The following is a 64,669-nucleotide window of genomic DNA, read 5'->3' on the forward strand; positions in this document are numbered from 1 at the left end:
TGATAAACCATTTCCCCTTATGGTAGGAGGGGTACTTCTTTTATAGAAGCTGTAATGATTTCCTTAAAAGGGCAAGAAGGACATTCTTAGGATCATCATTGATTTGACTTCCTTGAGGCTGGAGGACTAAAAGTTTCAGCCTATGGAAAGCTAGGATCAGAAGATTCCTATTGCCTATGGGAATACCTTTCTAGTCTAAGGTAGCCAAATGCCATGATAAATGCAAAGATGGAGGGAAATGACTATTTTATCTGATCGCCATCTTTCTTTACCTTAATTATTTTACCTTTTTAACCTTTGTTATTAGTAATATAATTTTTATTGAATTTTGTGATACACAAGAAGCAAAATAACAATGGATAGAGCAGTGGGCCTGATATCAGGAAAACCTGAGTTCAGATTAAGAAAATCATTATTTTCCTATTATATTAATAACCAGTTTTATATACAGGACCCACTTCCTTTCATTCAAAACCCACTCTCAAGGACATTTCTCACTTACCCAAAGAATTCACCCCACCATGATCATCTGATCTAAACGATTTCTGATTCCTTGTGTTCTACTGAGGACAGAAGTGGAGAATAGATTCTTGGTATAATTATAACTATGTGAACCTAGATAAGTCATTTAACTTCTGTTTGCCTTAGTTTCCTCATTTGTAAATTAGGAATAACAATTGAATCCACCTCCCAGGGATATTGTAAAACTCAAGTGAGATAACTGTAAAGTGCTTAGTTCAATGACTGGTATATAGTAAGTACTATATAAATATTTGTCATTGTTCAATTATTCAGTGGCATCCAAATCTTCATGATTTCATGAATTTCATATTTCATACTGTCTATGTGGTTTTGGGGGGCAAAAATACTGGGATGGTTTGCCATTTCCTTCTCCACTTGGATTAAGTTACACCAAGATTAAAGGACTCATACATGATCACACAGTTAATAAATAACTGAGACTGTATTTGAACCAAGATTTTCCTGATTCCAGGTCCAGAACTCTAACCATTAAGATACTTAGTTGTTTCCTAAGCAAATTGAGGTTAAGTGTTTTGGCAGGATTGCACAGAGAGTAAGTGTCTGAAGTCATATATGAAGTCTAGTCTTCCTGACTCCAGGCCTAGCTAGTGCTCTATTCACTGAGCCATCTAGCTGCCCAGTATAAATATTAGCTAGCATTAATTACCTATTATTTTTCTAAAGGAGAATCAGTTAGGAAGGCTTTTACCACAAAGTAACTGTGAAGGTTACATAGAAGTTTAAAGAGTAAACTAATGAATGATTAGAAAAATTACTAATGAGGGTGTGCTCTATTACCACACAAATGAGAATTTTATCAGCGTCAGAGTTCTGTTAGCTTGGAGAAATGACAGACAAATTGCCTTCAAAAAGGGAGCTAAACTAATTAGTTATGGGAGACACAGAACTAGAGACAAGCATTATGATGAAAGACATTACAAAAGTCAAATTTTTATTGACTATTCAAAAATCACCAATAATACTTTGTCAAAAAAAGGTCCCTTACTACAAACCTAAAGTCCATAGACATTTCATACAAATTCTCAAAGATATATATCCTACAATCCAGGAGGTAAGGGGTTTCCTGGGAAAGACAATCTGGTTAAACAAATTTCCCTTCCACAGAGACTCAAGTTCATCCTCTGTGCCTAACATCTCTCTCTTTTTTTTTGTAATCTAGTCTTTACATGCTCAGCTCTTTTAGCTTCATTACGAAATCTGTCATTCCCTTCTCCAATGCCCAACTTTGTTTAGTTAGTTATTTTTTCCATTTCATTCAACATATTTTTAAAACTTTTCTTCTCTTCCCAATTGAATTCTCTGTTCTGACAAAGAAAAACAATTAAGCAAAAATAAAAAAATAAATAAATTCAACTTTGTAAGGGCAATTACTCATGTATATAAATTCTAAGTAATCTCTCTCTTCTCTAATGTTATAGGGGAAGTTTAAATATCTGTTCTTCAGATTCTTCATTAGTTTTTCAGTTACCAAGGGTCAATTTCTATTAAATAATCTTTTAATTTATTTTGTCACATCATTGTGTATGTTGATCTTTGGATTCTTATTTTATTCTTCATCACTTCATGCAGTCTTTATGTTTAAATCTTATTGCATAGCAATATTTCCATACACCCATGTATCACAGTTTTTTTTTCAGCCAATCTCTAATCAATAGGCTTTATTTCCATTTCTTTGCTACCACAAAGAGAGCTACTATGAATACTTTGCTATATAAAAACCTTTGTTAGGATATGTGTCCAGTAAATATGATCAATGAATCAAATATTGATGATATAATCATTCTATTTGTATACTTCCAAATTAATATCCAGAAACTGGACTAATTCACACCTCCACACTGTTTGTGGACTGCACACAGTACATCACTGTATATGTGTATATCTTCCCAAAATCTTTCCAATATTGACTATTTCTCCATTTTTGTCATCTTTTTACTACTATATGATATGGGATGAAATCTCAGAATTGGTTTAACTTGCAATTCTCTTAAAATTTTCTATTTAGCTGCTCCCTTTTGAAGGCCAAATTTCAGTTCTGTAATAGTCATAGCCCAGGTATTAGGCTTATAAACACCCAGAGAAAGGGTACTCTTACAATTATCAAGAAGAAGTAATTAAAAATTATAATAGGTATCAATGGGGATGATCAAACCTCATGGAGGAAAATATCTTCAAAACAAGAACAGTTCCTGGCTAATAAAGATAAGGCATAATTAACTAAATCATTCTTATTTATCCATTACCTTGATAAATTGAATTGATTACCTTTGATCATACTCTCCAAAGGGTTACTTCTGATAGCAAACTTGTAAGATGACACAAAAATGGAGTAATATGTTGACTGATAGAATCAGCACCCAAAGAGATCTCATCAGGCCAGAATATAATAATATTTGCCTTAATTTATTGATGAAATTTAACAAGGCCAAATTTTATACTTAGGTTCAAAAAAATTATCTTCACAAATATGAGACAAAAGAGGCTGCTTCAGGAAATGACACCCTGAACCACCTCAATCACTACGAAGGGGTTAGAGAATTAGATTCATATTTTTAATTCAATTCCCAATTCCAAATCCAAAACCCACCTTGGACCCAAATCCAAGGCATTCTGGCTTCTTGGGGCTTCTATGCTGAATTGATTGGAGATGCCATCTCACCTACAATTCTAGCTCCATGTCTCAAACTCAAATTCTCAAAGTCAAACTCATGGTCTGATAGGAATCACCCTGGGTACCTAAAATGGAAGAGAAAAAACACACAGAAGAGAAGCATACACTTCCTAGGCCTATTCCTCAGAGCACAGACAAAAGAAGGGCAGCAAGGGAAGGAAAAGATCTTCCCCTTTCACCAGTTGAATATGATCTCCACCTTCCACATGAAGCCAAATATAGGAGAAAAGCACAGATAGCTGAGGCCTTTGTGGAAAGCAGTCTGGACATGCTCCAAAAGCCCCTCAAAGGTGACTCCATATTAGGAGATTTCAACATGTCCAGACCAGCCAAGGTTATACATTTTCCTATTTGAAATTGTCTATCTTCAGGTAATAGTCAGGATGGTTTTTTTTTTTAAACACAATCCTCATCCCAAATTCACAACACAGAATCACTGAGATTATACCATTCCTCTCCCTTTCTCACAAAGAGGCCTCTCCTCTGAACCCACAAAGCACTTACAATGCCCAACAAATAATAAGTACTTGATAAATGCTTAATTGACTATTAACTGACAAAGACTGATTTTAAGCCAAGGGGAATCTTAACTCCTGAATCAGAGAAGTCAAATTCTTTCAGGGGGGCTCAATGGATTTTTATATTCTAGAGCCACAGGAAAAAGTACTTAAATTTTAGATTTTTAAAAGATATTAAATATACAGTTTTAAATTTGGCATTTTCTCTGCATAAAAGAAATGCTTAGCACAAGTGACTCATAAGAATTCATTAAGAGGGCAGAATCAAAATGGTAGAATAAAGGCAGGGACTTCAGAGCTCTACCCCCAAACCCTTCTAAATATCTTTAAATAATGACTCTAAATAAATTCTAGAGCATCAGAACCCACAAAACAACAGTGTGAAGCAATTTTCTAGTTGAAGGGAAGGAACTTTGGTCAACAGAAGAGATCTGTTGTACCAGGCTGAGATTGGAGTGGAGCTCAATTCAGGTCAGGCCACACCAGCATAGCCCTAGTCCCAGCAAACCAGGAGTCCTTGGGGCCTCTGGTGGCAATAGTGGCATTTTCCAGACCTCTCAGCCCACAGACACCAAAGATGACCTGGAAGATTGAAAGGAAAGGGGGAGAAGAGAGCACAATCTAGTGCAGGTGGCCCAGGAAACCAGGAAGAGGCCTTAGGAACTTCTGAATCAGCCGCAGCTGCTTCTAGAGGTCTCAGCCCACAGATGGTAAGAGGGTCTAATAGCTGATCTCCACAGAGGCCTACAAAGAGTTAAAAGTTAACTAATAAGCTGAGAAAATAAGCAAAAAAGTAAACAAAAACAAAAACATTCCAACCATAGAATATAAGGTTAATAAAACACACTCAGAAGAAGATAACAAAGTTAAAGCTCCTACATCCAAAGTCTCCAAGAAAAATAAGAAATGGTCTCAGGTTATGGAAGAGCTCAGAAGGGATTTTGATAATCAGGTAAAAGTGGTACAGGAAAAATTGGAAAGAAAAATTTAAGTGATACAAAAGAAAGTACAAAAATCAGTGAGGAAAACAATGCCTTTAAAAGTAAAATTGACCAAAAGGAAAAGGAGGCACAAAAGCTCACTGAGGAAAATAATTCCTTTTTTTTTTTTTTTTTTTAAATTTTTTTTATTTAATAGCCTTTTATTTACAGGATATATACATGAGTAACTTTACAGCATTAACAATTGCCAAACCTCTTGTTCCAATTTTTCCACCTCCACTACCCCTCCCTAAATAGGCAGGATGACCAGTAGATGTTAAAATATATTAAAATATAACTTAGATACATCAATAAGTATACATGACCAAAACATTATTTTGCTGTACAAAAGAAATCAGACTCTGAATTATTGTACAATTAGCTTGTGAGGAAATCAAAAATGCAGGTGTGCATAAATAGGGATTGGAATTCAATGTAATGGTTTTAGTCATCTCCCAGAGTTCTTTTTCTGGGTATACTAGATTCAGTTCATTACTGCTCCATTAGAAATGATTTGGTTGATCTCGTTGCTGAGGATGGCCTGATCCATCAGAACTGGTCATCATCTAGTATTTTTAAGTATATAATGATCTCCTGGTCCTGCTCATTTCACTCATCATCCAGTTCGTGTAATGCTCCAGGCCTTTCGAAATCATCCTTTAGTAATTTCTTACAGAACAGTAATATTCCATAATTTTCATATACCACAATTTATTCAGCATTCTCCAACTGATGGACATCCATTCAGTTTCCAGTTTCTAGCCACTACAAAAGGGCTGCATACAAACATTCGTGCACATACAGGTCCCTTTCCCTTCTTTATAATCTCTTTGGGATATAATCCAGTAGTAACACTGCTTGATCAAAGGGTATGCTGTTGATAACTTCTTTGAACATAGATCCAAACTCTCTCCAGAAATGGTTGGATTCGTTCACAACTCCCCAACAATGAATCAATGTCCCAGTTTTCCACATCCCTCCAACAATCATCATTATTTTTCCTGTCATCTTAGCCAATCTCGACAGGTGTGTAGTGAGTATCTTAGAGTTGTCTTAATTTGCATTTCCTGATTAATAATGACTTGGGCATCTTTTCATATGACTAGAAATAGTTTCAATTTCTTCATCTGAGATTGTCTGTTCATATCCTTTGACCATTTTTCAATTGGAGAATGGCTTGATTTTTTATAAATTGAGTTAATTCTCTATATATTTTGGAAATAGAGGCCTTTATCAGAACACTTTGACTGTAAAAATATTTTCCCAGTTTATTGCTTCCCTTCTAATCTTGTCTGCATTAGTTTTGTTTGTACAAAACTTTTCAGTTTGGTATAATCGAAATTTTCTATTTTGTGATCAGTAATGATCTCTAGTTCTGCTTTGGTCATAAAGACCTTCCCCTTCCACAGGTCTGAAGGTAAACTATCCTATGTTCCTCTAATTTATTAATAATTTCATTCTTTATGCCTAGGTCATGAACCCATTTTGACCTTATCTTGGTGTAAGCGTTAAGTATGGATCAATGCCTGTTTCTATGCCATATTAGTTTCCAATTTTCCCAGCAATTTTATCAAACAGTAAGTTCTTATCCCAAAAGCTGGGATCTTTGGTTTGTTCAAAGACTTAGGTTGCTATATTTGTTGACTGTTTTATCCCTTGAACCTATCTATTCCACTGATCAACTAATCTATTCCTTATGCCAATACCAAATAGTTTTGGTAACTGCTGCTCTATAATATAATTTTAGATCTGGTACAGCTAAGCCACCATCATTTGATTTTTTTCATTAATTCCCTTGGAAATTCTTGACCTTTTTGTTTTCCATATGAACTTTGTTGTTATTTTTCTAGGTCATTAAAATAGTTTTTGGGAGTCTGATTGGTATAGCTAAATAAATAGATTAGTTTAGGTAATATTGTCATCTTTATTATATTTGCTGCCTCTATCCAAGAGCATTTAATATTTTTCAATTGGTTAGATCAGACTTAATTTGTGTGAAAAGTGGTCTGTAATTTTGCTCATAAAGTTTCTGAATTTCCTTGGCAGATAGATTCCTAAATATTTTATATTATCAGTAGTTACTTTAAATGGAATTTCTTTTGTAACTCTGACTGTTGGATTTTGTTAGTGATATATAAGAATGTGATGACTTATGTGGGTTTATTTTATAACCAGCAACTTTGCTAAAGTTGTGGATTATTTCTAATAACTTTTAGCAGAATCTCTGGGATTCTCTAAGTATACCATCATGTCATCGCAAAGAGTGATAATTTGGCTTCCTCATTGCCTATTCTTATTCCTTTAATCTCTTTCTCAGCTCTTATTGCATAGCTAGCGTTTCTAATACAATATTAAATAGTAACGGTGATAGTGGGCAACCTTGTTTCACTCAGATCTTATTGGAATGGTTGCAGTTTGTCTCCAGTTACATAGATGCTTACTGATGGTTTTAAATAGATGCTGCTGATTATTTTAAGGAAAAGTCCATTTATTCTTATACCTCAAGTGTTTTTAATAGGAATGGATGTTGGATTTTATCAAATGCTTTGCTGCATCTATTGAGATGATCATATGGTTTTGTTAATTTGGTTATTAACATGGCCAATTATATTGATAGTTTTCTAATATTGAACCAGCCCTGCATTCCTGGTATAAATCCTACTTGATCATAGTGTATTATCTTGGAGATGATTTTCTGTAGTCTTTTGCTAATATCTTATTTAAGATTTTAGCATCAATATTCTTAGGGAGATTGGTCTATAATTTTCTTTCTCTGTTTTCAGCCTACAGGTTTAGGTATCAGTACCATGTCTGTGTCATAGAAGGAATTTGGTAGGACTCCTTCATTCCTATTTTATCAAATAATTTATATAGCATTGGGGCCAATTGTTCTTTAAATGTTTGGTAAAATTCACATGTAAATCCATCTGGTCCTGGGGATTTTTTCTTAGGGAGTTGTTTAATTGCCTGTTCTATTTCTTTTTCTGAAATGGGACTATTCAAGCAATTACTTCTTCCTCTGTTAGTCTGGGAAGTCTGTATTTTTGGAGGTAGTCATCCATTTCACTTAGGTTATCAAATTTATTGGCATAAAGTTGAGCAAAATAATTCCTTATTATTTCTCTAATTTCTTCTTCATTGGTGGAAAGTTCTCCCTTTTCATTTTTAAGACTACTAATTTCATTTCTCCTCCTCCTTTTTCTAATCAGATTTACCAAAGGCTTATCTATTTTATTGGCTTTTTCATAGAACCAACTCTTAGTTTTATTATTAGTTCAATAGTTTTTTTACTTTCAATATTTTTTAATTTTTCCTTTTAATTTTAAATTTCAATTTAGTATTTGATTGAGGGTTTTAATTTGGTCTTTTTAGTTTTTTTAGTTGCAAGCCCAATTCATTAATCTTTTCTTTCTCTGTTTTATTCAAGTAAGCCTCTAGATATAAAATTCCCTCTTATTACCGCTTTTGCTGCATCCCACAAATTTTGGTATGATGTCTCATCATTGTTCATTATCTTGAGTGAAATTATTAATTGTATCTATAATTTGTGCTTCACCTAATCATTTTTTTAAGATTGAGATTGTTTAGTTTCCAATTACTTTTTGGTTCTATTCCCCCTAACTTTTTGTTGAATGTAGTTTTTTATTGCATCATGATCTGAAAAGAAAGCATTTACTATTTCTGCTTTCTTGCATTTAATTTTGAGGTCTTTATGTCCTAATATATGGTCAATTTTTGAATAGGTTCCATGAACTGCTGAGAAGAAAGTATATTCCCTTCTATCTCCATTCAATTTTCTCCAAAGATCCAATATACCTAAATTTTCTAATATTCTATTTACTTCTTTAATTTCTTTTGCTTATTTGTTTTGTGGTTTGATTTGTCTAATTCTGAGAGTGCAAGGTTGAGGTCTCCTACTATTACAGTTTTGTTGTCTATTTCTTCTTGCAACTCTCTTAACTTCTCCTTTAGGAAGTTGAGTGCCATACCACTTGGTGCATATATGTTTTAATATTGATATTGCTTCGTTGTTTATGTTACCCTTTAGCAGGATGTAGTTACCTTCCTTATCTCTTTAATTAGATCAATTTTTACTTTTGCTTGATCTGAGATAAGGATGCTACCCTTACTTTTTGACTTCACCTGAAGCATAATAGATTTTGCTCCAGCCTTTTACTTTTACTCTATATGCATCCCCTGCTTTAGATGTGTTTCTTGTAAACAACATATTTGTTAGGGTTCTGACTTTGATCAGTCTGCTATCTGCCTCCTCTTTATGGGGGAGTTCATCCCATTACATTTACGGTTAGGAATTACTAAATCTGTATTTCCTGCCATCCTAATAACCTCAGATTGTGCTTTACTTATTCTTGCCTCCCCCAACCCTCTTTCCCCTTTTAAACTTATGTATCCCTCTTGTATCGATCTTATCCTCTTTATAATCCCTCCCTCCCCTTTGAGTCTTTCCCTTTCTCTTCCCCTTATTACTCTTTTTCTTTTCCCTTTTCCTCTCCCCGTTTTTAATGAGGCGAGAGAATTTTCTCTAAAACAAATGTCAATTATTTTTTCTTTGAGCAATCTGATGAGAGTAAGATTCACAATGTTCCTCCCCCTCTAAATTCCCTCAGATATGATAAGTTTCCTTAGCCTCTTTGTGGGATGTGGTTTCCCTCTTTTTATCCCTCCTTCCCACCTTATTCTGCCATCATCCCTTTTCCATATCTACTTCCCTTTTTATGTTATATCATGTAAATCAAATTATACATGTATTCTTTTTGTATATCCACAACAGAAATACAATTCTCAAGGTTCTTTTACCTTTTCTGCATCTCTTGAGTTCTATTCTTGGAGATCAAATTTTTGTTTAGTTCTGGTTTTTTTTCAGAAACAAATGGAATTCATTTGTTTCATTAAACGTCCATCTTCTTCCTGGAAGAAATGCTCAGCTTACTGTGTAGTTTATTCTTGGCTGCATCTCAAGTTCTTGTGCCTTTCGAATATCATATTCAGGCCCTTCTTTCCTTTAATGTAGAGGCACCAGATCTTGGGTGATCCTTATTGTGCACCTCGGTATTTAAATGGTTTTTTGTGGCTTGTAAAATTTTTTCCTTAATCTTATAGTTCTGAAATTTTGCCACAATATTCCTTGGGGTTTTTATTTTAGGGTTTCTTTCAGAAGGTGTTCGATGAATTCTTTCAATGCCTATTTTACCTTCTGATTCTATTACATCTGGGCAGTTCTCTTTGATGATTTCTTGTAAAATAGTATCTAGGCTCTTTTTTTTTTCATCATAGTTTTCAGAAAGTCCAATAATCCTTAGATTATTCTCCTAGATCTATTTTTCCAAGTCTGTTCGTTTTTGTGAGTAGATAATTCGTGGTTTTCCAGTTTGTCATTTTTGTTTTGCTTGACTGATTCTTGCTGTCTCAATGAATCATTAGTTTCAATTTGTTCAGTTCTAATTTTTAAAGAATTATTTTCTTCAATAGCTTTTTTACTTCTTTCTGATATGTCCAATTGAGTTTTTGAATGTATTGTTTTGGTCTGTGGAATTTTTTCCATTTCACTAATTTTTTTTTTAGTGAGATTATTTTCTTTTCCAATTCAGATCCTACTTTTGCGTTTCTTTGTCTTTCAATTCACGGATCCTACTTTCTTAGCAGTTCTTTGTCTTTTCCAATTCACAAATCCTACTTTCTAGTGAATTCTTTATTTTTCCAATCTCACAATTTTACTTTCCTGAGATTTTTTACTTTTTCCAATTGTATTTCAGGAAGTTGTTGCCTCTTGTAAGAGCTTCTCTTTCCTTTCCCCATTTATCTTCTAACTCTCTTTTGAGACTTTTAATGGTCTCTTCTTGAGGACATTATGTAAGGAGGATAGTCATGCATTTTGCTGTTTGAGGTCTCTTCAGGTTTGCTGACCTGCTCTTTTCTCGCATAGAAGCTGTCGATTGTTCTTTCATCTTTTTATTCATGTTTTAAAGCCTTTAAGGTAGGTCTCCTAGGCAAGCGGTTACCAGCTTCCTCTGCAGACAGGGAAAGATGTAAACCGATTTCTGGCTCGAGTATGGGATGCTCGGGTGAGAGTTTTCCCTTCCTAACAGGAAGTGGATTCAGCACTGGCCGAGCTATCAAACTGCTTAGTAGGGCTGAGTGGATTATCGCTAGCCCTAGGCTAGAGACTAAGTGATGAAAGTGTCACCCATCCCAGGACGGAGCCTCTTTGGGACTGTAGTATGAAGCAGCTGACTGCAGAACACAGACCACCACAAACTCTGCCTAAGCGTCTCTGCTAGCCATGTAAATCGGCCCTGAAAAGCTCTATGGCCCCAATAGCCAGGCTCCCCACTGCCCAGATTGAGAGCTAACCCGGACTGTCCTCCTGCCGTGGCAGGATCACAACTGCCCAAGGAGAGCCCCGTACTGCGGGTTGGGGCTGCGCAGCTTGTGCTGAGATCTGTGCCTTCACCCTCGGTTTGAGACTCTCCTCGGAACCTAATTTCTCCCTCCTTAGCCGATCTCCCCTGGCCCTTGGAACCAACCTTTTTGGTGAGACTGCAGATTTTCTTGCACCGGTGAGTTGTTCTACTTCTTATCTTTACGAATTGTAGCAGTCAAGACTATTTTTGAGGCTCGATATAATATTGATAAAGAGGGTAAGAGAAGAGCTTAGAAAGTCGCGTGTGACTTCTCCGCCATCTTGGCTCCGCCCCCCGGAAAATAATTCCTTAAAAATCAGGATTAAGCAAAGGAAAGCTAATGATTTTATAAGAAATCAAAAAACAATAAAAACCACAGAAACACCGTAAAATATCTCACTGGAAAAACAACTGACCAGGAAAATAGATCCAGGAGAGATAATTTTAAAATTATTGGATTGTCTTAAGCCATGATTTTAAAAAAAAGAGCCTAGACATTATCTTTCAAGAATTTACCAAGGAAAACTGTCCTAATATTCTAGAATCAGAAAATAAAATATAAATGTAAAGAATCCACCAATCTATCACCTCCTGAAAGAAATCCTAAAATGAAAACTCTCAGTAATATTACCAAATTCTAGAACTCCCATGTCAAGGAGAAAATATTGCAAGCATCCAGAAACAATTCAAGTATGCTGGAGCCACAATTAGGATAACACACAATTTAGCAGCTTCTACATTAAAGGATCGGCAGTCTTGGAATACGAAATTCCAGAGAGCAAAAGAGTTAGGATTACAACCAAGAATCATCTACCCAGCCTATTGAGAAAAGGGCTGGTCAGAAGCAAAATGCTTTTGAGGAGGGACAGAGCAAAAAGAGAGAGAACAGAATAAATGAGGGGAAGGAAATATAGTTAGCAATAGTAATTATGAAAAAAAAAAACTAAAGCCAGTTTCTCTAATACTTTATGCAATAGAGCTGAGTCAAATTTATAAAATAAATAAATAAATAAGAGCCATTCCCCAATTGAGAAAAGATCAAAAGATATTAATGGCTTTCAGATGAAGTAATCAAAGCTACTTATAGCTATTTTTTAATAAAAAAAAAAAATCCAACACCAATTCACTATTGATTAGAAGAATGCAAATTAAAACAATTCTAAGATACTACTTCATACCTATTAAATTGGATAATAAGCCAGAAAAAGAAAATGATAAATGTTGGAAGGAATGTGGGAAAAATAAGACATTAATGCATTGTTGGTAGAACTGTGAATTGATTCAACCATCTTGTAGAGCAATTTGGAACTGTCCAAAGAACTATAAAATCATGCATAGCCTTTGACCTAACAATACCACTACTAGGCATGTATCCCAAAAAAGATTAAATTTTTTTAAAAGGGAAAAGTATATGTGCAAAAATATTTATAGCAGCTGTTTTCTCAAGGCAAAGAATGAAAAATAAAGGGGCTGCCCATCAAATGGGGTTGGCTGAATAAATTGTGGTTTGTGATTTTGATAGAAATACTTCGGTGGATACCAATACTTTGGTGGAATACTATTGTGCTATAAGAAATAATAAGCAGAATGCTCTCAGAAAAACTTGGAGTGACTTCCATGACTCCTTCAAAGTAAATTTTACTGTGACCAAATAACTGTAATAAAATTGTAAAATATTCATCTGTGAATGAATTAACTATTCCCAGCAATATAATGACCCAACAATTCTAAAGGATTTATGATGAAAAAATATAGCCCCCAAAAAAGAATTGATGGTATCTGAACACGAATTGAAAAATACTTTTAAAAATTTATTTTTCTTGAGCTTTTTTGGGGGGGGGAGGGAGAGGGAAGAAGAGGGATCTGTATTTTCTTTCACAACATATCTTTTATAGAAATGTTTTGCAGGATTTCACATATGCCTTTTCAATTTGGGAGGGGTAGGTGTGGAGAAGAAGGAAGAGAAAATCTGGAAAGTTATACATAAAAAAAAATTTAAAGGGATTCATTAAATATGTAGTAAGGAAATTATAACTGCTATTGTGCTCTAATAGGAAGTTGGTACTTAAAATCTCATAACATAAAGCAGTTTTCAAAACTGCTAAATGGGTATTTTATCTTTAATTCTGATTCCTCAAGGCCTATTATCTTCTAGCAAGCCAAGGAAAGGATTAAGGTCATCAGATTAAGATTATCCTTCCATTGGTGGTCATTTTCTCCACAAGTTTTTCATGGATGCAGGGTAGATCTTCTAGAGTTAATTTTGCAACAAGTGTGGAATCTAGAAGCTTTCGACTTTTTAAATTCACAAAGTCATTTTCAAGGTTGAAAATGTCTCTCTCTGGATCACTGGCCATCTATACTTCAGGGAAAGAAACAAAAAGGAGAAAAGGCTGGCAAGACCTAAAATCTAGATTCAAGCTCACCTAAGAACACAGGGCCTGAATGCTAAGTAGTTCACACTTTCTTTATGACAGTACTTGTCATTCTTCATAGGAAATTCTGGATGGGGGGTCTTACAATTTTATATGCAACAGAGGAAGACAAAAGGGGGTTCCAGAGAGCAGAGTTACTCCTTTTAGAGTGTTCAGAATAGAAGGGTATTCCTATTTCAGTTAACAGTCTCTGCCACAGCTTCCCTATGACCTTTGGGCAAAGGATAAATTAGACCAAAGAACCCCAGGGTTCGCTGCAATACCTAGAAATGCTAAAATCTTCAGTGTCAAGCCAAAAATGGCCCCAGAAGTTGTCTAAGGAGCTTATCAAAAACTTCATAGGATGTCATCCTTTCTGCACCATCTTTAGATATGTTCCATGATTGATACTCCAATCTAATCCTTGCTACACATTTATTTTCAAGTTAGCCTACACCAAATCTAGTAATCTATAAGAACTTCAGAAGAGACTTAGAGTATATTTAAAATTTGGAAACTAAGGGTTCATTCTTGGCCTGTTTCCTTTTTCTCTGTATAGCCTCTTCCTTGTCTATTTAATCCATAATTTCAAGTATAATACCAATGTGAATGGTTCTTAAATCTATATTTAATAGAATCATAAAATCATTGATTTAGAGTTGAAAGGAACCTCACAAGTCACTTAGTCCAACATCCTAAATTTTAAGATGTCAAAATTATAGGGGCAGCTAATTGGTGTAGTGGATAGAGCACCAGTCCTGAAGTCAGGAAGATCTGAGTTCAAATCTGGCCTCAAACACTTAACACTTCCTATCTGTGTGATCCTGGGCAAGTCATTTAGCCCCAATTGGGGAGGGGGGAGAGGGAAGAGGGGAGAGGGGATTGGGGAAGAAGGATGTCAAAACTATGCCCCTTCTTATATACTTATAAGTATATAAGACCCTTCTTATATACTTATATATAAGTATATAAGAGACCCTTCTTACCTGAGAAAAATGATTATTAGAGCAGGGCAGATGATGACATGAAATCTTGGAGTTGTTGCCCCATCCAACTAGAGAACCTTACAAAAAGTTTAATCAGAAGTGAATTCTGGCCCATTATATTCCTGTCTGGCTTGAGATAATCCTCTCTTTAGTCTATGAGTGACATAATCAGTCTCCCAGTCCCCCATTATAGCATATCTACCTTTCATTATAATATTCATTCTCCCAGTTGCTACACCCACTCTTTCAAGAACATATAAGCAATGGGTGGGTTCCATGAGGGTTTTTTGGCATTCAAAAGTGCTACTGACATCTTTTATTGATTATTGATAGCATAAATAATAAAATTAATTATCCACAGTCTCTCATATCTTTTATATATTACACGATTCTTTTAGATCTGAATCTCCAACGGATTTCAGGACATACCCATAGTCTCACAAGCACTTCAAATTTAATGTGTCTAAAACAAAGCTTAATCTTTCTCCTTCAAACCTTCCTTCTGAATAATGTTTCTATGTGGTAGAATCACCTATTCTTATAGCTTATAAAATTTAGTTTTCTTTTCACATTTCCTTCTCCCTCACTTCTTGATGTATACAGTCAACAAATCTTATAACTTTTTCCTCCATTTTCTCCACATTCATTCATTCTTTTCTTTCTTCTTTCACTACTACTATCCTTGAATGGGCCTTCATGCTACATATTCCACCCCCATCCTTCCTGGATCTAATTTAAAAATTGCCTCTCCACCTCCATTTCTTCCTGATCTATCTTTCTGATGTAAAAATAGCATTTCGTGTACATGGATCAGAAAAAAAAAAACAAACAAACCAAACAAAAAATTCAATAAGTGCCATATGTTCTGCCAAAGAAAATTTAAGTTATTTTTCCTAGCAATTTGATACCATCCTACTCTTTCCAGTCTGATTTCGTGCTACTCTTATCCTTTAGGTATCAAAAAATCTAGAGTATTCTATGTAGACCAACATTTCCTCCTCTTTTCTAGTCTTTGATCATGTTCTTCTGCTTGGAATGGTCTTCACCCACTGAATTCCCATGTATCTTTTAAAAATTCAACTCAAATGTCATTTGCTACATGAAGCCTTACCTAATTTTCTCATCAATAATTGCCATATCCCTTAGACCTTATGTAGGGGATAGGTTAGTCTGACTTTAATACTTATCATGTAATATTGTATTCTGTATTTATCGCTGTGTTTTATCTCCCCACTGGAATGCAAACTATTAGAAATATACTCCAGATTACATATTTTTATCTCCCTCAACTGAAGGGCACTCCCAGTAAGTTCATTCTTATTTTCTTAGATACAGGAAACCATTATAGTTTTAAAAAGCTTGTCCAGCTGCCAAGAGGGAAGCATGAAGATTGAATAATGATTTGGAAAAGAGTGCAGTGTTACTTTCTAACATCTAAACCTGAAGAAAAGTATAAACTAAGAAAAAATAAGTCATCATGGGTTAATATAGAATTATGCAGAGAAGTGCTGTTATTCTCATTTTACAGTTGAAAAAACAGAGACAAATGGAGATTAAGTGAGTTGCCCAGAGTCACACACTTAAGAAGGGTTTGAGGCTAAATTTGAACTGAGGTCTTCCTGACTCCAGGCCTAGTATTCTATGTACTATACTACCTAAAGAGATGGTTCCTCTAATCCTGGCCAAACTTTTGCAAGGTCTAGAGCCAAGAGAAATGGCATGGAGGAGCATTAGAATTAGAAATGTACTGTATCTGCAAATTAAAAGAACTCTGAGATATTAGCTCATACCTATCAAATTAGCTAACATGACAGAAAAGGAAAATGACAAATGTTGGAGATATGGAAAAACTGGGACACTAATGCACTACTCATGGAGTTGTGAGTTCATCTAAGCATTCTGGAGAACAGTCTGGAACTACATTCAAAGGATTATAAAACTAGCACACCATAGCAATATCACTACTAGGTCTGTATCCCAAAGAATTCAAAGAAAAAGGGAAAGGACCTATTTATATAGTAACTTTCTACAGTGGCAAAGAACTAGAAATTGATGGGATGCTCATCAATTGAGAAATAGCTAAACAAATTTTGGCAAATGATTGTGATAGAATGCAATATATTGTACTTAAGAAATAACGAAGTTTTCAGAAATATCTAGAAAGACTTATATGAACTGATGCAAAGTGAAATAAACAGAACCAGGAGAAAATGTACACAGTAATAGCAATATTTAAAGGATGATCAACTGTGAAATATTTGGCTATTCTAATCAAGATAATGATCCAAGACAATTCCAAAAGACCTATGAGGAAAAATATTATTCACTTACAGAGAGAGAATTGATTGCAGAGTACAAATTGAAGCATCCTTTTTTAAATTTTATTTTTCTTGAGTTTTCATCTCTGTTTTGCAACATGGTTAATGTGGAAATTAGTTTTTCATGACTTCACATGTATAATCAGCATCACATTGCTTTGCCTTCTCAAGAATTGGGGGAAGAGCAAAGGAAAGGAGAGAACTTGGAATTCAATTTTTTTTAAACGAATGGTAAAAGAATTTTACAAGTAATTGGGCAATACTTAATTAAATAAATTCTTTTTTTATTAAAGCTTTTTATTTACAAAACATACACATGGGTAATTTTTCAACAATGGCCCTTGCAAAACCTTCTGTTCCAAATTTTCCCTTCCTTTCCCCCACTCCCTCTGCTAGATGGCAGATAATCCAATACATTAAATATGTTGAAATATATGTAAAATCCAATATATATATATATATATATATATATATATATACACACATACTTATACAGTTATCTTGCTGCACAAGAAAAATCAGATTAAGAAGGAAGAAAAAAAACTGCAAAAGAAAATAAAATGCAAGCAAACAGCAACAGAGTGAGAATGCTATGTTGTGGTCCACACTCAGTTCCCATGGTCCTCTCTCTGTGTATAGATAGCTCTCATTATCACTGAACAATTGGAACTGGTTTGAATCATCTCATTGTTGAAGAGAGCTATTTCCATCAGAATTGATCGTTGTATAATTGTTGTTGTGTATAATGATCTCCTGGTTTTACTCATTTCACTCAGCATCAGTTCATGTAAGCCTCTCCAAGACTCTCTGAAATCATCCTGCTGGTCATTTCTTACAGAACAGTAGTACTCCATAATATTCATATACCATAATTAATTCAGCCATTTTCCAATTAATGGGCATCCACTCAGTTTCCAGTTTCTAACCACTACAAAAAGGGCTGCCACAAACATTTTTGCACATGTGGGTCCCTTTCCCTCCTTTAAGATTTCTTTGGGATATAAGTCCAGTAGTAATACTGCTGGATGAAAGGGTATGCAGTTTGATAACTTTTTTAGCATAGTTCCAAATTGCTCTCCAGAATTGTTGGATCTGTTCACAACTCCACCAACAATGTATCAGTGTTCGAGTTTTCCCACATCCCCTCCAAAATTCATCATTATCTTTACCTGTCATCTTAGCCAATCTGGCAGGTGTGTAGTGGTGTCTCAGAGTTGTCTTAATTTGCATTTCTCTGATCAATAGTGATTTGGAGCACCTTTTCATATGACTACAAATAGAATGAAAAAAATTCTTAAAAATTTTTAAAGGAATTGTACTCAGAAAAGACAAATTTTGCAATATCCTTCTTCTGTAGTCATGTTAGAAAGCTAATTCTCTGAGACAGTAATAAGCACCAACTGCTAAGAGTTAATGACAGCTTTGAAACAATGAAGAATTAATGCCCAAGAAAACTATAAGATTATTATTTATGGGTTCTGACAGGAGTCCTACTGATTTCATATAATTACATGAGCTCTCAAAGTTGAAAGGGACTTCAGAGCCTCACTGGATAGAGGACTGGACCTGGAGGCAGGGAGATTTGAGTTCAAATCCAGCTTCAGATACTTATTTCCTAGCTATGTGACCCTGAGCAAGTCAATTTGTTTCAGTTTCCTCAACTGTAAAACAAGAATAATAATAGCATCTACTTTCCAAAGTTGTTCTGAGGATCAAATGAGATAATTGTAAAATGTTTAGCACAGTGTCTGACACATAGTATTCACTTTACAAATGTTAGCTATTTTTAAGCTATTAGACTAATCAATACTTGTACAAAAATCACCACAATATGCCTAAGCATTAATCTCCAGTCATTTAAATTAAGTTGAATTTTTAATTCAGTTCATTTAACGAAATGTTTAGTAAGCACCCAGTGTATAAAAAATATGGTGTTAGCTAGGCACTGATGATTATAATCAAAAATGTCTTTCTCCTCATGAACTTACAGTCTCCTAGGGAAGGTATCATCTGTGTACACAATATTTGAGAAAGCAGAGGATAATTAACAAGTGGCTACTTGTAAAAGGACTTGGTGACTAATCCTATGCCCTCCAACCATAGGAATAAGAAACAGTAGTTCTACATCTGTCAGATTGGCTAAGATGACAGGAAAAAATAATGATGATTGTTGGAGGGGATGTGGGAAAACTGGGACATTGATGCATTGTTGATGGAGTTGTGAACGAATCCAACCATTCTGGAGAGTAGTTTGAACTATGCTCAAAAAGTTATCAAACTGTGCATACGCTTTGATCCAGCAGTGTTACTACTGGACTTATATCCCAAAGAGATCATAAAGAAGGGAAAGGGACCTATATGTGCACGAATGTTTGTGGCAGCCCTCTTTGTAGTGGCTAGAAACTGGAAACTGAATGGATGTCCATCAGTTGGAGAATGGCTGAATAAATTGTGGTATATGAATATTATGGAATATTATTGTTCTGTAAGAAATGACCAACAGGATGATTTCAGAAAGGCCTGGAGAGACTTACACGAACTGATGCTGAGTGAAATGAGCAGGACCAGGAGATCATTATATACTTCAACAACAATACTAAATGATGACCAGTTCTGATGGACCTGGCCATCCTCAGCAATGAGATTAACCAAATCATTTCCAATGGAGCAATAATGAACTGAACCAGCTACGCCCAGAGAAAGAACTCTGGGAGATGACTAAAAACCATTACATTGAATTCCCAATCCCTATATTTATGCCCACCTGCATTTCTGATTTCCTTCACAAGCTAATTGTACAATATTTCAGAGTCTGATTCTTTTTGTACAGCAAAATAACGGTTTGGTCATGTATACTTATTGTGTATCTAATTTATATTTTAATATATTTAACATGTACTAGTCATCCTGCCATCTGGGGGAGGGGGTGGGAGGGGGTAAGAGGTGAAAAATTGGAACAAGAAGTTTGGCAATTGTTAATGCTGTAAAGTTACCCATACATATAACCTGTAAATAAAAGGCTATTAAATAAAAAATAAAAAATAAAAAGTAGTTCTCAGATCATCTGATTGAAGTAAATTAGCCTACAGAAGTAGTTCTGTTGTGTCTGATTCTTTGTAGCTCCATTTGGGGTTTTCTTAGCAAAGATACTGGAGTGGTTTTCCATGTCCTCCTCCAGCATTTTATAAAGGAAGTTGGGACAAATAAGGTGAAGTGACTTGCCCAGGATCACACAGCTAATAAATGACTTGAACTCAGAAATTTGTCTGGCTCCGATTTTAAAAAGCTTAAAATCCTTCCCACCTACTCTCCAAGAATCTTTTTTTTTTTTTTAAAGCTTCTATAATTATATCCCAGAGAAAGCTCCCAAGCAAGTGTTAATGACTTTGATGCTCCAATTTAACACCTGCCAATCTTCCTTTTAATTAAGAGGGAGTGTCAGAATGGTTTGTTCTGGAGCAGAAAGGTAGAAGAGGGAAAAATAGCAAGGAGGGCACTGAAAAGAGAGGGACTACAGAAAACGTTAGAGAAAAGAGGATCAAGAAGGCATCAAATTCAAAACTATGTGAACTAATAGACTATGATACACAAGGTTTCTGGTATTGTTGTAAACTCAGAAACCTATCCAGTTTCCAGACTTGTATTGCTATGTTTTGAGTAGTTCTTGGCTGGTTCCAGTTATTAAAGAATTAAAGGGTGGAGCAGAAAGAAAGCAGGCTGGCTCCAGACAAAAATTGTGAATTAGATGTCTGTGTTGCTGCTTCTCCAACTCCCCTATTATCTTTCTCCTCCCCAGACCTCCCTTTGCTTCTGGATGCTAATCCAGTGCCCTTTTGTTTACAGCATCCCTAAAGTCTGCCCTCTTTAGGCATTAAGAATTGCCTTCACTATCAAATCTTCCTCTTTTGCATTTAAGAAGTTATGGCTCTCTCCCTTCTCAAAATATTTTTTTTATTTATCCTTCATCTTGTGTTTTTCCAGGCATATATAAGCTCCTTGGAGGCACTAGCTGTTTTTTCTCCTTTTTTGTCTTTGTATGCCCCTAATTGTATCTTTGTACCTGGTGGAATGGGAGATCTGATTTCCTCAATAAAAACAAAAACAAAAACAAAAACTGCTAGTATAGAAATTCCTTCTATAAATTCAGATCAGCTATTCATCTACAACTCGGTCTTAGAAAGATGTGTAAGATGCTAAGAATTTAAGTGATTTTACTTAGTACAGGCAGTGGGGGGGGAGGGGGAAGGGAAAGGCAAAACGGAACCTATTTTCTCCTGACTCCAAAGCCAGCTCCCTACACACTATGTCAAATGTGTCTTACCTTAAGCATAATCACTCATAAAAGCCTACTGAATAGAATTGAACAATGTCTTACCACAATGGAATGACACTAAATGGAGCAATTCACACATTCCCTAGAGGATGGAAAGAAGCCAAAACCGGCATCTCAAAGATCAAACCTCAGAGGTGTGAAAGTAATTCTGTCCCGGCAGTCATGGAAACAGAGTTGTATGTCTCATGCCAAGCTGTGGGATACAATGAACTTAACTATGGGATCCAGTTACAGACCTGGAGAGATATGTAGACAATATATTCAGAACACAAATGCTTTGGCTACAATGAATACCTGTAATCTAGAGATAATGTGGAATGGATCACAGTGTAGCAAATAGTCTGAACTAGGGCTCTCTGTGAGCAGAAGGTGAAAACTTAGTGTGTCTGTTAAAAATGATCCCTTTCCTGGCCCCATTCTAAGATCCGCATTCACTGATGTCCTACAAACCTATTCTAAACCCACCCTTCAGAAATACATTTAATCTGCAATGACTAAACTTGGAGAAAAGCTAAAATGGGACACAGGGAATGAAAGGAGAGGAAAGAAATTAAGGTTAGAAATCAATCACCACTTTGGTCTCTTTGGGTCAACTGTAGTCAGGAGAAAAAAGGCAAGACAAATATTTAGCACGAAGGACAGGAAGTCAAAGAAGCATTTAAACTACAAATTAAGGACACGGATTCAAGACCTGGCCATCACTAATGCCCACCATAGCTGCTTGAGATTGTGTGTGTGTAACCTTAAGAAGTTAAGTTATTTTAGTCTGTCATTTAAGGCAAAAAATAATAATGTAGTCACAGGATTTAGAGCTGGAAAGAAATTTAAAGATCATCTAATCTAATGCCTTAATTTTACAGATTAGGAAGCTGAGAAATGAAGGTCATAAAGTTAATAAGTGGCATACCCTTGGATCAAAACTTCAATCTTTTGACTCCAAATGTCATGATAAATAGAACTTCAGGAAAACTACTCAGGGCTGTTTGCTTGTTTGGGGACAGGGACTGGGGAGTAGAGGAAATGATAAGCTTGATTTTAGATATGTTAAGCCTTAACAACACAACCACTAGATATGTTTAACAGGAATAGAAATATGAGGGGGGGGAGGGGAAGGGGGGGCAGGGAAGAAAAGTAAAAGATCAGAGCTTGAGATATAGGTTTGGAAGGGATCTGAGAAAGGAAATCAGGAGGAAGAAAATTGTTCAGAACTATTTTACAGCTCTGAAGGGAGGTGGGTAAACTTTAGGGAGTTAATAAGCAATTTGGAGAAGTAATGAATATAGCTACACATTTCAGGAGTTTGGTGAGGGGTGGGGAGGAATATTGTGCCTAACTCACAAGGACTAGAAAATCAAGCAGTGCTTTGGGTTTGTTTTTTTGGGGTTTTTTTATTTTCTTTTTGGTTGGTTGGTTGGCTGGCTGGCTGGCTGATTAGCTAATTTTCAGGCTAGGAAGACTTGTCCATGTTTGCTAACAGAAGGAAAGGAGTCTATATAAAGTGAAAGAATAGCAGTTTTGAGATTCCAGAGAAGACAAAAAGCAATGGATGGACTATGAAAACAAGGTCAAAAGAGAAGAAAGATCTCTTCTGAGAAGTAAAAATAACTTTGTGGGACTGGTGCTATTCACCTAGGATTTGTATTATCTATGTAACTCACAAAGCCTCGATATTCTTTAATGATTCTTTAATCCCTCCAGGTTCAAAATGTAATGGCAAAGAAACAGCAAGACAAGAGATTACAGACCAATTCAATAGTTTATTAAATGGAGAGAAACACTGTGACCAATGAATCCATGTTTGATCCCAGGGCTGGACGAGACTATCATCTCAAAGAATCCAGCCCTGAAGTACTCAGAGGGCAAGCCTTTTAAGGGATAACAAGAACACAATGGGGTACCTGAGTGGGGATAACCTAATGGGGGGGAGGCCCCTAGGATGACACAATGGAGAGAGATTACTGATATCCTAATGACATCTAAAAATGGATAAACCTTTATCAGGTCAAACATTAAGAAGGAATGTCTATAACCTAAAAATATAAAACCTTTATCTCATCAACCATTTAAGAGGGAATGATTATAGCCTGGGGTTTTGGGGCAGAGCAACTGAGGTAGACCTTTATCTCTCATCAAACATTAAGAGGGAAAGGTTATAACCTGAGGCAGAATAACTAAATAGGGCAATTGGAGAAAGTGCTTCATGACATTAAAAGGGAACTTTGGTACAACAAAAATTATCCAATTGATGGTCACCATTTCCTCTAAGAAGCAGTAAAGTTGTAAAGAATACCCACTGCTTGTTTCTGTTGGGCCTATATCCCAAAGAGATCTTAAAGGGACCCACATGTGCAAAAATGTTTGTGGCAGCCCTTGTTGTAATGGCAAGAAACTGAAAACTGAATGGATGCCCATCAGTTGGAGAATGGCTGAATAAATTTTGGTACATGAATGTTGTGGGATATTATGATCAGGAGGATGATTTCAGAGAGGCCTGGAGAACTTATCTGAACTGAAGCTAAGTTAAGTGAGCAGAACAGGCTCATGTACATGGCAACACCAATATTATACAATGATCAATTCTGATGAACAAGACTCTTGATTGATGCCAGTTCCATTGATCTTGTGATGAAGAAAGCCATCTACACCCAGAGAAAGGACTGTGGGAACTGAATGTGGATCACATAACATTCTCACTCTTTTTGTTTGCTTGCCTTTTGTTTTCTTATTGATTTACTTTCTTTTTTTGATCTGATTTTTCTTGTGCAGCAAGAGAATTGTATAAATATGTTTATACATATTGGATTTAACATATATTTTAACATGTTTAACATATATTGGATTGCTTGCCATCTGGGGAGAAGGAGGAACAAATCTGAAACACAAGGCTATGCAAAGGTCAATGTCAAATTATTTGTGCATGTGTTTTGAAAATAAACTCTAAAAATATATTTTAAATATTAAAAAAAGAATATCTACTGCTGGGCCACCAGCACTATGGAATCCAAACTTCCTTAACCTCAGGGTGGTCACTAAAGCTAGAAATATCAATCTCTAAAATCATTATTCAGTGACTTATAATCAGGAAAAGACACACAAAAAGAGGTAACCAGAGACTTGAGGTGTCTTGCCTAGGAAATCATATGTTCTTGCTACCATGTGTGGGTAGCCTCCATTGGTGCTGAAAGGGAAAGAGAGGGAAATTCTTTCCCCTTTTCCACAGAAGTCCAGAGAGCTGGAAGAGTTCCAAAATACAGGACCAAAAGAGGATTGAGCCTTTCTAATTTTTATGAGAATGTACCTCAGTCACAGGGATCAAGAAACCAATCAGATAGAAGTTACTATCAAAGAAAATGTTCAGAACTGGAGATACATTGAAAGGCAGTGTTTCAAAGACTATAAGCTAGAAGTTTAAGAACTAGAGAACTATAGAACAATTTCTGTGAATAATACCCAAATGAACTAATAAGCTGAGGTGGGAGGAAAGGATTTACAAGGAGCACTGGACAACATGAATTCATAATGGACTAAGTTTGCCTTGTTCCTAAGTAGTCAGCGTCCAACTTCCTAAAAATAAGAGGATTAGAAGTCAGTAAAATGGTCAAGGGTAAGAGTTGGCATAGTGGAATTTTTTTTTTTTTAATCGGGGAAGTAAGAGGTCTGATGATGGTGTGGACAGCATGGAAGCACCTAAACATGAAGTCCAGGGTTGGCTATTTTATATTTAATGTAGTTAAGAGTAGCGTATTGATCTAAGACAAATGGGAAGGGCCAAGTAATTAAAATTCAGATCATGATGGAAGACTGGTTTGGTAGAATTTGGGGAATGGGAGAGATGAATTGAAAGGAGGTGGAATTTTGAGTAGTAATGAAATTCAGGGCATTGATGAACTGGTTCCCAGCTGAAGTAGAATACACATAAAAGGTCAGGAGTCAGTTGCTAATGTCCCTAAAGGTGAATTATGATGAATTAACAAAAAAGGTTTCAAACCTTCATTACCTCATTTTTTCAATTTAGTCTCTGGGTCTTTGTGGATTTTGTTTTGTGACTGGCAGCCTAAATGGGCTTTCCTACCAAAATTTGGATAAAATATAATTGTTACTTAATGACAAAAACATTATAACGATTACTCAGCTTATCTCTTCTCTTTTTCATATGTTATATTACATGGTCCAAGGACTTTTTTAAAAAATAAATTGTGAAGAGTGTACTGAAATGGAATTCATCTCAGCTTAATAAGAGTTTATAGAAATCGAGAGGAAGGAACATTAGTAAATCATTACTGTAAACATGAAATGTTAGGGCCTTTAAAAGTAACAAATTCAAACAATGAATTTTTAGTTGTGAATTATTAGTTGTTGTAGAGGTCTCCATGAATAGCTACTTTTCACTGTTCTAAAAGTAAGATGAGATGGGAGGAAAAGGGATATCCTTTACTCCTGGTGTATTTTTCAGGATACCAAAAAAAAGTCACAAAATTTTTTCCAATCAATTCAATATATATTTAAGTTCCTACTACTACACACTAGGCACTGTGCTAAGCACTGGGAATATTTTTTTTTAAAAGGGGGGCAAAAAAGTTCTACCCTCTAAGAGCTTACAATCTAATGAGACACACAACTTGTAGACTAGGGGATAGGAAAAAAGACCTAAAATGGAGCCACTTTTATCTCTCTGCTCTAAGGGGTACTTCTCTGAGATTTTTCTTTGAATTTCTATCATTAAGGACACTCTAATTCCCAATTCTAAAAGTTTTGATGAAGTCCTTGATAGCTGGGTGAAGTTGAAAGAAAAGGAATAGAGCACTGATTGAATTACTATTTGGAACAGGCAGGGAAAAGACCATTTTAGCTTAGTGGTCTCACCCTCTGTGGAGGTTCTCACCACCCTTCTCCCCACCCTCCACCTAGTGTGTGGACCCACCTTGCCATGTCTACCCAGAAATTCAAGTTTTGTCAAAGAGCCCTCTGTAGGGATGGTGGACAGCCTCACCTTTCTATGTCTTGTCAGAAATCCCAGTAATGTTCCTGAGATTAATTTCCCCTATAAGCTCCCTTATAGCCTACACCATCTTTGCTGCCCTCCTTTGAGTCAGTCCATACAAGCCACATACACTGTGTCCTGGTGTCTTTCTCCTTCCACTTCCCCCATGCCACGTGATGTCTCACCTAATCCCATGATCCCTTATGTCTGTCTTCTCAAACTCCACTTCACCTTTAGTTAATTCTTTTTTTTTTTTTAGTTAATTCTTTTAGGATAATAAATCTCTTGTAGGATTTAGCCCGTCAGCCAAGAGTATGCCCCAAACTCAAGGGGTGATTGCTTTCTCCTGGCTAATTGGGATTCCACTAGGAAACTCATCCTCCCCTTTCCATTAGCTGTTAAAACGCCTTTCTTGCTAACTACATAATCTACCGCTCTAGTTCATATTTGCCATTCCTGGTGTCTATTGTATTCCTTCATTTTGTCTGTAACCTCTTCTCTTAAATAAACCTACCTTTTGCCAAAGAGAATATGAATTCTTCACATGACCAAACTCCAATATTTGGTATTTCTCCTAAAGCACATCATCTGGTTACACATCATTTGCTACATTCAGCTACATCAGTTTGCTGTCAAGTCTAACTGTGAATGATCAAATCACTCAACCAATTCAAATATATTATTATTCAGTTGTGTCAACTTTCCACATCAGCTTGCTGTCAAGTCCAACTGGTAATGACTAAATCACTCAACCAATTCAAACATGTTATTCAGTTGTGTTCAACTTTTTATGATCCTATTTGGGGTTTTATTGGCAAAGATACTGGAATGGATTGCCATTTCTTTCAACAGCTCATTTCACAGATGAGCAAATTGAGACAAAGGATTAAGTAATTTACCCAAACTAAAAAGTGTTTGGAGTCAGATTTGAATTTAGGAAGATGTCTTCTTGACTTCAGGCTCAGATCTCTATCCACTCCTCCACCCAGATGCCTAATCAAAATTTAATCAGAACTATTTGCCCCTAATCAATCCTTTGAGTGATTGACTAACTGAATAGAGATGCTCTTGCCCAGTTCAGAGAGTAGCTGTTAAGAGAGGTGAGATGATTGTTGCCTTTTACCTTTACAACACAAGTGCTAAACAAATTTGGGATATGAGCTTCTCCTGACCCCAGTCAACCATTCTCCATCATTATTGAGACAAAAACTGAAGAAATTGGACAGGAGACTACAATAAAAAGGGGTTTGGATCCTACAGTGGATTTCCTAACAAGAAAAGACGATTATGTAATTATTTAACAGCTAAATGAATCCCTTTAGGGAAAAATTTTAAAATACATAAACAATATCTAGACTGAAATGGTGTAATCTTTTAAGTCATTGCGTTGACATAATAGCAACAAAATGCTTTACATGTTATCTCATTTGATTCTCATAACAATTTTGGGAAGTTGATGCCATTAACCAGAGACAGGAAGATTGTGCTTTGCTCAGGATCACACCAGTAGTGTCTAAGGCAGAATTTGAACATAGGGTATCTGACTCCAAGTACAGCGATGCTCCATCTAGGGGCCAGTCAAGTCTTCTTTTTTGAGTTCGGAGAAAGAAAAAAGTCAAATGCAATGGGAACGCTGAGGTCAACAATGAAGTACCTACTAAGTGAAGGACAAAGTGCAAATTAATAAGCAAAGACAGTCCCAGTCCTTAAAGATATTAGTAGGGAGGGAAAAACAGGGATGCAACAGCATTTCCTGAGGCGTAGTTGAGATGGGGGAAGAGGAGCTACAGCAGCGGGCTAAAGCCAGCAGTGGCTCAAGAAATTGAGAGATCGTGAGAAGGAATTGGACTTTCAGTTTCAAATAAAAATCTACCAATACCTTTCCTGCGTAGGAGGAGGGGGAGGAGAGGAAGGAGAAAGGAGGTGGTTTAGCCGGGAAGCAAAACATTGTTTCTCCTACCCTGAGTAAGCTGGAACGGTTTCTTAGAAATAGGTAAATTCTGAGCTTGATTTTAAGGAGAGGCTGACCTTTCTCTTAGAAATATTTGATCCTCCCTAAAAATCATGCTCAAAGCTTAGCTATTCAAAGATCTAAAAGCAAATAAACCACAGGTTTAGCTGGAAATCCGGGACATCTCAGGAACACTCCCCAAATCGGAGTTGGGGTAGCAGGCGGGAGGAGGGGAGAACAGAAGGGGAAAAACTTTTAGGAGGGTCGGGGAATTAGAGACCACCAGAAGGCGGTAGTCCCGAGCTATGCGGTCGCTAACCCAACTCGGGTGATTAAAGTTGGGAGGCACGGAGGGAAGGCAGCTGAGGATGTCTCGGGGCCGGGAGAGGTGGAACGGGGGTGATCCCTTACCCTTCACATGGGAATCTGTGACTCCTTGTCCCAGCCTTCTCAGTTTATCCCCATTTCTCGTCATCTCCAAGAGTACCCAACTTAAATCTTCTCCAAACCTCGTAGCTCTGGACTGAGAAGGTGAGACCTTTCAACCTATGCCCAGGACGTTCCCCAGCCTTCATCCTCCATCCCCACTCCAATAGGAAGCTTGCCACCCCCATTTACCCACACCTTCCTCCCGATTCAGGCCGGGCGCTAGGATAGGGAAGCCGTAGGAGGACAGCACCGAGGTAGGGGCTGCGGGGCGGTGAAAGGGAAAGGAGGTGGGGAAGCGGTGGGAGGGGGAGGAGGCTGCGGGGGAAGAGAGAGAAAGAGCAGACAGCCCCGGAGCCGGGGCTGAGCGTTCCGCAGAGCATGCGGCTCCGGCGGAACAATAGCCCTGGGAATTGGGGCGGAGAAGAGCCGTGGGGGGGTGGAGGCTGGGGAGGATGCAAAAGGAGGGTGCGGGGGAACTGTGACTCCCCAAAGCGGGAAGCCCCGCCCCTTCCGAGCCTTGACTACGCCGGGCTCTTTGCGCGCTCCCTCTCCCCCTCCCTTCCTCTCTCCACCCAGCATCAGGCTGGGCCTGGGGCCAGAGTCGCTGCCGCCGCCGCCACCACCACCACCACCGCAGCAGCAGCCGCCGCCGCCACAAGCAGACGCTCTGCAGAGCTGGGGCCCGGGCCCGGGCCGGAGCCCCCAGCCTCCCGACATCATGAGCCAGGGCAGCCCGGGGGACTGGGCTCCCCTTGACCCTGCCCCCGGGCCCCCACCACCACCTAATCCCTTCGTACACGAACTGCACCTCTCGCGTCTTCAGAGGGTCAAGGTGAGGTGTGGACTGGGGAACCTTAGACGAGAATGGATGAAGCTGGAAGAACAAATGGGGGTAGGGGACGTGGAGGACGTTTGGGCCCGGGGGAGATGGAAGAGGGGAACTGGGGAAAAGAGCCTTGGATGGAGCGAATATAGGAGAAGGGGGGGGGGGGGGGGAGGAGTACACCATAGGTGAAACAATCTAGAGGGGATAAAGGATACCAGAATAGATAGATGGAGTACTAGAAGGATTAGGAAGGTTATGATGAACCAGAGAGACTAGAAGAGATGGAGGACACGGGGAGGGATATGGCATCCTAAAAAGCTACTGAGGACTCTGAGGATGCAGTTGGATTAAAGGCAACTTGAGTGGGGATATTAAATGTTCTACCTGGAAAATTGGTTTAGGGGAGAAGTCTTGATTGCCCTTACCCGTGTCCTTTTGCCCTTCCCACCTCCCCCCAACCCCCTGCACTGCAGCACCTTGGGGGGGATGGGGTGGAGAGGATGGCTGCAGGAAAAGGACAACCCCAGAGAGGTCAGAAGGTTGAAAACTAGGAAAGAGGAGCAAAAAATGGTGCACTCTGATTTTTACTTCCACTTAGACTCTAAAGAGAGGGATTTGTTTACCTGCTACCTCCCCAGGGTTACTGCCAGAGTAACCTGGGCTCCTGGCAACTCTTAATGCTAGCTCCCTAACCTGGACCCCAATCCCCTTCCCTCCCCCATCCCAGAGTATCCCTGTTCAACGTGGGAGACAGCGAACAGTGAATATTATGCCAGTCTATCTCCCAAATTCACCTTCCATCCCAGAGAGGAGAAAAGGGGGGTACAACTGGACCTCTGTGAAAGGTTGAGCTACATATGGGTTGGGAGGGGCTGAAAGGCAGGAAAATTGGAACTCGAGTCTTCCTTAGGATTTTATGTTCCTGTTCTTACCAGGTTTTCACTGTCCTTCTATTCAGTTTCTTTTCCTTCTATCCCCTTCTCCCCACACTTCCCCAGTTTCATTCATTAATCCAAATTATCTTATGTTTGCATAACACTAAATATTTACATCCATTATCTTTTTTGCTCATAGAATTGTAAAGTCTTAAGAAATGGAATCTTCTAGTTTGACTCTTCCTTTGCTTTCCCAGATTCCCCCCTCTCTCTTAACATCATGCCTGTGCCATCCTCTGTCAGGAGAAAGGGGGAAATCTCTGGCCCTCCTTCCATCCTTGAGAAAAGGAGTAGGCTGTGAAGGGAGGTCTTCCAAGTTCTGACAGCCCTACCCCCTTCCCCTCTGCCCAGTTCTGCCTGCTGGGGGCACTGCTGGCCCCCATCCGAGTGCTGCTGGCCTTCCTCGTCCTCTTTCTCCTCTGGCCCTTTGCCTGGCTCCAAGTGGCTGGTCTCTCCGAGGAGCAGCTCCAGGAGCCAATCACAGGATGGAGGAAGTAAGTGAGAAAGCAGGGGACAAACCGCAATGGCTCCTCCATCCCACAGCCCTTTATTCCTTGCTGCCCACCCTCATCTACTTTGAGAGCAACACTGGGGGGAGAGAGTGTGGGTAGAGCACTAGAATGCATGGCAGGGAGGGAAAGGAGGGGTTTAAAACTCTGTGGGTGAGATGTTGTTCTGATCCACCCCTGCTACCTGGGTACCTGGGACACCATCTCTAAAATGGGATGCTGTAAGATTGGGTCATGTGACAGGATTGTCAGACTCGATTCTTTTTCCAGGGATTTTGCCGTCTGGGTGAGATCCCCTAGAACCTGGACGGTTTTAGTCCTGTTGGCAGGATTGCTGAGGCAGGGTGAGGGGAGGGGAAGGAGAGGAACGAAAGAAGCCTTTTGGGGACAATACAGCAATACTTACCCAGTTGTCAGGGACCTTGGGGTGGGTGTGGGTGAGTATTTACATCCTACTGATAGCCAAGTTTACCTTATACAGGACAGTGTGTCACAGTGGGGTGCTAGGCCTGAGTCGGCTACTCTTTTTCCTTCTGGGCTTCCTCCGCATCCGTGTTCGAGGTCATCGAGCCTCTTGCCTAGAGGCACCTGTCCTGGTTGCTGCTCCCCATTCAACTTTCTTTGACCCCATTGTCCTGTTGCCCTGTGACCTACCCAAGGTTGTATCCCGAGCTGAAAACCTTTCTGTACCAGTCATTGGAGGTAAGAGCACACTATGGTGGAAGGAAAATGGTGAGGGAAAAGGAGACATCTGGATGGAAAGAACCAGGAACGATCTAGGGAGAACTGGCCTGCATTCACTTGGGTCTTTGTTGAAAGTGACATGCAAATTAGCAACATTTGTAAATTAAATGCTTGGTCATTAGAATAATAGGAGTTGGAAGGTATCTAAAAAAATCACCTCATCTAACAATTGTTTTTTATATATATATTACATAAAGAAACAGGCCCATGGAGGAAAAGTGACATGCCTCAATGTTCAGTAGCAGAGTGAGGATTCAATGGCACAGGAGCATGAGTAACAGAACATACAAGGGAAAATTCTCAACTCAAAATCGTAATATAGAGAGGTAGTATGGTATGGTATAATGGGTAGAGCACTGGCTTTGAGACAGTTCCAGATGTGGAGAACACTCAAGCCTTTAAAGGTAGGATTAGAAAGAAAGTGTGGCATAATGGATAGGGTGCTGAATCGAGGAAGATCTGGATTCAAATCTCACCTCAGATACTAATTAGCTGTGTGACTCTAGGCAAGTCATTAACTTCTGCCTTCCTCTGTTTCCTCATCTGTAAAATGAGGGGTTTGGATACAATCCTACAATCAGTAATTTGGTTGTCCTCAAAGAATAGACACTTTAGGTATGGGGCAACAATATGGAGTGCTAATTCTGGTTCTTCTCTAATTTCCTAGCCTCCTGCAATCTGGCCAAGTTACTTAATGTCTCTCTTCCTTTTTCATTTTTCCTATTTAAATGTGAGGGGTGAGCTAGATGGTCTCTTAGACGTTTTCCATTTCTAAAATTCCACGATTCTATAAATCCCCAACCTCAGTTTTTATTTCTGCGTCCCCTCTCCTCCCACCAAGCACTTCTCCGTTTCAACCAAGCCATCCTGGTATCCCGGCATGACCCTGCTTCTCGAAGAAAGGTGGTGGAGGAGGTCCGAAGGCGGGCAACCTCAAAAGGCAAGTGGCCTCAGGTAGGTCCAGGTTTTATGACTCATATTGAGCCTCTCCTATAGGACCCATTTCTGAACATACCACTTGCCAGTTTCTCCATTCCAACATCAGCAGCTGGGGTATCACTAATATTCTTGGTGCTGCTCTACTTTCACTACACTCCCTCTTCTAGGAAAAAAGGCATGAGATGGTTATGCATGAATCTTGGGGCACAGGAGTGGGCCTTTGCATGAAATAGGAGTTGGGAGCCACTTTTAGTAAAGTCTTGTGGAAAGTTAAGGGATAACCCCAAGAAGTGAAGGGAAAAACAATCTCCAAGGGGGCCACAGGAAGCTACCTAGACATCTCGTGTCCTTTTGAGATGACTTTCCAGAATACACAGCCATCTGTTCCCTCCTTCCCACCTCCATTCCCGTTCTGCTTTCCTACTGTACTCCTTAGGTGCTGTTTTTTCCTGAGGGCACCTGTTCCAACAAGAAGGCCTTGCTCAAATTCAAACCAGGTGAACAGGGAGTGGAGGTGGGGTAAAGGAGGACTAAAGGAAAAGCATCTCAGTCGAGGAATAGTTTAGGTGGGGGGAGACTCAACACTAGGAATTCCAGGGGTGGGAGTCAAGTGGTCCATGATGACCTTTAGTAAATATTTTTAAAGTCCAAATTTCAGGTTAGAAGTAACTTGGAGCAGGAGACTATTGGGGATTGCCCTGACCCTTCATCCCTTCTTCCCCCAACACTAACCTTTATTTTGGGGGTTGGGCATGGGGTTTAGGAGCTTTCATCGCAGGGGTGCCTGTGCAGCCTGTCCTCATCCGATACCCCAACAGCCTGGTGAGTCAATCCAAGAAAGTGTAAAGATGAAAAGAGCTTGAATCTGTTCTAAAAATGGGATAGGGGCCAAGCATCAGCTGCATCATGGGAGAAATGGTGCCTAAGCTGGGTAGAAGGGGCAGAGCAGCAGAGTCTGGAGGAGGGGCAGTTTCTGGAAAGAATAAGCAAACCTTTCCTCTCATTCCTAATCTCTGCTTCTCCCTTAGGACACTACAAGCTGGGCATGGAGAGGCCCTGGAGTGTGAGTCCTGGTGGTGCGCTTGGGCATGTGGTGGGGGAAAGGAGGTGGGAGTTAAAAGGGGGTGGTGGAAAAGGGAAGGGGCTGAGTATTCCATCCCAGGATTCTCAGCCTACCTACCACCAGGCTGGCCAAACCCTCCAGAGGTCATCCTGTCCAACTCATCCTGCTAACTTTTAGACAAAATAACACCTTTTACAATTGGGCATCTCTGAGGCTGGGGACTACCCCAGAAAAGGCATTCCCTTAACCACCTTACTTTTTCCAGGGTCTCATAACTTATCACAGTCTAAAAAAGTGTTTTCTACTTTCTTACCCTATCCTTTACTATCCTAGTTGATGTGCTTGTTCTGCTCATGATTACCCCCCAGTAACCTCATCTTAACAGTGAAACCCCTAGGGCTTTCTCCATACTATCCTTCTTGCTCTTGGGGACTCTTTCCTCTGACACAACTCCCTGGGGCTCACCATTTCTTTCGGCCTTACATCGATGTTAGTCCTAACTAATATTAAGTGTAATAAAATAAGATGGCTGTGCATATCCTCCCCATCCCTCTCACTTACCCCTCCCATGCTTCCCAAATAAATGCCTCTCCACACAGTTGTGTTTAGCTGAAAATCTACTTTGAGGACTCATTTAAAGGGCACACCCCCTTGAATAAAGCCAAATGGCCTGTGACTTCCCCCATGATTGTTGAGGTCCTTTCATGAAGAGTTGAGATAGGATCCCTGGCCTGGTGGGCATCAAAACTCTCTTCTTCCCCAGGCTCAAAGTCCTCTGGCTTACAGCCTCCCAGCCTTGCAGCCTTGTGGATGTGGAGGTAAGAAATAGAAGGCCCTGGGGAAAGGGAATGGGGGGATGAGTAGGTGTCCCCAGGAAGACATTTCTTACTGGGGCATATGTTTATATTTCAGTTCCTACCAGTGTATCAGCCCAGCCCTGAAGAGAGCAACAACCCCACTCTCTATGCCAACAACGTCCAGAGGGTCATGGCACAGTGAGTGTCCTTTATGCACACACCCAATTTCACTATAGTTTCTAAGGCCAAGGGCATAGAGCCCCTATGGAGAAGCAACAAATGAGGACTGGCAGACTGGAAAGTGAGGTGCTGGGGTAGGGAACCAAAGTTCTACAGCAGGGAGGAGGCCAGGCTCTTTAATAGACTCTTGAAAAACAAACATGAGTTCTTAGGTAATGAAAATTCAGAGATGAATGATTTGCCTTCTCCAGCAGGTAGAATTGGTGCTGTCCCAGATGTAGAAACCCTGAAGATAACCTTTTCTCTATGCTCTCTTCACATTATAGGGCCTTGGGAATTCCTGCCACAGAGTGTGAATTTGTGGGGAACCTGCCTGTGACTGTGGTTGGTCAGCTAAAGGTGGCATTGGAACCTCAGCTGTGGGAGCTGGGAAAAGTACTCCGGAAGGCTGGGTGAGTGATTTAGAATACAAGGTGGAAATTGGGGAGAAGTGGAAAGATGGAGTCTGAGAGGAAAGGATCAGAATAAAATGCAGAAAGAACAAGAAACACAAATAATAGGGATTCGGTAAAGAGTGGAATCTCAAGGGAGGGGGGGGTGGAGAAAACAAGGAAATCAAAGGAAGACGGGGAAGAAATTAAACCACTGAAGTATGAAAGGTGGGAGACCTTGAGGGACTATTAAGAACTGGGAACACACCCAGGCAATCCCCCACTGGGAAGACTCAAAGGACAGGCACAAGTTCTGAGAAGCATGGTGAGAAGGGAACTGGTCCAATTTCCCAGCCTGAAACACTTCCATTGTAGTTTGTCCCCTGGTTGTGTGGATGCCGGAGCAGAGCCAGGCCGGAGTCGCATGGTCAGCAAAGAAGAGTTTGCCAAACAGCTGCAGCTCTCTGACCCTCACACTGTGTCTGGCGCCTTCGACTATTTCCAGCAGGTGAGGAAGGATGGAGAGTCTTGTCTCCAAGGGTCCTATTCCCTGAAGTGAATAGCTTAAAGATTTGGGGGATGTTTTTCAGTAGACATATTAGAAACTATCTCTAGAAAACATTGAAAGCCATATTGGGAAAAAGCTCCCCAGAGATCTCATCAAACATTTTGTTTACATCTTATGCGTTCATCAGGCATCATTTTGCATTATAATTATTTGTGCCTGTGCCATATTCCACTACTAGACTGTAAGCTTTGTACTAACAATGACTCCAAATTTGATTTCTTTCCTTGCATAATGCTTTGTACACAGTTGGTGCTTATTAAATGTTGAAGTCCACATTATCCTGCTAGTTTGGGAAACCATACTAGGGTACTCTAGTTGCTATGTTGGTTGGCCCTCATATTCCTGTCCAGCCATGGTAGACAGCAAATATTTGTTGAACTAAGCAAGATAAGGAAATACAGGGAGAAAATAACAAGTATAGTGTCATAGGTTAGTTGACAGCAGTATCTGGATACTGTTATAGCTTGAGGAGCATCTGGTCTCAAATAGAGCCAAGTGTGTTTCTGTGTGAAGGAGATGAGATAAAATAATTAATCAGAGTAGAGAGCTGAGAGCTTATGGCCTGGATTTTCAGAACTTAATTTTGTCCCATAAATATTATTAAATGTATATGTTTTGCCTCTTTTCCTTGTCTTTGGGTGGCCCTCTCCAAATAAATCCCATAGTGCTCAGGAGGGAACAATTGGAAGTGGTAGCCCATACATACAGTCAGGTCCTGCTCACAAATTCCTGGTTTGTCATTTAGGAGCATCTAGCAGCAACGCTGTAGTAGTAGGTTATGATGCTATCTCTCAGGGAAGCCAAAGATTCCCCCACCACATTCCCAAGAAATTTTCAATAATCTTGGCAGATTTTTTTAAGAATCTGGGAGTTTCCCATGTTTCCCAAATATTCCCAGGCTTCCTCAGGAAATTCCTGGTATTCTAAATATTTCTAATGACTTTGCCCACTGGAAGAATGATGGTGTTCCTGGAAGATGTCTGGTGTTTATTGAATACCAGAGTTCTTTCTTATCCAAAACAGATAACATGGTTTCCCCAGAACATCAGAGACAAAACAGATCTATTGGTTCTTAAAGTAAGGTCACCAAAATTTCTGACAATCCCCCAGAGGAACAGGAATAAAAAACTAGAGTTCGGATACATATACGCACACACATAGCAAACCTACTCCCATTTTTTAATAAGTGATGCCAATGGCCCTTTTTCTATCTGCCTGACCAGTTTTCCCACATCAGCCAAGACCATGAGAGTGCAAAACCAGCTCATCCAGCTTTAGGACAATGAATACATAATGTTGACATGTAGGTAAGATTGTCAGTAATCCAGAGCTTCCCTGCATTCCTTAGGAATTCCCTTGAGAAAGGAGATTCCCTATAGAAGAGTCTTGGACACTCCCTCCAAACTGGAGTAAGAACATGACTCAGGAGACAACTTAAAGATGTTCATGTTATTTTAGAGAAATTCACCCTTCAGCATCCCAAAGGGAAATAATTCTGACAGGAGGAGTCAGTTCTTAGGCAGCTGGTATAGAATTGAGAGATGATCTGGCAAGAGAAAAGGATGAACAAAGACACTCATCCTAACATTATTGACCACTGTGCCATAACTCCCATTTTTCACAGGATTCCAGTGGTTCAGTGGATTTCCGTGATGTAGCTCTTGCACTGGCAGCCCTAGATGGGGGCAGAAGCCTTGAAGAATTGACTCGTCTAGCCTTTGAGGTATTAGAAGGGGGGAGGGAGGAGTGGGAATTACTAAATATGCAGAACATAAGCCCACACATGCACAAAAATACCTAAAATAGTCTATCTTAATGTTTTGGGTATTTACTGGAACCTGGGTTCCTGATCCATTGCCACTTCAGCTAGACCATAGCAAAGCTTAATATGGGGAGATCTAGAAAAAAACCAGGACACAGGATAGGGCCTGGAGTGGTGGCTATAAAGTGCTCTGAGGTTCTACTGTGATTGGCCTGGAATAGTCTCAGAAAAGGGTTGTGTGGGGAGGGAAATGTTGGGAAGACTGAGGAAAGAGATAATCCCAGACTTAACAACTCTCCTTCCCTCCCCCCCCTTCCCCCTCCCGCAAAAAGCTCTTTGCTGAAGAGGAACCAGAGGGACCAGGCCGGTTGTTGTACAAAGAGGGTTTTGGCACCATCCTGCACCTGCTGCTGGGCTCACCCCGACCTTCAACTGCCACTCTGCATGCCGAGCTGTGCCAGTCCACATCTACCCAAGGCCTCTCCCTCTGTGAGTCACCTCCCTCCTTCAAACCTGTCTTCAAAGGCACTGTGGGGAGTGAGGAAGAATTGGAGAAAAGGAACATAGGAAGAACAGATACTGAAGATCAAAACACTGGAGTTCTAGAAAAGGAGGTAGAATCAGGCCAGAAAGTCAGGGAAAGTGATGAGGCCTGGGGAAGAGCAGAAATCTTATTTCAGAAAAGCAAAAATTATGGACAGAGAACTAGAATTGAGAATATATGAATTCTAGAAAGAAGGAAATCAAGCTAGGGGCAATTTTGTGGGGAAACATAGGATCTGTTGTCCCTGGTACTAAGGATTGTCCTCTTTTTCATTCCTCCTTCTCTCTTTTCCTTATCTCTTTTCCTTTCTTCCTCCTTTCACTAGGCCAGTTCCAGAATTTCTCCCTGCACGATCCACTCTATGGAAGACTTTTCAGCACCTACCTACGCCCCCCATATACCCTTCGGGCCAATCCCCAAACCCCAGAAGCCACATCTCACGGTGTCCCAACTTCAACTTCCAATGGGACTGTGAACACCTCCAAGCCGAAAAACGACTGAGAATCCTGGTCCCCTCTACACCCCTTTATTCCTAGCTCGATCCCAGCCCCTCAGACTCAGGGCAGCACCGGGGGACTAGCCCATGCCTCCATCTCTGTTCATGTGACTCCTGATTTTGTTTTGTTTTTTTTTAAGTTGGTTTTGGGTTTTTTTGTAAGAAACTATTTTATATATAAATATAAATCTATATCTATATCTATTAAAAAAAAAAAAAAAAAACATGGAAGCTCAACCCTATGAATGACATAACTGTTTAAAGACAGTTGGATTGCTCATTTGAGTATTCCAAATGTCTGGGGATGGCTAAGCCCTGCAAAGGCCATCCAAAAAAGTACCAGAATTGTTCCAGATGAATAAGATATTCTACTTTAAAACTCCATATCTTATTTTCCTCTTCCTGCCACTATTAAATATACACCTCATTACTGCTGTTTCACACACATACACACACACACACACACACACACACACACACACACATATATACAGGTGCACAGACATACAGACACACTCTCTCTCTCTGCCCAATTCCTGTTCTATCACTAGACATGAAGAATGACTGCTCACCACAGCACAGCTGACAGCAGCCTTTGGAGAGGGAAAGGAGGAGCAGAGGATGAAAGCTGGAAGAAATGGAACAGTACTGTCAGCCTAATAGATCAGCTTGCCCGGGAACCAGGAGTTGTTCCTAAACCCAGTGAGAGGTGCCGTATGCCTATGGATATTAATGGTGGGCCTTCTATAGGAACTCTGCCCCATTTCTTTCTTCCTGGGACCAGGGGTAGGGATTAAGGGCCTTAAAACACACTCCATTTGGGACAGCCTAGAGGAAACCAATTCAATACCAGGAGGGCAGGTAGAGGTTAGATACCAGAAAGAACTTACCATTGGTGAGGACTGTGAGACATGAAGACAGATGATGCAGTGAGGCCAGTTGACTCCTCTTAGAACTATCTCAGCATAGGGCTGTCATCTGTCAGGGGTTGGGAAAGGGGATGGATGAAATACCTGAAGAACCCTATCAAACCCAGGAGATGGACATGGAAGCCAACCTGTTCTCTCCTGATGATGGCTGCAGGGAGAGAGCACGAGGCTGGAGGACAGGATCCCATATCCTCTGTGCACACATAGAACCTGGGATCCCCTGTGATGTCTCCCTTCCTCTACTCTGCCTCAGTTCCCCTGGCAGCAAAGACAGAACAAAAGACAGATTCACTGCAGACCATTTCCAACAGGGATGTCTTTAATTCACTTTCTCATAAAACTCTCCCGAGGGTCCTCTCACATCTCACTTCTCACTGAGGTGGTCATTTCCATGCAAGTCAGTTGCTGAACTCTCCCAAACCTCACCATATTTATAGAGCAGCCAGAAAAGAATGGCTAAGATTGGAGAGCTCTGACCGAGTGCAGCAGGGCCCAGATCCACTCTTGAGGACCCACCCCTGGAGAATCACTCCTTGGGTTGGGCCATGTGGCTGCCCCCTACAAGCTCCTCCTTCTCTTCTTCCTCCTCCCTGGGACATGACCCTCACGGCGCCTTTTTCGGGGCTTTACAGTCGGTTCTTCCCCCAAATTCAAGGGCAGTTCCCCAGAGACAGCTACTTCACCCCCCCGGCAGGGTCTTTTTTCTGCAGGGGACAGTTCACCGCTCAGAGTGCGTTTCCCAGACTTGGGTATGGGCAAAGCCTCTGGAGATTGTGAGGGGGATGCTTGATCCGTAACCTCTGTAGGGGCAGGTAGAGGACTAAGGGGCAACCCCTCTGAGGTCAAACTAAGTTTAGAGGCCAAGAGGAAAGCAAAGTTAGAAAGTTCATCATCATCATCATCATCATCCTCTTGTTCTTTACCGTCCCTATCTGTGGGTCTAGGTGCTTCCTTTCCTGAAGAGGTTTCTCCAAGAGCCACAGGGTCACTAGTTTCTGGAGTTGGGGGGGTATCCCCAAGACACTGGTTAGAGGAGGCTGGTTCTTGGGACTCTGGTGTGTGAGAGTCACCTTTGGTCCCTGGTGAGGGACTTGTGTCTTTGCACTTTAGTAGGCTAAGCTCCTCTCTGCTCACTCTTTGGCATTCGTAACATGCACCTTTTGGTGAACTCGAGTTAACTCCAATAATTAATTGGAGGTCGTGGTCATCTCTGATAGCCAGTAAATTGCCATTCTCTGTGGTTTCCCAAACAGGAGAACCTGAGTTTGCTTTACTGCCACTTATACTAACATCATACCCCATCCCTGGAAAGGAGGAACCTTCTCCAGACCCCAAGAGTAGATCACGTTCTTGACATCTAGGGGAGAGTGTGTTTTTGGCAGACTCCAGATTGGAGGCACCATTTTTGCCCTCTACTGAGGAGTTACCTTCAGGATACAAATCACTAAAATCCGTTCCATTTCCAAAGATGTGTCCTTCAATCCCTAAAATGGGGCTGCTGGCCCCCAGGAGCTCTGAAAGATTGTAGTAGTTACCATTTTCTAGGGAACTTGTGTCATTTTTGTCCTCAGAAGAGGCAAAACTTTCTTCTGTGTCCTCAAGTATTCCTCTGTGGCCCAAGGAAGAAATGTGGCTTTGGGGTATTAGAACATGGCAGTCTCCCTGAAACTCTGTTATATACTCCACATACTGAGATATTTCTCTGATCCCCTCAGTCTGTTCTGGGAACACTTCCAAATTTGTGAAGTCCCCCTTGCTACTCACCCAAGGGGCTGAGCTGAATGGGGTCCTCTCCCTATCCCCAGCTGCTCTGGAGGAGGGGCTCTGGCTCACGCCTTTGATCATAGGAGCTCCTCTATCATCTCTCCAAGAAGTCCCCACCACAGTCTCTTCCTGGGAAGCAGAAGATGGCTCCTTCCCTTGAGGAAGCATCCCAAGACCTGTCACCTGGCATCCCTTCCTGAGACCGGTGACCTGTTGTCCCATTCCCTGATCTTGTGAAGAAGTAGTGAAATCAACTGGTTCTGGAGGTCCAGCCTCCAAATGGGTAGCTCCCTCCAAATGAGGTCCTTTTTGCCAGCTGTGGGGAGAGGATTCTAGGATCCCCTCAGTCACCAAATAGTCCCCTTGGTCTCCAGGCCCTCCTGAGTTGCCTTCCTGATATAAAGACACCAGGGCAGTACCTTTCCCTGACCCTCTGCCCTCCACCCCTAAAAGGCCCCTAGTTACTCGTGGAGTGGAGATATCTAGTCGAAGGTCCCAGCTACTAGGGGATGACAAAGCATTACCTTCCCTTCCTACTCCCCTTGGGCCTTCTGCTGCCCTGTCCTGCCCATGTCCTTCTCCCCTTGCCCGTTTTTCTGGAGAAACCGTCTTCCCCAGGCGGACAATGCCCCCAGCCATACGAGCCCCAGGTGAGGGTCGAAGCCGCCCACCCCCGTCTTCCTCCTCATCAGATGGAGAAGGACTAGAGTCTGATTGGGCTCCACTGCAGCTTGGGGGCTCCTCTTCCTCTTCTTCTTCCAATGCCAATAGCCGCTTCTGCACTAGCTAAAAGAAAAAAAAAAAATAGCTTCAAGCTCTGCTTTTGGTGAGGGGAAAGGGATGGGGCAATGGAGAACTAGTCATCTGGGTAACAATGTAAAAATGAGAAGATTTCAGCCCTCCTCACCTGTACCTGTGTCTCATCTGCAATTACTCATCTCTAGTCAGCTCTATTCTGAGTGGAGCAGAGTTTGGACAAGTTCATGGGGTTTCCCTCCTGGCTCTCTCCTAATCCTTCCTCCCCTTCGGGGGTCCCTCCCATCCTACCTGGGTGGGAGTGAGTCCTTCTTCCTGTTCTAGTTCCTCACTTAGGGCCAGGGGATCCCTCTGTTGCTCTGGAGACAGCACCTCTGCCAAAAACCTAGGATGAATCACTGCCTCAACCTGGGAGAGAAGCAGAAATAATAATCATCTATATAGGGTTTTAAGGTTTGCAAAGCATTGTTCCGTGTTCTTATTTGATCTTCATAACAACCTTGTGAAGTTCTATTATGATCTTCATTTTACAGATGAGGAAACAGATAATGTCACTTGCCCAGGGTCACCCATCTGAAGTATCTGAACTAGGATTTAACTCAGATCTAGGCTCCAAGTCAAACTTCCTTACTCACAGCACCAACTACCTGCTTCAAGGTCGCCTGAAGAAAAATAAGATGGGTCTGAGGCACAAGTCTGGAAATAAGGGGGCAACCTGGCTGCCAAGATCTCTAAGAGCACATCAAATGGCCTCACATTGTTATCTGAAGCTAGGAAATGGGACTCTGCTCCTTGCTCTAGGGCAAGAAATTCCTTGGGCAAGAAACAAAATTTTTCTTAAAAAAATTTAAATTGTGGGATTCCAAGAGTCTCCCATCAAGGGGCCAGTCCTCACCTTGGAAACAAAGACATCCTGAGCACACAGCTCTTCGATGTAACTCAGCAGTCCGGGATCAGGATAGGCCTCCTCTTCATCCTCCTCCTCCTCCTCTTCTTCATCATCATGTTTTCCCTCTGGTTCCCCAATGGCAGCATGGGGAACTCCTACCAGCCCGGCCATGATGTCAGCATACTGCTTCACAGCTTCTGGTGGGATCTCTTTGGGTGCTTCAGGGGCTGAAGGGCGAGGTGGTCGGCGTTGGCGACGACGAGGGGGGCGACTCTTAGAGGCTGCCTTCTTTGGGATGTAAACTGAAAGGACGGGTAAAGACAGCATAAGCCTAGGTATAGTATACTGTGTTGTGACATCTCATAAGGTGACATAAAAATGTTGCCTCATAAGTAACTGGAAGGGGAATTTCCCCCAAGCTCCTCCCTCAAGATGGGAAAATTGCCTACAATCCCATTGGGGTTAGGAGTTTAGAGAGTTATCAGTAAAAGTACAAAGAGTGAAATTATAATCTGACTGAAATATATGCATTCATGACTCTTGCCCCTTCTTCTCCAGTCTCTGTCCATCAATAATATTGAATAGCTATACTAGGCTGTATCCATCTCCAGATGGATGCAAAGGCTAAGGAACACTAGGCATGAGAGCCCTAGGGAGAAAAAGTTAATAATGGGCAGTACTAAGGGGGAAAAAAAATACAGAACCAAGGGAAATTAATAGATATCTATATAATAGAACCAAAAGAAATCAAAAAAGATCATTTGATCCAAAACCTGAAATGAACTCAATATAAGATGTGAATGTATATATTCAAATACTAAACATTTACTCATGTTGAAATTTACTTTCATTGCTAAAGTGCTAAAGCACCTCAGAATTTCACTTTTATAATCATTGTTCAGAAAATACAAGCAGTTTTGTATTCTGGACATAAAGTTGATAAGTCTTTTTCCCAAAGGACCAGAAATTGATGTAATTTTATTATTTTTTTTATTATATCTTTATTTACAAGTTATGCATAGGTAATTTTACAGCACTGACAATTGCCAAACCTTTTGTTCCAATTTTTCCCCTCCTTCCCCCCAATCCCCTCCTCCCCCATGGCAGGTTGACCAATACATGTTCAGTATGTTAAAGCATATATGTCCTCACAGTTATTTTGCTGCACAAAAAGAATCAGAGTTTGAAATGGTGTACTATTAGCCTGTGAAGGAAATCAAAAATACAGGCAGAAAAAAAATAGAAGGATTGGGAATTCTATGTAGTGGTTCATAGTCATCTCCCAGAGTTCTTTCACTGGGTGTAGCTGGTTCAGTTCATTACTGCTCTACTGGAACTGATTTGGTTCATTACATTACTGAAGATGGCCACGTCCATCAGAATTGATATAATTTTATTTTGTACTCACTAACAGAAACCAAGTAACAATATATTTATTTTTAAGCTTCTTGTCTAAAAATTTTAAGATTGAATATGCCCAATTTGTTTAACTTTTTGTGAATTTCCCTAAAGCATTTTTAAACTATTTGGTGGTAGGTCGTTTGTTTTTGGAAAATAGACCAAGATTAATTAAACAATGAGAGAAAGAGGAGGTAACTGATGTCCAAAAACCCTTAGTGGAGTTGTCCAGGGTTATATAGCTAGTTAGCAGAGGGAAGAAGACCAAAAACCCAGGACTACTTTTTAATGCAATGTTAATTCCACTACTTCTGAAGGAAAACCTACTGCAGACACAAAGCAGGAGTCTTCATTTAGGGTTTTTTTTTTTTCCTTAAGGAATATTGAAATATATACGGGCATGGAGGTGGCACAAGTCCTTATATGTCCTGATAGAGCAGAAGTCCTGAAGTCAGGAGAACCTCAGGTCAAATCTGCCCTCAAACACTTAACATTTCCTAGCTGTGTGACCCTGAGCAAGTCACTTAACCCCAATTGCTGCCGGGGGAGGGGGGGAATATGTGTGTGTGTGTGTGTGTGTGTGTGCATGTAAAATGCTGGTTAACATGCAAAAGAATGCTGTATTTGGGTTAAGAACTCAAAAATTTCAGGTAGCAGGCTTTCAGTGAAAATCTTGCAAATCCCAGATGATACATAGCTGGTTCATATTCTCTTCCCTTCTGGGAGAAGTTTTTGTCTCACCTTGTTGCTGACATATCTCAGGGACTGAGGGTCCTGGGGGATCAAGCTTAGGGGGGGCTGGAGGAGGCAAGCACTGAGACCCACTCATCAGTTGCACCTTCTGAATCTGCATTTCCTCCTCAGCCTCAAACTCCATGAACCTGTAGAGGATGAGGAAGGCAAAGGACTGATGGTAAGACTCGTCGACTTTCCAGCTCCCAGGCTACCACCACATGGGAAGCTTGGGGCTTCAAGGTCCTATTTAACAAGTCACCTAGGAAGGTGATCACAGCATAGGATCACAGACCCTATAAGGCCACAGGATCATAGATTTAGAGCTGGGAGGGAGCTTAGAGACCATCTAGTCCAATCCCCAAATTTTACCCATGAGAAAACTGAAGCTCATATGTTAAACGATTTGCACCCAGGTATGCTGACCAAATCTAGTGCTCCTTGTCATCACATGCATTCCCTTATCTGCATTCTGGACAAACCACAAATCCAGTGAGAAGGAGAAATAATAGAGGGTCTTTCTTGTGCTCAGACCAACACCTTGATCTCATTTTACAGCCCCTGATGTCTACCCTCTTTTGAATTTACCATTTTACTAAGTGAGATGCAATAGGTACACATTAATAATACACATGGTACTTTTAATTACAATGATATTGTAATAATGCCACTTATTTTTATAGCATCTTAAGATTGGCAAAGCACTTTATGTGTGGTATCATCAGTTGATCATCACAACAACCTTGAGAAATGGGGGTGGGGGTCACGGAATCTCAGCAGGTTTGCTTGTTTCTATACTCTGAAAGTAGTAGATAAAAGAGATTCTCCAAAAGCCCAGAGTTGGTCCCAATTCATCAGTTGTAGAATAAAAAGGTAAGAAGGGATTAAGGGGATGAGGAAGATAAAATCCAGACCCAAGAATATTTCCTATACTGAACAAAAATGGTGATAATTGAATATAGCATTGCCACACAGGAACCTAGAAACCCCTAAGGGTCAGTATTATAGTCTTCCTTTTTATATATCACAACATTGAGCAGAGAACACAATTGACACTGAATTCAAAGAATATAAAGGCATCATACTAAATACCCAAACCAAAAGTAACAGTGTCTGACCTTCTAGCAAGGGTGGAGGGCTTTTGGGGAGGGGAGGAGAGGGAAAGGGGAGGTGGAGTCATGTGATTTGTACATCATCATAATAGAAGGTAGAAAATGATGGAGACAAAGAAGAGGGCCAAAATGCCAAGGAAGAGAATAATGAGTGATTTTAAGGCTTCACAGTGGAGTTGGCACCAGGCCTGAGTCTTAAAGGAAGAAGGGATTCCAAAATGCAGAGATGAGGGAAGGAGTGAACAGAAATCTAGAGATTACAAGTCAAGCCAGGGAGACAGTAAGTAATACAATCTGCCTGAAACCCAGAGAGTGTGAAAGGACAAGTTTTAATAAGGCAGAAAAGATATTAGAATTATATTGCAGAAGGCATCAAAAGCAAGTTACTGTATTTTGTCTTACAGGTATATCAAAGAGCCTGAAGGTTTTTGAGTAAGGAATGACATGGTCAGATCTGGGTATCATTCCAGTGATGATGTAAAGGAAGAATTAGAAAGAGAAAGGCCATTTAGGAAACTATCCTATAGAAATCCCAGCAAAAAATAATAAGGAAATAAGGATCCCACTACAGGGCATATAACCCATGGAGATCAATGATAGAAAGAAAAGGGTGTGTGTGTATGGGGAGGGGGGGAGGGATATACATATGTACACACACAAAAACTATATATATATATATATATATATATATATATGATAGAATATCATTAGATATCATATATAGATATCATATATATATATATATATCATCTATTATATATATAGATAAACAAAATATTTATAGTAGCAAAAAACAGGCAACAAAATGAATAACCACGAATTAGGAGAGGGCTGAACAAATTCTAAGAATGCAATGAAATACTATGCCATAAGAAATGAGTAAATTTAGGAATTCAGACATGAAACATGAAAGCCCTTCCAAACAAAATAATGAAGACAAGAAAGCAGAACCAAGCACATATGATTACAATAATGTAAATGATAATACTATAAAAACAATAAAATCATGGCAAATTGCAATGAATAATCTCAGTCCTAGAGAACTGTCAAGGAAACATACCTACTTCTTCCTGGTAAAAATTTCAGGGACAACAGATGTGGAATATGATATTTACACTTTTGGAAGCAGCCCTTGTCTTGATTTTGTTTATGTTATCTTATTGTTCTTACCAAAAAGGGTTTGATTTCATGAGGGAAGAAGAGGAAACGACTGTAATATAAAAAGCAGTAGCCAACAATAAAATGTTCTTTTGAAGTAATGATACATCTGAACTAGGGTGAATGGTCCCACTGTGAGATGAGAAAAGAGAACAGGTGCAAGAGGTGTGGCAGAGGAAAAATTGACCAAACTTTGTACCTGACTGAACAGAAAATGTGGCAAGGGAGAGAATCAAAAATTACCTTGATATTTCACATTCAAATTAAGTAGGAGGATAGTTGTTAAGGGACAGGTCAATTCTCTTAGAGCCTCCACAGCTGTGGATCATAACATCTGAAGGAATTGCAAGGCAGCCTTTGCTGACACAGGTGTTGCGGACTGGGAGGCAAAGGGAAGAGGAGAGAGGTCAGACAACGCAACGGTCTCAGTCAGAGGTCAGAGAACAGCAACTGCCTCTCAGTCTCCTTGTATCATCCTCTCATAAGAGGAGATCCATTCTGGGTTGGATCTCCAAGCAGCCACTGTCAGTTGGCTCCAGTGTATCTCAGCAACTCTGCTATGTATTCCAACAGATGGTGGTCCCACCAAAAGAAAAAGGAAATTTGGGAAGAAAGAAAGGCTGGGCTACTTTAGCTACGAGTTCGGTGTCAGACAAGTTTAGTTTGAGATGATAAGTGGGAAATCAAGGGCCATAGATGTATACTTGAGAGTCATGGGAATGAGAGATTCCCATATAAGGTGATAAACTAGATGATGAAATGAGATAAATATTTGTAAAGCACTTCCCAAATATTGTCACCTCATATATGTTGCCTATCATTATCATCATCACCAACATAAAAGAGACAAGACATCTTAGGACAAAGTTTTAAGGGACACCTACAATTAGAAAACAGGGAAATGCTAAGCAGTGAAATACCAAGAAACAGGAAAGAACAATGATACAGAAATCAATGCAGTAGAGTATATATATAAGAGGTTAGATGTGATCAAGAGTTTTGAAAACTGCAGAAAAATCAAGATATTCAATGGAGACTGACAAAAAGGTCATGAAAATGTGCAATTAAAAAACTATTAGCAACCTATCTTATAATGATAGCAATGGAAAATCATTCAGCATGGAATGGAGCATTGAATGGATAGTGAAGCAACAGAAACAGGTTATTCTTTCTAGGAATTTAGCAGGAAAAAAAAAAAGTATCAGACTATAGCTTTAAGTTTAAGGTAAGATTTATAAGTAAGAAAGACCTGAGTATCTTTCTAGGTAGTAGGGAACAAGTCCATTATTTAATTATTGAACTGAATTGAGAGTACTTGAATTAAATTTAAAGTTGAACTTAAATTTGTTTTTTGGACAACCAGCTATCATTAAGTTCGATAGGCTTTTCACCTCTATTGTAAAATCATCTCACTATTTTGCTACATAGATGAGTTCGTTCTAACAACTGTTCTACAATAGCTCACTTAATTTCGGGAGGGCGGGCTTTAATTCCTTTTGTCCGGTTTGACTAGCTATAGTCCATAACTACATGTAACAAAAAAGCACATGTGAAATACCTCTCTTAAGCTGGCCCATCCCCATACTAGTACTATGCCAAATAGTGAAGAACTTAATTCATGGAATTTGTCCATGAAAAGTGATAGACAGTTTGTATTTTATCCTTCAAGTATCAAGGAGCCTCTGAAGGTTTTTTGTTTTTTGTCTTTTGGGGGTTTTTTGGTTTTTGTTTTAGTAGGGGAATCAGACCTATGGGTTATTTTGTTGTTTGTCCTTCATTCTCGAAGAGGACCATGACATGTGTGAAGTGCTGCTATGACATGCAAGTGAATTGGATTTAAGGACCACTGGAGATGTCCCTGGGTGAAATAAGAGACCTTGACTTTTTTTTTTTTTTTTTTTTTTTTTTTTTTTTTTTTTTTTTTTTTTGCCATGATATGAAGGAGGAATTGGGGGAGGCAGGGGAGTCATTTTAGGAGACCATCAAACAGAAGAGGAAAGGTGGATCCCACTACAGGACATATTCTCCAAAATGATCCATTACAGAAAGAAGCAAGAACTTCTGGCATAGGAATGGCATATTTGGGGTTTAAGAAGAGTAGCAAGAGGTAGCCAAGCCCAAGTGAAAAGTTTTTTTGAGCTAGGAGGAAACTATAAAATGGAGGAAAGAAGCAAGATTAAGCTGAACCTAGCTATTCAGAATTATAGTGAACAATGTCTGCCCATATCTGAACATGCTTCCCATTTCCCAGCTATGTTGATTAGATGGTTTCTCAATGCTCTGATTTCTTGCCTTGAGAACTGAGCATTTTGCTGTAAAAGAACTATCTGTATGGGGTTTCTACCCTTGATTTTCTATAAATACTTAACAGATCTCAGGGTTCAAATCTAGCCAAGACCAAGTCATCTCTGAATTGTCAATCTATAGTCCCTAAAGAAAGGGAGCTCCCCTAAAAAAGGGATAGAGAGCTTGAGGTAGGTGAGAAGGGTTATAAATCAGCTGATCTTGAAAGTAGCTCATGATGGGTGAAATAATAGATACAACAGATAGATCTAGCAAGAGAAAGCATGAGTCTGAGCACATGCTGCAAGATAACAACTGGGGTGGGATCCCAAATCCTGTGAGGCTTTGTGCCATCCCACATCTGTGCTACCCTATCACATACTCTTCAGATACCAGTCTGCCATTAGACTTTGGACTCATGCCCAACCCACCCATAGTCATCCCATCAAATGATCCCTACCATAAATCCCTCCTCAGTCAAGAGAGCAAGGGTCAAACTCACTTTTCTGCCATCTCGTAGAAGATCATTCGGTCAAAGTTGCTACTGCGCTCCCACTCCTGCACCGCCCGTGGCAGTCCATCCTCCAGGGTCATCGCTGGCTTTAGCCGGGCCAACGAACGAAGCACTGGGCTAAAAACACCCCTCTTCCTGTCACGTCCTACTCTCCCTCCCCCCATGACCCTTTCACACATCCACCTATCCTGCCTTACACCCCCTTCTACATCTCCATCCTCACACCGTCTCTCTCATGTTTATCCCCATCAGAGCCCACACCCAACCAGACAGGAGAATTCCTTCTCTATCACTCATTGTATCAGAAATTAGGCAGATCTTTTAGAATTTAAGTTCCCGGAGAGTAGGAATTGTTTTAGTTTTTGTATTTATATCCCCAACACATAGCAGGCACTTATTAAATGCTTTTTGTTTGACTAATTAAATTATCAGTCTCAGAATGTGTGATGCAATAGCTACTAGATTTGAGGGACAGTGGCATGAGACAGTAACGCAAAGAATGACAGAAACAGAGACAGAGATGGAGAAGAGAAGGGAGGGCATGGGAGAGGAGAAACACCACTTAAATCCTACTCTAGTACCTCATTTGTTCTCTAAAGCTGCCCTCAAACTCTGACTTGTTCTACTAAGCTAGAAGCACTTAAAGTACAAATCCTGTTAACTTGAAGGTCAGTCTAGCTAAATTTGGACAGACTCCTTGCCAGACTTCCCACCAGATGGTGATGTTTGGGGGAGCCACAGAAACTCATCAAACTGCACAAAGGCATAGTGGGTTTGCAATCTGTAGGTGAAGGAAGGAACCACATGTTTATGGTTGATACGCCTTCAGATCTAGTTGGTATCTTTCTGTCTATCATTACAAAGGCTTTTCAGCCCAAATGCCTGAAAACTTGGAACAGGCAATTTAAAACATGAAACATTTTTCACTGGTAGGGAATAGTAATAGCCATCATCAAGACCTTAGGCAGAACTAATCACTGTGGTTTTCCTACTTTTCTTCCTGTGCCTTTCTCCTAACTTCAGGAACTTCTTTTTTCCCCACCATACTCAAATCTTCAAGGTCTTCAAGCCATATTTTAGCAACCCAAGGCACTCTAGTATAAAACCCTACATACTAGAGCCAGCCCTCCCCCTAAATAGTATCTGATGCTCCAAAATTACCTCTCTAATCCTGACACTTTCCCCAATCAAAATTCCCATTTCCTTAATATGATGATCTTAATTATATATTAAGAATGATGATAATGATTATGGTGATGGTGATGATTGATAAGCTTTAAAGCTTGCAAAACACTTTACAGGTATTATCTCATTTTTTTCTTCACAACATCTGGAAAAAAAGGTGCTATCATTATTGTTCCCATTTTATAGATGAGAAAACCGAGACAGGCAGAGGTTAAGTGATATCCAACATCACAGACCTAGTTAAGTACTTTGAGGTAGGCTTTGAACTCAGGACTTCCTGATTCCAGGTCTAGCACTCTATTCATTGCTACTCTTTAATAATATCGATATTATTATTGTTAATCTTATTAAGTAATATTAAAATTATTGATAAATGTAATAATAATTTAAAAATAATAAAATTGATCATAATAATGTACTTTTTAATAACCCAATTAAGATAACTCATAATAAGGTATGACTCACTGATAAGCTTAACTCTAACAGGGATATTTAGATCTTAAAGCAGGAGCTTGTTAATACAAATGAAGTGTAAATGAAGACATATATATATCAAGCATATTATTTTCTAAGGAATAGGGAACTTTCTAGCTGCTTCTTGCCTATTCAGCCAACATCAGCAAGATGAAGAGGAGAATTCAGCACTCCAAACATGTTGTTATTCTTATATCTACACCTTAGTAGAGGGCATTCTTCATGCCTGGAATCCACACCCTCTTTAACTCACTTTCTCTTAGAATCTCTAGCTCCTTTCCTAAATGAAGTCTTTCCTGAATCCTTCTAGGTGCTAGTACCTGTCAAAATTAATTGCTACTTACTTTGCAGTTGGAAAGAAAAGTGGCTAGTACTCTGAGTCTGGAATCAGGAAGACCCAAGTCTATGTGATCCTAAACAAGTCACTTAATTTCTTGTTTGCCTTGTTTTTTTTTTTTTTTTCCCAACTGTAAAACAGGGATAATAACAACACCTACCTCCGAGGGTTGTGAGGATCAAATAAGTTACTATCTTGTAAAAGTGCTCAGCATACAATCTGAAATGTAATAGGTGCTCAATGAATGCTTATTCCCTTCCACCACTATTTATATATGCACATACTGGTTCACATTCTAGAATTATAATCTTGTAGAGGAGTAGAAACTTTAGGGGTTTTGTTTGTGCTTTCTTAGTTCTTGGTGCATAGTCTGTAATTAATAAATGTTTGTTGGTTAACTCATTCAAGCAGTTTGGTGATATGGTAGAAAGAGGGCTGGTCGTTAAGTCAAGGAAGACTTCAGTTCAAATTCTCACTTGGACAATGGCTTAACCATGTGACCATGAGTAAATCACCTAACCTTTGCCTCCTTCAATTTCCTCATCTATAAAATGAGGGCAGTAATAGCGGCAATTTTACAAGGTTGTTGTGAGGATTAAATGAAATAACATATGTAATCTTAAAACTATCGATGAACAGACTTGCTCAGTGTCACATGGGTAACAAAGTAAAGATGGATGACTGAGGTAAAATGGGAGTATTTCCTTTGCAAATCTGCCAACCTTTTTGACAAGCTAAAAACGTATAGAACCTATCTGCAAGGCTATGTTTGGACTCTTGTTTCTCCAAAGTCCTGGGACTCAGCGTTTTCCCTAAGGTATACAGTAACAAGGAAATTATGGAAGACACAAGGGATTGGGGGGAGGGGGACAGCAGAAACTTAATTTTGGCAGCTGGGAAATAATTCAAAGAGGCAGCAAAAAGAGTGAGATCTAGGATTTGAGATTTGGATACATAAAATGCTGTTCCTGCCTCCCACTCACACTAACACCAAGCCTCAGCTAAGTCTGTAGCCTTTTGCCCTTTCAATATATATTCCCTAGAATGTAGGCCACCTTCTCATGACCTTTCTTTTCTTTCAAGGCTGCCCTTGAGAGTCATTTAAACTTGATTCCACCAGAATAAATAGAAGTTAGAGGCCCAGAGTATTATTTGTTTACAGACCTTCATCCCCCTCCTTGTCCTGCTGACCCCATTTGAACTACTCTGCCTGTGCATAAAAGTATGAAGGAATTATTTTTTCTCTCCAAAGTTGAACCCTGGCCCCTGACCTACCATCAGATATTTCCAAACTACTTTAGTCCATAGCCTCCTGACTATGTTCCTTCCAAGAATAAATAGTCTTAACTCCAAAAGCAAGCACTCACTCACATGAGGAAGCAGGAAAGGGCTTCTGCATCAGGGCTCCGGGGTAGATGTCTCCGGGCCAGTGCCTTGTAACGTTGCCAGCGACGAAAATTCTCATATACACCCTTGGAGGTGCAGGAAAGGTCACCCAGAGAGGGTTTGGGCCGAGGTGGGGGCGGGCCTCCCTCTCCAGGAGTCCCATCTGGCCCCCGCCAAGCCTTTTCTGGGGGTACAATAGGGGCTAGCTGGGCAGTGGGTGGTGGGGCGAGGGGAGGATGGGTTGGGGGTCCCTCTCCTTCACCAGCCTGGGCCACCCCAACAGCCTTTGCAAGAAGAATGGTCTTGACATTGGTGGCTGCCAGGAATCGGGGAGTGGGACCTTCAGGGCCCCCACGGGGAGGACCTGGGGCAATCCAGTTGAGGGCAGTCTGAGTAAGGATAAAGGTCTGAGTTCGGGGGGCCTCTGCTGGACCCCCCTCTGTCTTGACTTTGACGATGACCTTGCCAGCCCCACCCCCACTAGGGCCTGCTCCCCCATCCCCTGTCACCAGCAGTGTACTAGGGAAAGCAGACAGAACCAGAGGGCTACCAGGAGGGAATGGTGAAGAAATGGGAGCTTGGGGTGATGGCTCCCAAGGAGGCTTGTCTGATGGTCCTGGAGGGGGTGGGGGTAATGGAAGTGAAGTACAGGGTGGGACAGGGCCGGACTTCGGGGTCATTTCAGGTCCAGACAATGGAGGAGCTGTTGAGAAAAAGGAGGGAATGCAGCAGGAAATGAGGCAACTAGAGGCCTTGATATCTGGGTGCCCTTTGGACAATGATGCATTGCAGAGCTGGTTCCCTAACTCACAGGGTAATAATCATCTTTGTCAAAAAAAAAAAAAAAAGAAAGAAAGAAAGAAAGAAAGAAAAGGAAAAGAGAGGGAAATGTCCACAACGTCACTGATAATCTCTTTAAAGACATTCTTAACAATCTACCTCCACTGGTGATGTACCAAGATAGAGACCAGAGTTGACATTCAGGAGTTAACATATAGCATGACCCCCACCCACCCTGGAGGTTGAGCATCTGATGGGAGAATCTAGAATCTGGCCCTTCCCTAGACTTCTTTGGTGTCCCTAAATTAGAGATTAGTTTCAGAGAGGTTTCTGGCCCCGTTTCTTCATTCCTCCCCTTTTTCATTTCCTTGCTCCTTTTTTAAGTCCCCTGTTCCTCTTCTCACCTAAAAGTACAATGAAAAAAAAGTCTATAGCCACAACCAATTTATCCTTAAAACTATCATTCCTATTAATAACTCATTTCTGCTTGTGAGAGTAGAATCAGAGATATACCCCCTTCCCCTACTTCCAAGCATTCCAGACTCTCTAATCACTAAATCCTCTTTCTAGAGTCTTTTTTGTTTTCTTGAATAGGAGAAGCCTGTAGAGATTCCACTCCAGAAGAACAAAGATTGAGTAATAATGGGGAAGTTTGTAGGGGCAGGCAAAATTGACAAGTTTTCTAACGCTTCAAGCAACTGGCTGATAGACCCAGTGAAATGTGACAGTTGCTACTAAGACTGATTCTAATTCTATCTATGGTTTACTCGGGTTATCCCTTCAGTAATGGTTGCTTCCCAAAGGCAAGGCTTTTATTTAACAAATAGTTATTGAGCATCTACTATGCACAAGGCGTTGGGAATATAAAAAAATATAACATCACATAGGAAGCAGTCCCTACTCTCAAGGAACTTACAATCTGGTTAAGGAGATAAAGACACATTGTAAATTGTAACACTTAAGAAGCCTTCTAAGGAGATGCCTCCATTTTAGCAAAAACAAAAGTTTAAAAGGCTACCAAGACCTAATCCCACTTTATCACAACAAAATGAAACTCACAGTTCACCTCTCTGATCATAAAATATGATCACGGAGTCATAGAAGATGGTGGACAAGCTTGCCACCACGCTAATGGCAAGCCGGGAAAAGTCAGGACATGTTGATCACAGAGAAAGAAGGAAGGAACAAGATGAGATAGTTTAAAGGATCTATAATCCTAGGGCTGGTGAAACACCTCGGAGTAAATCAGTACAGTCTATGTTCTAGCCCCTTGAATAACCATGTATTAACCACCTCCCTGGTACTACCAGCTAAACCAAAGGAACAAACTCCAGATGTTCCCTAGGCAAATAAAAAAAAATGAGACTGCTGGATCTCAAGAAAACTGAGGTATTCCACCCTAGAGCAATATATTGTATCTATATTAATCTACAAAGAATGATGTTTTTGAGATCTCCTCTTAGTCTCTTGGCAGGTTCAGGGTATGTCTCAGCAAAGGCGTATCACTTTGGTCAAATTCCTTTCAAAAGCCCTTTCAACCCCATTTATTCTGTCCTCCCTGATCTAATATATTCCTACTGAAAAATCAAATTTCCAAAGCAAAAACTGAGGGGAAAAGTGTCTAGTTGCCAAAAAGAAGCACACATATGTTAGATTTCATTCCACTAGGCCCCTTTGATCCTTCTTTAAGAATATTAATGGCTAGAAGCTGGAGGTTTCTTGCCAATCGATATCAACCTATTATAGATCTTTTCTCTCAAATCGGAGCCGACTCAGTGCCTCCAAGACGTCCCAAATCAGCTCTGAAGATATTGTCTCTGCGAACCCCATGGCCCCAAACTGGCCCCCCCAACTTCCCCAGGTGCGTTGCCTGGGAATGGGAGGGATCCATTTCTCCCTCTTCCAGGTGAGTCCCACAGCTCAGGCCAGAATGATGATCTCCCCCAGGACTAAGAGGCCCCAAATCTCCGCCCCTAGGGCTTGAAGGGGTAAGGGGTATATGGCTTCTGGCGACAGGCCCCCAGCCCAGCTCACCTCCATCTGAGCCTGGGCCCTCTGGCTTGGGCACTAATCGGGGCTGCCTAGCAGCCTCCAGGATGGGGCAAGGGTCAGGCCCAGAGCCCCGAGGGCCGCCTGGTTACAGTAGCTGCCCAAGAATTGAGGGTAGCAGAAGGGAAAAGATTGAATCAAAACAGAACTGGAACCTAGAAACCAGGGCATTCTGCGGCGGGGGAGGGGAGAGAAGGGTGAGAGCAAGGCCCGGGGGCTCGGGAACATTCTACGGCAGGGGGAGGGGGAGGGAAGCAGGCGGGACCCCCTGACTCTGACCGGGCAAATCGCTCCAGTTTGCGGGGCTCGGTTTCCAGAGTTGGACGGTAAGGGCCTCCCCAGCTCTGTCTCCCTGCGGGAAACACGAAGTCGGAAGTGGATGGCCACTCCCGGCTCTCCGTCGACGATGCGCCGATGGCCGCAAGCAGGCCACGAGGCGGGCGGGAATGAAGCTCGCCTTCCTTTGGGGCTATTATTTAGGGTCAGACTCCCCGCACTCCGTCACTCCCGGGCCCCTCCACGCGCTCCCTCTTTCCTTCTTTTCCTGGGCCCCACATCCCCTCAGCGCCCTCGGGCTCCTGGCCTTGACGCCTAGCTACCGGCTCTCCGTGGTGCAGGCCGTGGGAAAGGGGCCCCCGGAGAGCTACCTCTCCGCCGGCTCCCCCACTTACCGGCCGGGTGACCTTGAACCGGTCAGTGAACTTGCGCGAGCGTCGGTGCCCTCATCCGGGAGAATGAGGGGCTTCACCCGGCTGCGCTAAGGTCGCCTTGGGCTCTGAGACCTATGAACCCTCCAGACTTCAAAGCCGGGTCAAGGGTGGCTGGCGCTACTTTTGGCGCCCGCCCTGAGCTCACCCTCTGTATTTAACCTGTAAGGTTCTAGGCCCTTCAGTGGAAGTACTTACTGCAGTGTGCATGCAGGGGGGGTGTTCAAGGGCTGGGTTCAAACATAGCGACCTCTCTGCCCCTGAGGAAAGTGGGCAGGCCTGACTCAAGGGTAATGATCACCCCTGGCATCAGAAGCTTGTTCTCCTTCCCTTTCCTAGACTCTCCAATAGTCTATCCCCATTTCCAGGATAAGGATGCTCTCCCAATTGCAATCCCGGTGAGAGGACTCCCCCTTCAGGAGGGCAGGAGGAGAGGCGTCGGGGACTACAACTCCCAGCATGCCCCCGGAAAGCGCGCTACTTCCCGGAAGTGTCCCTGGAGCAAACACGTGGGGCGTGAGGGCAGGCCTAGGTTTCCGAGGCTGTTGTTGCAGTGCGGGAGGCCGAGGCGGAGTGGTCGCTCGGTGTTTTCTGGCCCGTACCCGGATTGCGATCGAGTCGGCCGCGATGTTTCTGCAGTATTACCTTAACGAGCAAGGGGACCGGGTCTACACCCTAAAGGTAAGGGGAGACGGTTAAGGCCTGAACGCTGGGACTGAGCTGGGGAGGAGATCACTGCGGGGGAAAGGGGGGAGTGGGAGTGTAGACGGAGTGAGGAGTGAGACGGCCGCGAAGAAGTTAACTGTTCGGGTCTTAAAAAGTCAGCTTAAAACCAACCGCGCGCATGTATCTGAGAGCTTTAGTTTGTAAGCGCTCGTACTGCTTCACAGCCCCGGGAAGTGGCATTGCCCCTGAGGGGGAGATGGGGGTTTTTCCGCTTGCCAGGGAACCTTTTTCCTGGCACAGTCCTTCATTTTTGCACTCTTTATACCGGGACGGTCATGCAAAAGAAAAACAAAATACGGGGGGAGAAACAAGGGGAGCTCGAAGGTAGAAACCAAGAGGGCAAACATTTGTAAAGCGCCTACTCTGTGCCCACTCACTTTGCTTGCCGCCGGAGATAAAAAAGGAGCTCTTTCCCTCAGAGAACCTGCATTCTAGTGGGGAAAGTGTGCCGCAGGTAGCGAGGAATCGGGATGGTGTTTGGATCGCATTGTACTTTGAAGGAATTCTAGTTAATAAGGGTTTCAAGTTTCCTTTTCCCCACCCTACTGAGTGCTTCACTTCATTGCTAGTAAACTATTAAGAACCTACTATGCACCAGGCTCTGGGATACAAAAAGAAGGAAGACATTGGACACGTTCGTGGAGCTCACGGTCTAATGAATCAATCAAACGCACACAGTTCTTGTCTGTTGTTAAATGCTTGCTGACTGATTGTGGGGCTTTGATGGAGCTGAGTAAATTGGGGATGAAAGGAGAGGCCAAATAAATAATTTCATACCTTTTACCTACCTGAACTTTTTCTGCCTTTTCTCTTTTTCTGGTCCAAATCAATCAGTAAACATTTGTCAAGTTTCTACTATGCTAAGCACTGGGAAATGTAAAAAGAGCCAAAAACAGTTTGTGCCCTCAGAGAGCTTCCAATCTGTTGAGGGAGACAACATGCAAATAAATATATATGATGCAAGCTGTATACAGGACAAATAGGAAATTACTAAGGAGAGGGGAAGACAATAAATTGAGTTAGGTTGAGGATGGTTTCTTTTTTTTTTTTAATAGCCTTTTATTTACAGGATATATACATGGGTAACTTTACAGCATTAACAATTGCCAAACCTCTTGTTCCAATTTTTCACCTCTTACCCCCCCCCACCCCCTCCCCTAGATGGCAGGATGACCAGTAGATGTTAAATATATTAAAATATAACTTAGATACACAATAAGTATACATGACCAAAACATTATTTTGCTGTACAAAAAGAATCAGACTCTGAATTATTGTACAATTAGCTTGTGAAGGAAATCAAAAATGGATGTGTGCATAAATATAGGGATTGGGAATTCAATGTAATGGTTTTTAGTCATCTCCCAGAGTTCTTTTTCTGGGCATAGCTGGTTCAGTTCATTACTGCTCCATTAGAAATGATTTGGTTGATCTCGTTGCTGAGGATGGCCAGGTCCATCAGAACTGGTCATCATCTAGTATTGTTGTTGAAGTATATAATGATCTCCTGGTCCTGCTCATTTCACTCAGCATCAGTTCGTGTAAGTCTCTCCAGGCCTTTCTGAAATCAGAGGATGGTTTCTTAAAGAAGGTGGGATTTTAGTTGGAACTTTTAAAAAACCAGAACATGAGCCAGAGGGAGAATGTTGCAGGTATGGGGAATCACCAGAGAAAATTCCTGGAGCCAAGAGTGCTTTGTTTTGGAAGTAACAAAGAGGTAGATGTCACTGAATACTACCTATCTAGTAAGGAGACTCGAAGAGTAAGTAGTAGCTAGGTTATAAAGAATTTGAAATGCCAAAAAATGTCTTTTGTATTTGATCCTGGAGGCAAGAAGAAGGTGCTGGAGTTTAAGTAGGAGGGTGACAGGGTCAAAACTTTACATTAGTAGCTGAATGGAGAATTGGATTGGAGTTAGGGAGGACTTGAAGCAGATGAACCCACCAGCAGGCTATTAACGGTAATCAAGATGTGAGGTAATAAGGGTCGGTACTAGAGTTGTGGCAATGTCCTGGGACGACTCAGTCAGTACTCTTTATTCTCTCAACAGAAAACAGACCCTGCAGGACAACAGACCTGTTCAGCTCACCCAGCCAGATTCTCCCCAGATGACAAGTACTCAAGACACCGGATTACTATTAAGAAGAGATTCAAGGTTCTCATGACTCAACAAGCACGCTTGGTACTTTGAGTTACCTCTGCCCTCCTCCCCAGGCAATGGCAACCACCAAGAACTCTTACCTGAAGAACCTTTTCCTAGTGGTCAGAGACCTCATTCAAGAACTCAGATCTTTGACTCTTAACCCATTCTCACAATTTTGAAATCATTCCCTTTGTACACTTGCTTCTTAGAATGTAGTTTGAATTTGTCTGTGTTCTTTGTATTTGATAACAATCAACTTAAGGTGAAAAAGCCTAAAATTGTCATGTCTTTTCAATTAATGCTGTTAGCTATTAAAGCTAAAATGATTTAAAGATCTATTTTTCTTTAATTGGGGGCAGGGAGAGTCTTGTCTGAATTGATCAGAGGAAGCTTAGGTGGTTCAATGGATAGAGTATGATAATACTGATGATAATGTATTTGTTAAAAAGGTGCTTGCCACATACTTGACATGTAGTAGGTGCTATAAAAAGCTTATTACCCTTCCTGATCAGAAAATAATTATCTCCGTTTTTTATTATTTTATAATACTAGAATATCTGCATTGGAATTCAAAATTTTCTTCCATAAAAATTAATTGGCTTGGATTAGATGATCTAATTTCTTTTAGCTCAGAATTCTAACATCCTATTGATAACTTTAAGATTTCCTTATCTTTACCAAGAGATTATCTTTGTTACCTTTTGTAAAACCTATGGTGCCAACATTCTCTGTAGTCTGTTTCTCAGTTTCTCCTAAGTCTGAATAGAGTGAAATTAACCAAAGAACCCTCAAAAAAGTTTGGTATCCCTGCTGAAGGTATTTTTGACTTGGTTGGTTTTCTGTCCCTATAGCTTTATGTGTTTTTCTGCTGGTTAGAAATTTGTTGGAATAACTAATTTTGTCTTTTTCTAAAGCTCAGGTTAATTTAAGAGAATAGTTTGTATGCAGTCTGACAACAGGTTTTCAGGTTGAAGATTAAGCAAGCAATTAAGCAATCTTATTTTTAAGATTAAAAATATTAAGTTTAAATATTCTGATCAATCCTTGTCGTGACAGAAAATAATAACTTGGGGCTATGTAGTAAAACCCAAAGCAGGAAAGACTAGAGATGACTCTTGATTCCTTAATTCTTGACCTTATTTCCCGCTCTCTTAGGATGTAAGGGAACCCACCCCCCACCCCCATTCCTTAATGTAAATCTCTTTTAAGATGTTGGCTACATAAAACTTAAAGACTCAACTTTTTGACTCTTATAAATTCTTGAATTTAAATTACCTTTGGTTCAAGACAATGGCTTTGCTTCCTGTCACCATTTATTAATCTTTTACTTCGCAATTTTGAAATTACATCAAAGAAAGTAATAATACTAAGTTAACATAATTAGGCTGGCAGCTATGTGACTTGGTGGATTTAGTGCTGGACCTGAATCAGAAAGATACTTGAGATACTTTCTAGCTGTGTGACCCTGGACAAGTCACTTAATCTCTGTATAGGGAAGGTAATGGCAAACCATTTCAGTATCTTTGCCAAGAAAACCCTGTGGATAATATTAGAGCTTTAGTTCATAAGGTCACAGGGAATCAAACATGACAAACACTAAACAAAACAAGATCATTGCTTGAATTTTGATATTTCAAGTAAGAACTAGAAATGGAAGATATAAAGTATCTCATTATGAGATAAGAATATTCCTATAGGGAATACTAGGTGGCTAATGATTGAGAATAGGGTTGATAGTGGGCCCAGGGCAAACTCGTTGGTAACCCTCCAAAAAAAAATGTTAAAGTGACTAAGGTAGCACAGTAAAATTAGGTTGAGTGTAGTGAGGTGATATTTACCAAGTCTTGGTGTTCCTGGCTATAAATCAACTGAAAGGTCCCTTCTTCAAAATGCTTAGGAAATAGATAAACATGCATTAAGCACCTTCTATATGCCAGACACTGCTAAGTGCTGGGAATATGAAAAAAAAGGAGGGGAAAAATAAAGGCAGTATAAGTGGCATGTTTAACTCGGGGTGACCTGTCTCAGACACTAACCATATGACCCTGAGAACCTCCCATAGCATCTCAGGCATCCCAGTTGACACAATTGTAAAAAGTAGGGTTGGGTTAGACTCTGGCCTCTAAAGTCCCTTCCAACTCTTAAAATCTATCATAAGTCTGAAGGAATTAGGCTTTATTCTTTCTACCAAATGGTGTATCCTGCAGAACACACTTCAGGCAGAACAGCTTAGCTGGACTCTTTTTCAAAAGAAAGTATTGAGCATTGGCTACCAAAACAAAAATGAGAAATATTTCCTCCCCTTAAGCAAACTGATATTTTTACTGAATTCCATGTGTGTGGTTGTATTAGAATTATCTTTAGCTTCCAACTTCAAAGAGATTGTGAAATGTGTTGCTAAATAAAGTACACAGATTGACCATTCCACATCAAGTTACTTAATTTTAAAATGCCCCAATTATTTTTTTTAAAAATAGCTTTTTATTTTCAAAAGGTATACATTGTTTTCAACATTCACCCTTGCAAAACCTTGTGTTCCAAATTTTTCTCCCTTTGCCCTTCTCTAGACAGCAAGTAATCCAATATATGTCAAGCTTATGCAATTCTTTTGTACATCTAAAATTTTTGTTGAATTGATCAAAGAATGAGAACTGAACTGGGTCAGCACCTTCCCTCTATCAATGTGTATGACCTTGAGGCAGCAACAGTTTTTCTACGTTTGTTCATTCTTTGGTAAAATGAGAATAATAAAACTTGCCCCATTAATCTGGTACATAATTATATATGTGAAGGCACTTTGTACCCCATCTAGTGCTATACAAATTTATAGTATTATCAGAAAAGTTAGTGATGTGTTCAGATAAAGCTTCTTAATGAAAGAAAAGCTGTCTAGACTAGTTGAAGGCACATGTTAACCTTTGGGGAAAGCAAAGGCTTCCCTATAATTTTGTAATTGAAAGTCTAAAATAGGTCAGAGCTGTGTGCAGCTTGAAAGCAGGCCAGAAGATAAGTGCTGTGGGACAGTGGAGGATAGAGACTTGAAAGCAATATGAAAGATTAGCTTCAATATTAAATAGGAATTCCATTCTCTAAATTATGGTAATATCTTTCTTATCTAGTGAAAGAGCTGGATTCTTGAAGTTTTGTGGCTCATTTGGAAATAAATAGGGTTTCCCTGGCTTAAATTTTAACTGAAACCTAAATAAAGTATTATCAAATCTGGATGTATATATTAATTTATTCCCAGGACTGTTGGCTTAATGCCATTCTGTCTAAACCAGATGTGAGGAAGCAGTCAAAACTGGCCTGAAAGTACAAAAGCAGACATGTTGTGTCTGAGAACATTGTACATTTAAATAAGCCAAATAACACCCAAATGAGTCTATTTATGTCAACTGATATTTATTGAACATCATGAAGTCACATACCTTAAAACAAGTATTTAAGTGGCATAGAAAAAACCTAGATCTGGGAGTTAGCAGATTAATATTCAATGTCCCTTTCCAGCTCTTAAAATTACTCTTCTGTTTAAAACATTCCTTATTCCCAACAGTATGTACAATCCTAATTTGGGTAGTAAGATTATAACAGTTATAAAACAACAAAAACCAACTAATAAAATGCAAACCATGTATTAAAAATACTCATCTTAAGGGTCCTATGCTTTAGGGTTACAGTCTAACAATATTTTCTAAGGGGACACCAAATAGTCTGTTATAAATTAGTTTTCAGTTGTGTGTTTCTGAATTTACCTCTCATGCAATTTTCAAATTAGTACTTTCCTTTTTTTTCCCCACTTTCACTTTATATTACACTAGATGTCTATAATAAAAATCAAAAGTCATCAAAAGTAATTTTCAGCAATTTTTAGACATCGATTTGGAGTCAGAAGATTTCAATTAGTGTTCTATTTATTAGTTGTGAATTTGGGCAAGTTATTTAACCTTTGAATCTCAGTTTCCTCTTCTGTAAAATGCTGTTCATAAATCTTAAAAAGCCTCAGAAATTTAGTCCAGCACTTTTTTAAATCTGAAGAAACTGGAACCTTTAGAAAGTCTCAAGTGGCACAGCAAGGATAGAAATCTTAGCTGACATTAAAATCAGTGACCTTTTTTTACCACACCTCTCATATTAAATGAAATTCTGAGATTAATTCCAACTCTAAAATTAGAAGTTACTTCTTTCTGGGGTAATATGTGTTTCACCAACTGTATAATCTTAAATCTCGTCATTTCTCCAGGACTTTTTCCTAATCTGCTGGACTAACTCAAAAAGGTCCCCCTCTTCCAGCTCTGAATCCTATTATCTTGCTCTCACAAACCAGAAATCTTTATTGATCTTTCCAAAGAATTCAGTGATACAAGGTTATGCAAGGGTCAATGTTGTCTAATTATCCGTGCATATGTTTTGGAAATAAAAAGCTTTTAAAAAAAAAAAAAAAAGTGATAGTCACACTGTTATTACTAGGGAAGAAAGGGATCTAGAGCAGGAAGGAAGAGACCTTAATACCATCTAGTCCGGCTCTCATTTTACAATTCAGGAAAACTGAGCCTCGGGTAGGTTAAGTGAATTGCCCCAAACCGCAGTGGTATCCCAGGCAGGATTTGGACTCGGGGCCTCTGACCCCAGAACTAGTACTATTTCCACCACACAATTAAATTTGGAAGAAACCCTAGAAACCATTTAGCTCAGCCGTTACGTATTACAGGTAAGCAAACTGAGGCCCAGAAATGGCCTTGCCTAGGATTCCGACTCTTCCCGGTGCAAGGGCCCTTTCGCTATTCTCCGAGATTGACAGCTAATTGCTTTCTGCCGCTCATTTTCCGAGGTCCCCTTTCCCCTGCCCGCGCCCAAGTCGCCCATTTCTTTCGGGAGGCTCCCCTGCCCTCCCCCCTGTGCAGCCACAGCTCTCCCTGCGCCCTCCACCCGAGGTCCCGGAGCTAGGAACAGCAAGCAGTAAGGCCGCTAGCGGGCGCGCCGAGGACAGCCCATCGTGCTCCAACTTCA

General features: G+C 40.4%; 3 protein-coding genes across 8 annotated transcripts; 2 read left to right on the forward strand and 1 right to left on the reverse strand.

Annotated features, from left to right (window-relative positions):
• Positions 1-29,129: 29,129 nt before the first annotated feature.
• Positions 29,130-38,579, forward strand: LPCAT4 (lysophosphatidylcholine acyltransferase 4). The gene is made up of 14 exons (XM_031952016.1): positions 29,130-29,378; positions 30,659-30,801; positions 31,298-31,518; positions 32,402-32,514; positions 32,936-32,996; positions 33,263-33,321; positions 33,528-33,562; positions 34,326-34,380; positions 34,475-34,557; positions 34,866-34,991; positions 35,346-35,478; positions 37,163-37,261; positions 37,633-37,789; positions 38,170-38,579. Exons 1-14 carry the CDS (start codon positions 29,265-29,267, stop codon positions 38,343-38,345), a joined length of 1,575 nt encoding a protein of 524 aa, XP_031807876.1. The 5' UTR covers positions 29,130-29,264; the 3' UTR covers positions 38,346-38,579.
• Positions 33,569-56,230, reverse strand: NUTM1 (NUT midline carcinoma family member 1). Of its 6 annotated transcripts, none has more exons than XR_004231942.1 (11): positions 56,072-56,227; positions 53,243-53,960; positions 49,864-49,992; positions 44,818-44,957; positions 42,685-42,980; positions 42,081-42,197; positions 41,034-41,819; positions 39,398-39,417; positions 39,231-39,318; positions 38,913-38,968; positions 33,569-34,397 (listed from the first exon to the last, which is right to left on the reverse strand). XR_004231942.1 is itself a non-coding variant. In XM_031952015.1 (8 exons), exons 2-8 carry the CDS (start codon positions 53,935-53,937, stop codon positions 39,828-39,830), a joined length of 2,853 nt encoding a protein of 950 aa, XP_031807875.1. In that variant the 5' UTR covers positions 53,938-53,960; positions 56,072-56,230; the 3' UTR covers positions 39,535-39,827. The 6 variants fall into 6 exon arrangements, 3 of the variants coding, with proteins under 3 accessions (XP_031807875.1, XP_031807874.1, XP_012401177.1); XR_004231943.1 differs by having other exon boundaries at positions 39,398-39,527; positions 56,072-56,226; XR_004231941.1 differs by having other exon boundaries at positions 39,231-39,417.
• A 120-nt stretch (positions 56,231-56,350) lies between these two features.
• On the forward strand, positions 56,351-59,994 carry NOP10 (NOP10 ribonucleoprotein). The gene is made up of 3 exons (XM_031952018.1): positions 56,351-56,412; positions 57,162-57,474; positions 59,570-59,994. Exons 2-3 carry the CDS (start codon positions 57,253-57,255, stop codon positions 59,708-59,710), a joined length of 363 nt encoding a protein of 120 aa, XP_031807878.1. The 5' UTR covers positions 56,351-56,412; positions 57,162-57,252; the 3' UTR covers positions 59,711-59,994.
• Positions 59,995-64,669: the final 4,675 nt, after the last annotated feature.

This window comes from Sarcophilus harrisii, chromosome 2 (assembly GCF_902635505.1).
Source record: "Sarcophilus harrisii chromosome 2, mSarHar1.11, whole genome shotgun sequence".
NCBI lineage: Eukaryota > Metazoa > Chordata > Mammalia > Dasyuromorphia > Dasyuridae > Sarcophilus > Sarcophilus harrisii.

Excerpts from the sequence above, each read along its gene's own strand:
- LPCAT4 (XM_031952016.1), top strand. The coding sequence starts at position 29,265 with ATGAGCCAGGGCAGCCCGGGGGACTGGGCTCCCCTTGACCCTGCCCCC. Across the intron at positions 29,379-30,658 it reads CGCGTCTTCAGAGGGTCAAG|TTCTGCCTGCTGGGGGCACT; the intron begins GTGAGGTGTGGA and ends CCCTCTGCCCAG. Across the intron at positions 33,322-33,527 it reads TCCGATACCCCAACAGCCTG|GACACTACAAGCTGGGCATG; the intron begins GTGAGTCAATCC and ends CTTCTCCCTTAG.
- NUTM1 (XM_031952014.1), bottom strand. The coding sequence starts at position 53,937 with ATGACCCCGAAGTCCGGCCCTGTCCCACCCTGTACTTCACTTCCATTA. Across the intron at positions 49,993-53,242 it reads GCCCTTTCCTGCTTCCTCAT|CCCAGTGCTTCGTTCGTTGG; the intron begins GTGAGTGAGTGC and ends GGGTGTTTTTAG. Across the intron at positions 44,958-49,863 it reads TTCTACGAGATGGCAGAAAA|GTTCATGGAGTTTGAGGCTG; the intron begins GTGAGTTTGACC and ends CATCCTCTACAG.
- NOP10 (XM_031952018.1), top strand. The coding sequence starts at position 57,253 with ATGCCCCCGGAAAGCGCGCTACTTCCCGGAAGTGTCCCTGGAGCAAAC. Across the intron at positions 57,475-59,569 it reads ACCGGGTCTACACCCTAAAG|AAAACAGACCCTGCAGGACA; the intron begins GTAAGGGGAGAC and ends TTCTCTCAACAG.